Raw genomic sequence first — 72,089 nt, 5'->3', positions numbered from 1 at the left:
CCGTGTGGTTAGGGGCGCGTAGCTGGGTTCGAACACCACTGTCGGAAGCCCTGAAGATGGTTTTCCACGGTTTCCCATTTTCACACCAGGCAAATGCTGTGGCTGTACCTTTATTAAAGCCACGGTCGCTTCCTACCAACTCCTAGCCCTTTCCTATCCCATCGTCGCCGAAAGACCTATCTGCGTCGGTGCAACGTAAATGAAATGTATACATTTAAAAAATGGAAATGAATTACCTTTGCGAGAGGAGAGAAAGTAGGAATGAAGTAATCTCCGCAGAGTGGCGCAATCTAACCGGGACATTTGGAGCGGTTTCTCGGTAGGGGACTTGCTAGTCTCGCGCAACTCCCTGAGACCGATACTGGCGAGCATGCTTGCTGTCTGATGCTATGCAGGCTTAGGCTCGTCCCTGCTGAGGTACATTGCGCCGCGCTGTCCGCTAGGGAGTTGCCGTAGGAAAGCAAACCCCCTGAGTTTGATTCGAAGGCAGCAGCGTTTGTTGGTCCGTTACGAAGCGTTATTACAGCGAATGACCGAAGATGGCTGATTTTAACATGTTTTCGAATACATGTTAGATTCATTAAACTGAAACTTTAGAAGAAAAGAAGACAAATGAAGTGAACAATTAGTGGGAGTTGTGCAACCCTGCAACAATACCACGCACCGCCCCTGCCGTACAGTACAAGAATGACTTCTCTTCAACAGTCATAAGCGCCGGCGATCCACAGAGTAACGGATTACGCGTTGCATGTACTAGAGCAACTCAGAAGGAAAATGAAGGAAGGCAACAAAGCGATGACTGTTCCCACCATTGTGCTTCCTCCCTTCGAATGTATTTATGAAATAAAAAAAGTCTCTGTAGTTATTTTAATAACTCAGGGCTAAAACATGCCCCATCCATTTTCTTTCTTTCATAATACAATATAAAGTACTTATCTTATGGCGACGATAAAACCTATCTGTGTCGGTGCGACGTAAAGCAAGTAGCAAAAAAAAAAAAAAAAAAAAAAAAAAAACAAACATTATAATATCGCTTAACCACGAGGCATTATGGGTTTCTCAGAGGGGGTGTGTTCACTGCTTGTATGCCCATAAGATCAATACTGCTTTCTTAACAGTAATGAGCTATAGTAAATATACAGGGTAGTGATGGGAACATCGAATGTTTTAAACCATCGGTAGACTACCGATTGTGAAGCGTGACCATCGAATGAAAACATTCGATATTTTTCATTCGGTTTGAAATCGGTTATAAAGTAGTAATATACTTTTTGCACTGCGGTAGCATCAGGGCCGGATTAATGGGGGGGCTAAAGGGGCTACAGCCCCGGGCCCCGCTTGCCAAGGGGCCCTGGCCCTTGGCCGAACCTAAAATTGTATAGAAAGGCCTGCTGCTCCACCTTCGTGCATGTATATGAATATTTACACTCGCAAAATATCGAACACGCACTCTTCCTTCCTTCTTATCAGCTGTCCGCGTTAGTATTTCATCACCGCTAGAATCAATTACTGTCCGGAGACACGAATCCTCGCTACTTACGCACTGTAATTATTGTAATGGTTATTGTTGACGAAAATTTAAATCTGGCAGCTTGCGAGTACGGGCAGAGGGGGGAAGAGGTCGAGGAAGTGAGCGAGAGGGGACAGGGGATGCAAGGTGGAATGCGCATACCATACTATATATTTGCATCAGGAAGAGAACTTCCAGTTCACCTCTGATTACTGAACCATTCGTAAGTTACAACTGTAATGTTCTTGTAAAATGGTTAGAAAATATCTTAGTGGTGCCAAAAACATAAGTTCTGTTTTGTATGTCGATTTGATAGTGATGATGAGACAAATGTAAAATATGTTTTGGCATTATGAAATATTAACATGAAAAATAGAGAAAAAAGATAGTCTATTTCAACACTCCCCTATTCATCAATTTAAGTGGAAGTAGTTCTATAACGACTTCAGTATGCTAGTCTTACGTGATGTTACGTAGAAGGGGCCCCACATTTTTAAATAGCCCGGGGCCCCAAACACCTTAATCCGGCTCTGGGTAGTACTAGTAACTAGTAATAATCCATTTGCTAGTAACTACCGAAATGTGGATTGCTGTTTTATCCTACCGATTTTTATAGCATGTTTCTGTTCTTTTGGTAGTGATATAAGCGGAAATATTGAGACCGGTAACAAACGTTCCATAATGTTCGAGTTAAGTGATTGGAAACTGAAGTGCGTTGGTCTATAAAATAAGATAAAATGTCCCGATTAAAGTAATTGTGGTCATTATGTTTTATTTTAAATAAAATGCATTTTTTGTTCCTAACCATAAGTTAATGAATGTAAGATCGTCTGTTCATAACATAACAAATATTAGGTAATTTCAGACGAAGGTTAGGTTTACATCTTATTGTATTGACACCTCATATTAAAGTAATGTGAATACAGCAAACTAAACTAAATGAAAAGACAAGATATTTTCCTAGGAGCAAGTAATAGTGCGTATATTAATTTAAAAATAATCCCATTCATTTGAGGTTAATGTTCAATCATTAGAGGTTCATGGTTAGTATATGGAAAGTATTTATAAAAACTATAACATGATTACCTATTGATAAAGTACACAATAATAAATTTTCATTTATCATTATAAAACTAATATTATAAAGAGGAAAGATTTGTTTGTTTGTAACGAATAGGCTCAAAAACTACTGAACCGATTTTAAAAATTACTTCACCTATATAACGCTATATTGCGAGTGAGTAACATGGGCTGTATTTTATTTTCAAAACAATTCGAGGTGGGGGTGGCACGAGGGGTAGATATAAAAATAATAGGCTAATATAGGCAAAATATCGAATTTGTCGTATAAGGACGAGATAAGGCTCAATTTAATCCTCTTGACGCAAAGAACAAAACTCGGTAAGCCCATGGGGCCCGAAAACCATGTTTTAAGGCCCTAAAACCAACCGTTACGGAGATACTGGCACCACACTACCCCTTCTCTAGGAATCGGATAAAGTAATGAACTGCCGTAACCATGGCAACGTCAGCTCCAGGATTCTACAGCAGCGAAATTATCTACAATAAATCACAAAAACCTAACATATTACAGACATCAAAATTGATATTTGGAATCCCCTTTAAAAATAAAAGAACACAAATATTCGTTTTCAGAAAATCCACTTAAGGGGGGGGGGGGAGATATAAAAATATTAAAATAATAGGCTAATATAGGCGAAATCGAACTTGTCGTACAAGGACGAGACAAAGCTCATTTTAAGACCCTTGACTCAAAGAACAAAACTCGGTAAACTCTTCGGGCGCGAAAACCATGTTTTAAGGCCCTAAAACCAACCGTTATGGAGATATTGGAACCACACTACCCCTGCTCTAGGAATGGGATAAAGAAACGAACGGCCGTAACCATGGCAACTTCAGCTCCAGGATTCTACAGCAGCTACATTATGCATGTACGTTTGGGCGTAGCTGCCAACCAAAATTGATACACATATGACTTACTATCTGGAAAAAGTAAACTGTTGTGTAAGACGCTCATAACACTCTTTTGGGTGGGGATGGAAAGGGAGTGAAGTATAAAAATAACAGCCCCGGAGATCTCTGTAGTACAGCGACCAGCGGTTGTCGACGGGCCTCCGTTTTTACGTACTGGCTTAGGTTTCAGCATTTTGCGGAGTCTGTTACCTATAGTTGAAACTATTTTCAATCAAATCATGGAGTAGGAGGATCACTGATGTTATTAGTGCCGATATTTTGGTCCACTAACCATGAAAACAAAATTGACTTGAATAAATTTCTCAACATTTATACTCAGATTCAGTATATGATATGCGAGGTGAGTGATAAGCCCTGAGAATTATAGTTCTCGATAATTATAGTATTTTTTATGCATCGCGTATTTCTTTGATCATTTGTAATAGTTACGAAATGTCGGATCAAACAAATACATTCAATAATATTTATATTTGTGGTACTATCTAGCGGAAGTATACTTACACTAAACCTGCAGCTTTGTGAAGGGAACAGGTATATCTAGGTGGGAGTGAAGGAAAATCATGGTAGCAAAAATTCTTAGAGGTAAGGATAATTATGAACTAATATTTAGAGGCCGCCATGAAGAAAAGAAGAAAAAGATACACTATAATTCCAAACATGACAAAAAATGTCTACGTACTTAACTAAATACAACCAGTGATATAAATATCTAATGAAGTCGGTCACACCGATAGTATAAGTAACTGAAGCCAGTTTCTGATAACCTGTACTAAGAACGGGTACTTCTGCTAGTTTATAATAAATGACTAACTTCAATCTAGAGGCAGAAAACTATCGATAGTGCTACCGATAGTTATCGGCAGCGACCACTATCGCCTGACACCGATAGTCAGTTGCCTATTATCGATAGTCAACGATAGTCTCTCCCCCCCTTACTGGCTTATTTTTCACGCTAACAGAAGTTGAGTTGATGCCAATACGGGACAAAAAATGAGATTTATAATTTGTCAAAGACTGTATGTAGGTGAGAGAAGATAAGGAATATTTTAGCTCAAAGACTACATGAAAGCAACTGAAAACTTTCCTGCCATCTGTTGAAAATGCTGTAAAACATTTTTCCAAAGATATTACAATACCCGAAAATATGTCGGGCGATCGCAAAATGAACACTGCAGCTGAACGAGAATTTCTCGAGCGGTCACGTTATATTTTTTTGCTAGGGGCTTTACGTCGCACCGACACAGATAGGTCTTATGGCGACGATGGGATAGGAAAGGCCTAGGAGTTGGAAGGAAGTGGCCGTGGCCTTAATTAAGGTATAGCCCCAGCATTTGCCTGGTGTGAAAATGGGAAACCACGGAAAACCATTTTCAGGGCTGCCGATAGTGGGATTCGAACCTACTATCTCCCGGACGCAAGCTCACAGCCGCGGTCACGTTATAGGCAAGTGCGTCCAGCCCGAGATTGTCTCGGACGTGCCACTGAAGAGATTTATGAGTGATTCCGATATGAATTTCAGAAATTACACAGGATGAAATAGTTGTGCTTTCTACTGATATTTTGTGGATGGTGTTCAATAACTGTTCTACTATATTTTCAGGCATAATGATAAGATTCGTTCCACTTTTTGAAAACTATCAATTACTATCGATAATAGAGTTCAAACTATCGGAAAATATCGATGGCGATTACTATCGATAGTTTGCCGCCTCTACTTCAATCCATGACGAAAGAGGAGGCCGATTTCAGCGCTGACTACTGGAAACAATTGGAATTTGCGATCCGAATGAAAAAACGAATGCAAACGGAAACAATCGGCTGTAAAGGTAGTTGAAGACTATCGAATAATTCGGTAGTTTCTGGGAGATAAGTAAAAGTATACAATTTTTTTCCTGGTTATTGCTAGGGACATTGCTGCGGACATTCATGCCTGCCTTCCGTAAACTTATTTATACTTATCACTCAAACTCACTGCAAAAGATTATTATTATTATTATTATTATTATTATTATTATTATTATTATTATTTGGTAATTGGCTTTACGTCGTATCGACACAGATAGGGCTTATGGCGACGGTGGGATGGGACATGGCTAGGAGTGGGGAGGAAGTGGCCGTGGCCTTATATTAAGGTATAGCCCCAGCATTTGACTGGTGTGAAATTGGGAAACCACGGAAAAACCATCTTCAGGGTTGTCGACAGTGGGGTTCGGACCCACTGTCTCCCGAATGCAAGCTCACAGCTGCGCGCCCCCTAACCGCACGGCCAACTCGCTCGGTATTATTATTATTATTATTATTATTATTATTATACAGCCTTTCTTTTCTTTTGTTTACTCGCCCATATGAATGAGTACATTTACTCGTACTAGGTACGACAGACAAATATGGGCCCTAAAACAAGCTTTAATGTATTAGAATAATAGTTTTCACAATAATAAACAACAGTTGTTTGTCTAATCCACATCACTTTGCGGTCTCAAAAGACCATTCTTCAAGGAACAGAGACTTCGTGGAACTTTTTCAGGTACGGAGATCCAGGAAAAGCCCCGAAGGTCTGACAGGAACAAAGGAGATTAATACTTAACCTTAACGAAGGTCCTATATTCGACATAATCTGCCTTCTAAGAACACGCTCGCTCCCACCTGGTGGTACAGTTCAGCAGGGAAGTGTAGCAGCCATTTGAGGAACCTCACAATCCTTTTCTTAATCGAATTTAGTGTTATAGGCTGATTTACTTACCACAGGGGTAGACGCACTATTTCACAAGAACAACTACAATATATAAAACTTTATTCAGAAATAAATTATGGCACTACAAGGCAGCAGTGAGGAATGCTGTAGTGTACTCGGCCGAAACGATGACAGCAGGGAATAGTGATGGGAAAATCGAATACAAAATAATCGCTTATTTGATTTATTCGATTATCGATTATTTTTCGAATAGTGAATATTTTTTCCATCCGATTATTGTTTCGATTATTCATTCGGAACTGGATTCGAATGAATGAGGCAATTGAATAGTGAATGCTTTCGAAATAATCAAATGAAAAGTGATGTTTTTAAGGCGAAACTCCGGAGATACAGTAAAAAGCTATTTTTTACCTAATGCATGGATTTTCACGAAATTTTGTGGGAATGTCACCTACATACAAGTTTTTCCAAAATAATTTCTTTTGAAATTGTTACTTCCATTTTTTCATAAAATTCAATTAACATGTTAATGTAAATTCGTAATTAGGTAGATAATACTTCTTTTAAAAGCACTACGTATGCATCACGTATTTCCTTGATCATTTGTAATAGTTACGAAATGTCGGATCAAACAAATACATTCAATAATATTTATATTTGTGGTACTATCTAGCGGAAGTATACTTACACTAAAGCTGCAGCTTTGTGAAGGAGCATGTATATCTAGCTGGGAATGAAGGAAAATCATGGTAGCAAAAGATCTTAGAGGTCGACCCTAATTAAGAACTAATATTTAGAGGCCCTCATGAAGAAAAGAAGAAGAAGATACTTACACTATAATTCCAAACATGACAAATAATTTTTACGTACTTGAGTAAATACACCAGTGATATAAATATCTAAAGAATTCAGTCACACAGATACTATGAGTAACTAAAGCCAGTTTCTGATAACCTGTACGAAGAACGGGTACTTCTGCTAGTTTCTTAATAAAGAAGGAGAAGAAGAATAAATTCAGTTGTTTCCTGCGTTATAGATCGCATTGGACTCTAAACTCAATCCAATCCAGTTAATACAGTTAATTTTTATTTCTCGACGATGAATGGAAAGAAGAAATTGCCAGCCTTCAACGACTATGAAAGGGAGGTGTTATTAGAACTAGTGAAAGATAGAGTTGAAAACAAAAGGCAGACAGTGTTACTATGAGGGGAAAATTAAAAGCGTGGGAGGACATTAGTGTAAAATTTTGTAGTATAGCTAACACAAGCAAGAGAAGTGGAGAGCAGTTGAAAAAAAAGTTTTGGAACAATATTAAATTCAGATCCAGACAACACAAAATTGAGCAAAGAAAGGAAAGTATTGCAATTGATGGAGGGCTTAGTACAAGGATGACAGTTTTCTGACAATGGTGGAAAGTGTGGTACCTCACCTAGACCAACATTCTCTAAAGCAATTGTAATTTTACTTGTTGTAAAAGTAATTTTTAATCGTGACTGCGTAAAATATTTCTCAAGTACTGTAACTGTACCGGAGCCCATTTTTTTTTTTTTTTTTACTCTTCACACCACTGGAAACGATCTTAATAGATTATATCAACACCACCAATCACCATTCATACGGAACTTAAAAATCAACTCTAGATATCAAAATTTAAACCTATTTGTAATTACAAACTCTAACACATATAAACGTAGTTTTTGTTTGTCCAATTTGCCCTCCGCCCTCAATTTCTAATCCCCAGTCGCCGCTACTGCTGTATATTGCCTGCTTCCCTCTCAGCAATACCCCGTCAGAGCACTGCTATGTTAATATGTGACAAGCGACAGGAGATAACCGGAATTTGAACAAAAGCCTGTTTTAAATGGATGGCGCTGAAAAGTGATATTGAAAAATGTATCCTGTATTTGCAGGCTAAGACTAAATCCTTTCAAACTAATGTTGTGAAATATTTTGATCAGTTCTACGATTTCAAACAATTCCTGAATGAGAGTAGTTAGGCCAACCTTGTAGTCAGAAATGGGCGAAGTATTTCAATTCACGTAAGCCAGTTGATTGTAGTTCAGAATACATTTTTTTCTATACCAGGGCACAATGCAAATGTAGAAAGACTATTTTTATTGATCTTATCACAATGTACTGATAATAGGAGCCGTTTCAAAGTCGAATCTATGAAAATCCTCTTAATGGTTCAATATAATCTAAAGGAATTTACAGGTGTATCGTTTTATAAGTAACTATATGTTAGACAAGCCAAAACTCGTGAAGACAACTGAATCTTCAGAAAGTACCAGCAAAGCGTGTAATTTAGTTTCAATGCTTAAATTTTGTAAATATGAAAATGGATACAATTTGTTTATGCCTGGGGAATGAATACAGGATGGAAATAAATAAGTCCAAAACAAAAGTAATGGAGTGCAGTTGAACGAAGTCAGGTGATGCAGGAAATATTAGATCAGGAAATGAAGTCTTAAAGGAAGTGGATGAACATTGTTACTTGGGTAGTAAAATAACTAACGGTGGTAGAAATAAGGAGGACATAAAATGCAGACTAGCACAAGCAAAGAAGGCCTTTTTTAAGAAAAGACATTTGTTCACCTCGAACACTGATATAGGAATTAGAAAGATGTTTTTGTAAACTTTCGTCTGGAATGTGGAATTGTATGGAAGTGAAACATGGACGATAACTAACTCAGAAAGAAAGAGAATAGAAACTTTTGAAGTGTGGTGTTACAGAAGGGGTACATCTTGTACTGGATGGGTAACAGTAAAGAGAAAAGAGATGGAGTGGGATTTGTAGGGAATCAGAATGCTGAACCAATAGCTGAAGTTGAGTATGTAAATAAAATAATTATAATATTGCACATACTGTATATGTAAACAAGGAACTACTGAAGATAATACAGGTGTATGCTGCACAGACAGGATGTAGCGTGGAAGAAAAAGAAGAGTTCCTCAATGAACTGGAAACACATATTGTTGGAGATGGGATCATGATAATGAGAGATTTGAATGCTCATGTGGGAACTGATAGAATGAGATATGAGAATGTTCTGGGCCCACAAGGGTATGGCGATAGAAATGAAGATGGAGAGAAACTGTTGGACTTTTGTATCAGAAATAATCTGATAATAAAGAACACATGGTTTATTGATAGGAATAGCCATAAGATCAGCCGATATAGTTGGGATGGACAGTATGGAACACGCATCGATTTTATAATAACAGACAGCGAATGGGGAAGATACGTCATGAATACGAAGATAATCTCCAGTGAAAGTATGTAGGGTGATCATACATTATTAATTGTGGAATTAAAACAAGTAAAAATCCCTAAAATTGTACTGAAGAAGAAACCAGAGATCAGGATTTGGGAATTGGAGGAGGAGGCTAAAAGAATGGCATTCCAAGATTGTATAAAAAAGAAGTTGCCTAACACGGAAATACGAAGTGGAGAAGAGTGGAACAATTTAAGACAGACATTTGTGGAAGCAGCAATTGAGGTATGCGGAAATGGTTGAGGGAAAGGAAACACGGTGGTGGACAGACAAAATAAAAAAAAAAAAAAGAAAGGAACAAGGTGAAGAAAGAAATGGATAAGGAAAAGCAAAAAACGTATCAGAGGGATGAGAATAAAATAGAAAGGTTACATCTGGAATACAAAAAAAAAAAAAATGAAACTACAAGTAAAGAGGAGTATTAAGGAAGAAAAGGAGAAATGTTGGGAGGAGTTTACGAAAAAAATTGAGCAAGATAGTCGAGGAAATCAGAAACTATTATGCAGAGTAATAAAATCGAAAAGAATAAATCAAGAAAAATCAAGGCATTAGCGAGAGAAGATGGATCGATAGTACCTGACGAAAACAGAAGGTGATGGCAAAGTATTTTGAAGTACTTTATAATGAGGATGACTGCTTGGAGGAAGAAGGAGATAAGAAAATGGAAATAATATATGGAGAAAAAGAAGAGAACCCGATAACATGGTTGGAACTTGAAAGGACAGTGAAAACAATGACCAAAGGTAAAGCAAGTGGAAAAGACGAATTCAATGCTGATATGATTAAGGCAGCAGGGAGCATTGGACTACAGTGGCTATACAGAGCCCTCAATTCCATATAGAAGGATGAAAGGATACCTGAAGATTGGCAACAAGGAAGCATTGTACCATTGTTCAAAAAAGGAAACAGGAAGACATGTGAAACATACGGACTAGAAACGTTGGTAACTAATCAGAGACGACATAGTACGATCCAAGCAGTAGAAATTGAATTTTTAAGAACATCGGTTAAAAAGACAAGAAGAGATAGAATTCAAAATATTAAATCACATGGGCTAAAAATAATGGAAAAACTCATAGACAAAAGACTGAGGGATATAATAGAAACACAGAGGAAGAACAATATGGCTTTAGACCGAATAGATCAACAATAGACTTGATATTTACATTGCGAATGATAATGGAAAAACATCTGGAAAGGTACAAGGAAATCATCTTCGTATTTTTGGATTTGGAAAAAACTTACGATACAGTTAAGAGAAAACATGTATGGGAATGCCTACTGAAAAGGAATGTACCAAAATCTGAGACTGGGCGTTTGGAATGAAAATCTGAAGGAGTTTGGAATGGTAATTAGTAAAAAGAAAAATGTAGTTATGCACTGTGAAAAAGAGAAAAAGAGAAGCCAAGTGAACATAGACGGAGTACGGTTAGAGAATGTAGAACAGTTTACATATCTGGGTAGCATTATTAATGGAAGTAATGAAATCAACCCTGAAATTAATAACAGACTATAAGTAAAGGGACAACATTTTATCACGAAGTCAGAGAGCTTTTATGGGATGACAAAGTACCCAAGAGAACGAAATTAACGTTATATAAACAGTATTTCATACCAATTGTAACTAGAAACACTGGTAACTAATAGGAGACAAGATAGTAAAATCCAAGCAGTAGAAATGACATTTTTAAGAACATCGGTTAAAAAGACAAGAAGAGATAGAATATTCAAAATATTAAAATCAGAGAAGAGTTAGTACAGAACATGGTCCGCCTCTGTGGTGTAGTGGTTAGCGTGATTAGCTGCCACCCCAGGAGGTCCGGGTTCGATTCCCGGCTCTGCCACGAACATTTGAAAAGTGGTACGACCCCGTTCCACTCAGCCTCGGGAGGTCTCGATTCCCACCTCAGCCATCCTCGAAGTGGTTTCCCACTTCTCCTCCAGGCGAATGCCGGGATGGTACCTAACTTAGGGCCACGGCCGCTTCCTTCCTTGTCTATCCCTTCCAATCTTCCCATCCCCCCACAAGGCCCCTGTTCAGCATAGCAGGTACTGGGCGAGGTACTGGTCATTCTCCCCAGTTGTATCCCCGACCAAGAGTCTGAAGCTCCAGGACACTGCCCTTGAGGCGGTAGAGGTGGGATCCCTCGCTGGAGGGTAAACAGATGATGATAATGATAGTACAGAATGGGAAAGGAACGGGTAGCAAGAAGGAAATTGGAAAGAGAAGTTAAGGGAAAGAGAAGAAGGTGGATGGATCAGATTTAGAAGGACATTAGAGAAGCTGGATTGGATGAGCAGGAGAAGTTAACCACACCCGGGCGACTGGAGTGGGACATTGATGATGATAATGATGATGTTATAGAAGAATGCTGAAGGTGAGATGGGTAGATAGAATCACGAATGCACCGACACAGATGACGACGATATCACGAATGAAGAGATACTGAATCGAAAAGGTGAGAGGAGATCGATTTGGCTAAATTTGATCAGAAGAAGATACAGAGTGATAGGGCACATCTTAAGACACGTAGGACATGTACAGCTGGTTTTTGAGGTAGGAGTAGGCCAAGGTACGAATACGACAAGCGGATTAGAGCAGATGTGGGATGTAGTAGTTATGTAGAAATGAAAAGATTAGCGCAGGATAGGGTGTTATGGAGAGCTGAATCAAACCAGTCTACGGACTGATGAATCAAAGAACAACATGAGAAAATTAAGAATATATGTCTAAATTCAGATTCTCAATGGAGGATTTCTTGTGTCCTCTTTAAAAAAATCTATTTGCATCTTGTCACCCGAACTGTGGTAATAATGTTTTTTTCTTTTCTTTCTTTTTTTTTCGAGATTTTGACTCAATACTATACAATAAACTTGCCCAAAGGAACAATTAGACATGTATTACAATCAAACATACGTAATTATGGCGTGATTATACAATTAAAATCAATTTATTTTTTGACTACACTTTACGACAGCAAGACACTAGATAGAACTACACAGACACATCGAGTGACGGACGAATGCGAGCGGCAAGCGGGTGAATCATATCTCATTGTCCAAAAGTATACCCTGCTTTCCTTCCTCACAGCACATGCCAGAAGTGCTATTACCGTCTTATGTTACAAACCTACGCGAAGCCATCTTTACTTCATAGTTGTCTTTGGGTCGGGGAGCCCTGTTAGTTGAAGTGTGATTTCTCTCCCGCTTCATCAAAAAGCAATACTGATGCAGTTACAAAACCTAACACGCCGCTTTCAGTTTCTTGCTTGATCTATCATTTGTACGTTATTTCATCTCCTTCTCTTGGTAAACTCGTCCTCCAGCCAAGTGTACTCTATGATCCGTTGCCTACGCTATGATCAAATTTACGCGCCTAATATAAGCCTTCCACATAGTTACTAAGTTATACGCGAGAGGAGCTACCAACGATAACTCTTGTAGCGGCATCTAGCAGATGATGAAAGCTCTACTTCTAGTTCTCCTTGTTACCCACCAGATCATAGTAACGCCACTCGAATTTAACGAACTGATTGAAACACCTATAATATTAGGCACTACTTTGCATTTAGGGTCATTATTTGCTTTTAAGCATATAGAACTTCAGTCATGAAAGCTAAGACACAGGAAAGACGTATTTTTTACACCGAAACTTCATCAGGATCTCACGCATCTCTCTGTTTAGTTTCAGTAGTTTACAACTAGGGAGCAGCCACGGCACATGTTCCTTTCAGTGTACAGTAGATAGCAGCACAAGCATGAAGTACAGTGCCATCTATTGGGAGGAATTAAACAATCTCAATATAAATATAGTTTAAAGATAAATATGTTTATATATTACATTTAGGGACTCTTCTATGAAACAAAAAGATTTAATGTTAATTTCTTTGAAGAAATATATTATTTTATACGCAGAAGTATTTCTACATAATGCATAAACTAAACAAATTCCTTACTAAAGACCAAAGTTATAATTCTACTCGGAAATCTCCAGCAATTATGAACATTGAAATATCTAGACGACAATCTGTCTCGTTACTCTGGTCTCCCTTCAAATCGCATAAATCTTTCGCCTTTTACTAAAGATTTCCGTGGAGGGGGACATTTGATGAGTCTATAACCAATTTTTGTGACGGCTTAACCATAGTGTTAAGCCAACAAACCAATGTAAACAAAATCTTGAGATTAGAAGTGTGGCTGTCTAAAAAATAAAAATAATGTGTTACCGCTTCAGTGACATTAAGCCGTGACGCGTTGCCGCTAGATGTGAGCTTAAATATGCCGCAATGTTTATGACAAAATATCAGTGATTCAGTCACAGGAAGCACGAGCATATGATTATTATCGTCACAATCACTTTGGTCGCGGACGGCCAGTACGGAAATACTTCTAGTTGATATTATGACAATGTCAGGTAATATTTTTCGGAAGTTCGGGATGTTAGACGTGGGAAAAATAACATTCACATTTACGATATTTGAAGTTTTAATAATGCATAGGGAAAAGGTGCACGATGTGCAATATATCAACAAGCGGAATGTGGATTACCCGTGTCGTGTCTCCGCGATACCAATTATATTCAGTACTTAATGTAGGTGGTCCGCCTCTGTGGTGTAGTGGTTAGTGTGATTAGCTGCCCTGCCACCCCCGGAGGCACGGGTTCGATTCTGAGCTCTGCCACGAAGTTTTTTGAAAAGTGGAACGGGGTTCACTCAGCCTCGGGAGGTCAACTGAGCCATCCTGGAAGTGGTTTTCCGTGGTTTCCCACTTCTCCCCCCAGGCAAATGCCGGGATGGTACTTAACGCCACGGCCGCTTCCTTCCCTTTTCCTTGTCTATCCCTTCTAATCTTCCCATCCCCCACCAAGGCCCCTGTTCAGCATAGCAGGTGAGGCCGCCTGGGCGAGGTACTGTTCATCCTCCCCAGTTGTATCCCCCGACCCAAAGTCTGAAGCTCCAGGACACTGCCCTTGAGGCGGTAGAGGTGGGATCTCTCGCCGAGTCCGAGGGAAAAAACAACCCTGGAGGGTAAGCAGATTAAGAAAGAGAGAAGAGACTTCACTTAATGTAGGTTTAGAAATAAAATTACTAAAAATAATACATTTATGAACATCATACAAAGATTCCTCCCATATACTGGGTTGTTCAGAGAAGTTGTCCACCTCAAATAACTCGTGAACCGTTCAGGATATTGACATTTTGTTTTCACTTTCAGTAAAGGTACCAAACCAAAGGGCTAATAATCGGACTGTGTCATGGCGTTAATATTTTCTGAGATCATGATACTTTCGCTTCTTAACGGTACTACACTATTTTGTACATATAGCTTTAAATATACAAACATTACAAATTCAGCACCGTGATTATTTTGCAAATCGGACAAGTACTTCTCGAAAAAAAAAAATATATTCAAACATATTCAAACAGTTGAGGACTGATCTGTTCGATTCGCGCTACATATGAAACATGAGCTAGCTATTGACATACCGGTATAGAGTTGCTAGATAGGCATTCTCTCTACTGTACTCATGAAAATACAAAATGTATGATTGAACACCTTTAATATAGCCGTAAGTAACTGGTAAATAATAATAATAATCGTATGGCCTCAGCTACCGTGTGCAGACATTTCAATTTGACGCCATCTGGCTGTCTGCTCGTCAATTTCGACGTTCCGTTTTACTCTAGGCCCCCACTAGATGGCAGACCGAGTAAACCGAAACTCTCTTGGGCGTCTATGGCTGAGATTTAATGAATTTTGTCGGGTAAACACCAAATGTGTCACCAGAGATCATCGTACGACATGGAGTGTCGAATGGACTTTTTTCCGCCCTTCAAAAATCCGACTACCTCTGCCGGGTAAATGAAAAACGGATATAGATCTGGAACTACAGCAGATAACATAGCCCTGTGAACGTGATCCAAATACACAACTTACTACTACTACTACTACTACTACTACTACTACTACTACTACTACTACGAAACGTTTTCATTCTTCCCCCTTGGTCCTTGGCGGGCCTCTTAATTAGACGGTTACGCCATCTCTCAGGCCGGGAGATTTGTTACGGTCAAGGAGATGTACGGAGAAGGTGAGCGAGTAGGCAGCCGTGGCCTATACTACGAACTGTCTCGGCATTCGCCTTAGTGCAGGAGAATGGAAAACCACGGAAAACCATTCTCAGGACAGCCGACGGGCGAGGCCAGGCGGGAAATGCAGCACTGTGCCCCAGGCCCGTCTCCCGAATGCAGAGGCGTAGAGCCACGGTAGAGCCGTGACCACCTCTCCTCTGCTCGGTTGGCCGGTCAGAGTACAGAGCTTATGGGATAACAACCCACTCTGCATTTACCGACCGGCGCACAACTTACACGATATTTTGTCACAGATACTTCCATGACAGCGTACCTGATATTAGTGATATGTGGTTGAGGAAGTACGGTAAATTATTTTTATATTTATTTAATCTTTTCTTACGTTGCTTTCAGAAAGGATAACTTGTTTAACGCTTTACTTCAGTCATGGCCGAGAACGTCATTTTCACGTAACCGTTACCTGTAACTCAGTTACAAAAGAAATAACGATTACAAATAATAGTTCAAAATAAGGTTCTACAATTAACATAATGTTCTAAAGGATTTATATACATTAAAAATACCCAAAATAGATGGGCAAATATGCACTTGAAAATCGCAAAATAGTTGCTAAAATGACAAAAATAAGCACTAAAACCAACCAGAATTTGAAATTACTCAGCATATGTGAATGATGCCACTTCGTTCACAGTTAAAGGTTTTACGCCATGGGACAAGTGGACACCAAAATCATGAAAAGGTGAAAGTAATCTTTCGTTCTTAATCCAGGGTTGGTTTTTCCCTCAAACTCAGCGAGGGATCCCACCTCTACTGCCTCAAGGGCAGTGTCCTGGAGCGTGAGACTTTGGGTCGGGGGGATACGACTGAGGAGGAGGACTAGTAGCTCACCCAGGCGGCCTCACCTGCTATGCTAAACAGGGGCCTTGTTGGGGGATGGGGCGATTGGAAAGGATAGACAAGGAAGAGGGAAGGAAGTGGCCATGGCAGCAAGTTAGGTACCATCCTGGCATTTGCCTGGAGGAGAAGTAGGAAAACCACTTCGAGGATGGCTGCGGTGGGAACTGAAACCCCTCTATTCAGTTGACCTCCCGAGACTGCGTGGACCCCTTGTACCACTTTTCTAATTTTGTGGTGGAGCCGGGAATCGAAGCTGGACCTCCAGGTGTGGCAGCTAATCACGCTAACTACTACACCACAGAGATGGATGGTCAAGGTAATAATGATTATTATTACTCCTTTCTTAATCTGTTTACCCTCCAGGGTTGTTTTTTTCCCCGGACTCAGCGAGGGGTCACACCTCTACCGCCTCAAGGGCAGTGTCCTGGAGCGTGAGACTTTGAATCTGGGGTTATAACTGGGGAGGAGGACCAGTGCATCACCCATGTGGCCTCATATGCTATGCTAAACAGCAGCCTGTGGAGGGGGGGGGGATGGGGAGATTGGAAGAGATAGACAAGGAAGAGGGAAGGAAGCAGTCATGGCCTTATGTGGGAAACCACGGAAAACCACTTCAAGGATGGCTGAGGTGGGAATCGGACTGATACATTTATCTCCTGCAGACAATAATTATGTGAACACGACACTTCAAATTAATCTCAGTCACCAGATATTGTTCCAAAGTTTTGAACAGTAAAACTCTGCCTGTTGTTGGCTAATATATTTTTAAATTGAGGAAATGACCTTTCCACTGTCAGGGGACAGTATGTAAGAGCAGCTAGCTCTGCTGGGGTGAAACCTGGTGGTGGTACTATGGCTTTCCCTTCGAGAAGAGCAGTAATGGCCAAAGCATCCTTTTAGCAGGGATTCCTCAGCATTATGCTGTGAAATTTGGTACTGATCTCATCTTCTATCGCTGTTAGCGGCGATTGGGGATTACAAGTGAGGGGGGGGAGGGCGACACAGAAATGTATAGAAAACAATTAAGTACAGGGAGCCTGGAGAATATAGTTGGGGGGTAGAAATTAAAATTGAAATAAAATAGCTACAACATAGTAAGTTTTTTAATGCTTTCTGAGCAAATTTCGGAGAAGGAAAGGTTGACAGTTTACCAACTTAAATGCGGAAATGACAGGTTTTTTTGGAGATTTTTATTCAATACTATACAATAAAACTTTCAGCAAAAGAACAATTGAGGAGTGTCTGCTCAAAAGGTATTATTTCCACTTTAAGAAAATAAATCAGTATTTCATCCATGTGCATTACACTAGTTGAATATTATCATTTGCCATGAGCAATCCAGACCAAAAAGATGTAATTCCTTAATAGTTGTACCAAACCCGATCATGGGTACGTTCCATGTGCCTTTTATTTTACGTTTCTTGCGCTCTTCCCACAACTTCCTTAAGATGGAAATAGCACATTCTGAACGGACACTCCTCACTTACACATGTGCGCAACTAAGATCTTGTGCCATCAGATATTATCTCGCTTCTACACGCTGCTGCGCACGTCTCCACTACTTGCTGTGGCGCTGAAAAATCGGTTAGCTGCGTCGAATGACATTTTGTGCGTAATTCTGCTAAGTATTCTTTTAATATTTAAAGACATTAAAGGAAAGAATTAGGTACCTATTCATAACAAGGTTTGTATAAATTGTTCCTTTTTAAAATAATTCCTAGTTTTAGGTGGCTAAAATGGAATAAAATTTAATTATTTCTCCCCCCCCTAATCGCCGCTACTGTCTATTGCTCCATTAAAGCAATGATCTCCTTCACCTCCCTACAGCATGTACAAGAGGTAATTCTCTCTCTTTCAGCTGCTTTATTTTGAAATGTATGTGTTCAAATTAATCTCAGTCAGCAAGTTTTACAATGAACAACCAGATATTATTCCAAAGTTTTGGACAATAAAACTCTGCATGTTGAACAGGTGAATAAGTTTAAGTATCTTATAAGTACTGTGACTGAAGACCTTCACTCTATAACAGACATAAAATCTGCAATTGCCTTAGCCAAGGAAAGCTTCAAAGGGCATAATCTAAGACATAATACTTTACTATGAGTAGCAATTGAAGGGATGATGAAAGGGAAATGATGACGGGGAAGGAGACGATATCAGTTATTAGACAGCATTAGAAAAAGAAAGGAAGATTATGCAGAAGTGAAGAAAAGGGTACAAGATCAGGAGATACGGAGGTCACAGCCATGATTGGATCTGCCGGATGGCAGAACAACCTATGATGATGATGATGTGTTCAAACTTGGAAGAAATATATACGAGACCCTTGAAAATGGGGCTGGCCAGTGCAGAGTGCAGATCTAAGGCCAGCTTCCTCCAAGCAGAATCAAAGGACAGAAAGAATGCTGTTGTCCTTTAGTCACATTTAAGTGCCTGTCTTTGGGAGCTACCTCCAAAGAATGCCTGCTTTCAGCATCTATCTGGTAAAGAAAACTTAACATGCAAATATCTTTAAAATAGACATTAATGTACAAAATAGGCATTTGTGGGCACAATAAAACCCATGTATTTCCTTCACAAATTGACTGAAACAAATTTTAGATTTACGAGCATACAGCCAACTACGGTTACACAACTTACCTGCCTCTCTTTCTTAGGCTTGCACCTTTTTGTTTACATTGAAATCAAAGGCCTTTTAACTTCACGCTCCATTTCAACTCTTCTTCCAGCGAGGTATTATTATTATTATTATTATTATTATTATTATTATTATTATTATTGAACAATGAATACTATCCTCATATCTTAATGACTAAACAAATATAAACTTAAAGACACCACACATTTTCTAACATGAAATCGGGTAAATCTCTTTCTTAATCTGGAGTAGTAACATTCTTTTCACCTGAGACTTGATTAGGAAATTTTTTATTAGAAGTTCATTACGTTGTTTTTTTACTTGATTCTATTGGTAACTGAAGAGTATGTTTAACTACCTCCATGTCCAGTCCTATGTATGCAGTGGTGTGCGGTGAACACATTTCATACCTGAGCTAAAAAGAAAAAGAAAAAGAAAAGAAACAGCATTCGCTGCCCCATCACATTACCATTTCCAAATTGATATTCACTGGCCTCACCATAACAGAAGCAACCGCAGATTTTAAACAATGTACTTTACATCGCACCGATACAGATAGGTCTTATGGTGATGATGGGATAGGAAAGGGCTTGGAGTTGGAAGGAAGCAGCCGTGGTGTTAAGGTACACCCACTCCCCCCAGCATTTGCCTGGTTTTAAAATGGGAAGCCATTTTTAGGACTGCCAGGATTGGGGTTCGAACCCACGATCTCCCAAATGCAAACTCACAGCTGCGCGACCAGAACTCGATTGACACTTTATAATTGTATAATCACGTTGTTTCAGAAATATACTCGGACTTACGTTTTTTCAAAACTTACAAAACTTAACCTAAACTGATTCAGCAAACTTTAGCAGGTATTTTGCTGTAGCCGCACTTTTACATTTTACTTGTTTACTGCGTGTAGATACGGCAATGGCAGACATGGGAAAGTACTCCTCACCACAAATACCAATGACATATTAAACAATTTGTTTGGCACAGATTAGTCTTGTGGCAATGATGGGATAGGAAAGGTTTAGGAGTGGGAAGGAAGCGACCATAAGTTTAATGAAGGTACAGCCTCAGCATTTGCCTGGTATGAAAATGGGAAACCACAAAAAACCATCTTCAGGGCTGCTGACAGTGGAGTTCGAACCCACTATCTCCTGGATGCAAGCTAACAGCGGCGCACCCCTAACCGCACAGCTAACTTGCCTGACGTTATATTAAAGAAGAATGCCACAAAACTCTCGAAAAGTTCACCTATAACCCAAGAACAACATTAGAAAAACCTAGCGAGCTGGCCGTGCGGTTAGGGCCATGTAGCTGTGAATCTGCATTCAGGAGATAGTGGATTCGAATCCTACCATCGGCAGCACTGAAGATTGTTTTCCGTGGTTTCTCATTTTCACACCAGGGAAATGCTGTGACTGTACCTTATTCAAAAGCCATGACCACTACCTTTCCTGTCCTAGTACTTTGCCATTCTTGCATCGCTAAAAACCTTCGATGTGTTTGTGTAACGTTAAACCTCTAACTAGCAACACTACAAAAATTCACCATCCCTACCACTATTAAAGGCAAACCCACACGTACACAACAAGAAAATACAAAATCATTGCATTTCACGCTTGGTTCTGTGTTCATGCTGGGCAACCTAAATATTTTTCCATGCATATTGTAAAACATCCTCTACAAATTACATGTAGTTAAGGAAGTATCCTGGGCTGGATACCTTAGTTAATATCAAAGAAATTCCTAAAAGGATAGGGTAGTCTAACTTTCAAAGATATATCTAAATAAATGTTAGAGAATATGTACTGTAGCAGTAAATTATGTATGACAATTTGTTAATTGGAATAAGCTTGTAACATTTTGAAAAGGAACAAAACTAGTGACATGTGATAGCCATGATTACAATAGTCGAATGGTCTCTCCCCTTGATTGGTGGTGATCCATGACTGGGTGGGGTTGTCTGTTTACTGCTTTAATCGGTTATATGTAGTAAATATACGAGGGTCGATTCATAAGTCATGGCAACTAATTTTTTTCTCGCGAACAGGAGACAACACGGAAAATCTAAGATATGCATTTGGAAATATAGGGCATGTACTTATGCATAGCGCCTGACTTCAGGAGATTCTCGTAGGAAAGTGACAAAACACAGGCCATTGGTAAACAATGTTTTATTATGGTACAGACAGCAAATACACAAGACTATATACAAAGGACACGTCTCCACTGTTACAGACCTTCGACCTTTGAAATAATCATCCAAGGTTTCCACTGTGCGTTGCCAGCGGTGGGGCAGGCAGAAATCGGCAGTTGATACTCTACCCCGTTTGAACGTCTCCACCCACCTCGCCACTGTTCTATAGGGCATGGCATGCACACCCAATGCTTTCCACAGCTCTGCATGGCACTGACGTGCATTTCTGCCATGGGGAACTGCTATTTTACTCTAATATAAAATCGCTGGAGCCTCCGTGGCTCAGACGGCAGCGTGTCGGCCTCTCACCGCTGGATACCGTGGTTCAAATCCCGGTTGTTCCATGTGAGATTTGTGCTAGACAAAGCAGAGTCGGGACAGGTTTTTCTCCGGGTACTCCGGTTTTCCCTGTCATCTTTCATTCCAGCAACACTCTCCATTCTCATTTCATAGCATCTATCAGTCATTAATAAATCACTTTGGGAGTGGCGACCCCATCGTACTAATAGCCTATATCTGCTTCATTCATTCCATCCCTGACCCGGTCATTGACTGGAAAACAGGTTGTAGGTTTTCATTTTTCATAAGATCGTTGCTCCTGCTTGTTGACTTTCAGTTTGTGATGCTGTCACTCACACACTGAACTTGGGGCCATGCTTAGACCCACACTGTTGTTTACATAAACCATCTAGTGGCATCATATGCAAGTAAATACCATACGTTTCCAAATACATATCTTAGATTTTCCGTGTTGTCTCCTGTTCGCGAGGAAAAAAAAAAAAGTTGCCATGACTTATGACTTGACTTACGTATGTTTGATATTTAGCACAAATTAGTAATGCTGGTTGCATATGGATGCAGTGGTTGCGGCGGGTAGACGTTCTCTCCCATGGTTGGTGGTTATCTGTGACTGGGGAGTGGGGGGGTCTCTTCCCAGTTTTCGTTCACTCATATGTAGCAGGAATATGTTTGGTGATTTCCTAAAACTAACAACATTAGTGGCATGTGATTGTGAAGATTGCAGTGGATGGGTGGTCTCTCCCACGGTTGGGGGTCATCCATGACTGACGGGGGGGGGGGGCTGTTAATTGTCTTTGTCCATTCATATGTAGTATAAATAAGGTTGTGTAATATGTATTGGGTGTGCAACATATATTAATATTAATGTAACATTTCAGGAATTGGAATATCTTGGGTTTTTATTTTTTGTAACATGTTCAACTAACTCCATGTAATAATTTAGATTACAATAAACGAATACGCTCTCCCCAGTTGGGTGAGAAGTGTATTCATCCATTCATTCAAAATATGCTCTACATGTGAGATCAATGAATATACCAATGGGAAGAACTCACTGAAATCCAACAAGTGGTAACTAGCGAGCAGAGCACAATGTTCCGATACAGACATTGCTGCCTCACACAGGGTTGTAGTGGAAACAGAAATAGGTTTCGGACTCACTCGTGAAAGGACAAAAGTAAATATGAACATCCGTGTAATGGGTTGTTTAGAAGGGCTTTGGGCCAATTAAAACAGGAAGATAATTGTTTTGAATTAGTTGTAAGTATTTATATGTCTCAATATACCTCTGTTTATTTTAAGAAAATGCAAAATCAGAAGGGCAAGAAAACTGCACACACAGCTGGAGCAAAATATTAGAATATATTGTGTTTTGTTAGCTTAACTCAATGGGTTGAACTATTTAAATTGGTTTTGTACGTTTTCACTGGATTCTATACCGAGACATATTTCCCACTAGCACTATCAATTAGTTATTATACATCTTAATAATATTCTAGAGTATCTGTTAATAATAATAATAATAATAATAATAATAATAATAATAATAATAATAATAATAATAATAATAATAATAATAATAATAATAATGCAAAACATGAATTAAGATGTCTTTCAATTATTCTGTTAATTTAAAAATAAAAGGTTCTGTCACACTGGAATATTTGTAAAACAGTGTAGGTAAAAATGCAGTTGGCTGTACTGATTAGATACGGAAGTTCTTCACTATGGGCCTTTTAAATAATGTGGGAGGTTTAAATCATTAACATATTATAAAACAAAGGAACTTCAGCCAAGTAAAAGGTAAATGGGTTTCAGACTGCGTTCCCACTCTCCAGATAGGTTTCAAACTCCATTCTGGTGTGTTCCGGCACCACTGCATCCCTGGCCTCACGTACGACTAATGAGTTTGTAGTGTGGGAGTCTATTATTCACTGACGCTGGCAGGTGAAGCGATCGGCCAGTCTTTTATGTTTATTACGTTGTGCATGTAATCTTAAATCAAACAACTTTGATTTTATTTCATACTAACAGCATTTGCAATATGCTTTAGTTTTGTTATTAGAAACAGGTTGAACCCACCCTTTAAATTCTGCCTAAGATTCCCACTTTAGTTTATACTGTTGTGTATACTTAGGGGGCATTTTCACTATTTATTAAAACTACACTTCTCACGATCACTTTCAGTCGTTTACTTCACTAATTCAGTAACATCACTGGTTTAAAATTGTCTCAATCTCTCAGCCAACCAGGACACTAACCAATGGAAGTCAAGAACTTACCAAGTGATGAACTGGTTGATATCCTGTAATGCTGGAATGTACTCCTGAAACCAGATTGTAATGAGTGATGTAATTAATAACCATTGCACCATTTCATCAAAGGGCACCTATAAGGTGAACATGCAGTACAATTCGTATATGAATATTTACAAAAATCCATTAATTACTAAAGAAAAACATTGTAACAAAAGATAGCCAAATTAGCTCCTAAAGTTTGGGACAGTCTGGTGCAAAAAGGAACTGGACAGGGATTAATAAAAATAATCATGGCAATGTAGGAGGAATGTTGTAGTTGCGTGCAAACACAAGTTAGCAGGACAAGTTGGTTCAAAATAACTAGTGGGCTGAGGCAGGGAAGTGTACTATCACCAATCCTGTTTACAATAGTAATGGAGGACATCATGAGAACAGCAAAAGCAGAATATAGAGGAAGAGAAATGAACATGTTGTTATTTGCAGATGATATTGTGATTTGGGAAGAAGGCGACAGGAAGGTTCAAGAATAGTTGGATGTGGTGAATGGGAAAATAGAAGAATGTGGGTTGAAAATAAGTGTAGAGAAGAGTAAAACCCTTGTTATGACTAGAGGGGAGAAAGAAGGGAAAGGTCAAATTAGACTTGCAGACAAGCCCCTGGAAGTAGTGGAAACATTTAAATATCTGGGGAGTGAATTAATGGAGAATGCTTGACTGAATGCTGAAATTAGTAAGAGGATTCAAGCTGGAAGCTGTTTCTATCATAGTGTAAGGAGCATGTTATGGGACAAAGATGTGCCAATGGAAGCAAAGGAAACTATGTACAAGATGTATTACATACCCATAACTATTTACAGGGCAGAAACTTGGACAATGACAAAGGAGGATAAGAGTTGAATACAGGCAGCCGAAATGATGTTCTTGAGGAGTATGATACAGAAGAGTAGAAGAGACAAAATAAGGAATGAGAAAACCCGGGAAGAAATTGGAGTGGAAAAAATGAATGATAGAATTGAGAAGAGTCGACTAAGATGGTCTGGGCACATAAAGTGAATGAGTGATGAAAGAATGCCAAAAAAAAAAAAAAAGTGATGCAAATGCAAATGCAAGGAAGGAGAGGCCGTGGACGACCATGATTGAGATGGACTGACACAATTCAACGCAATATTATAGGAAGAAACCTTGACTGGGACACAGTGTTGGAGGAGGAGTGGTGGAAAGACCGAAGAAATTGGAGAGGAACTATATTTGCTCGGCCGGCTACAGCTGGATAAAGGGAAATGATGATGATGAATGAAAATTTATAGCTAAAAATGTAGCTAATAGCTAAACTCACAAATTTGTAGGAAATGACTTAAAAAATTGCTAGAACTAGCTAGCAAATGGATTATTTATTTATTTATTTTGTATGGCAAAACAAGGATACATTATAAATACATGTAAATACAAATTTATATGGATATATTGGCAACACCGCTTCAAAATGCCCACTGTTACATTAGGGGTATGGACTCTGGATTAGAGTTCGGTCGTTCATAAACGAACAAGTTCATTTGAACGTTTTGTTTCTTAGAGCTGGTACGAGTTCTTTCAAATACTTTGAACGTGTCGTTCATGAGAGCACATTGCATAGGAAGCGCACATGAGTCGAATGCGAAAGCAGCACAAACGAACGACAAATTAAGTTTGTATGCGAGAAAGTCAATGGCAAGCCTTACTATGATGGTCACATCATAGCATATTATTTCCTTTCACGAGGAGGTGGTACATCTGAAAGCTTACCGGTCTCCCTATTCGTCCAGTGCAGATACCATTTCTTCACTGTGGCGGGATGGCAGCACCATTGCGCATTGTATAGCTGTTTTCTGCTCGTGTTCAGCGCTTCGAAGAGGATGATCATATTAAGTTCTCGGAATGTTGTACTGACCGGCTAGCTTTGTAACAGAGCGCATGTTTGATGGTTTGTTCGAGTACCATCGTATGCAAGATACGATCCACGATCCACATGATAGGGTGACTGATAATCTCACTCGTTTACCTTTTGAAACAATAATCACCATATATAATGAACGAATAATACTGTACTTGAGATAAGTGACTTGGAATTCAATTTCGAAAAATATCGTTCGCAGTCTGTCACCTCTGTAAATAACTGGTAAATAAATCTCTACAGAATAATGGTCACATGAATAGAATGTCAGGAACGTATGATACAACTAACTCACTTGGAGTGGAGTAGTGACACCATGTGATCACACGGTAACAGATGCAAAACTGTAATATTAGCAAATACTTTACTATGACAATACCGAACAACTTGCGATTTTCAGCAAGAGAGTCAATTGTGCTGCTACCTACATGGCATAGTGTGCCGAACTCTGCGATAGCATTGCGACTTGTATGATTCTTGGTACACTGGTGTGTTGTTTATCAGTGCATGTCACTAAATAGTCTTTCACTGCAGTGACGATGATGATTGTTGTTCAAAGGGGCCTAATATCTAGGTCATCGGCACAACACTGCAGTGATATTCCAAAAAAAGTTATGTGATGAACCAATTATGGTACCCAGCAAGATAATGACATGGTATAGTTTGCCATTCTTAGTTTTCCTTTTCTTATTGTTCCCCATTAGTCTTTCAGTTTTAACTTCTGCTTACATATCGACTAAGAATTGTTTCAGTAAGCTTTAAGAATTATGGGCGTCTTCTCTTATTATCAAAAGATATGGATAAAAATCAGCAGGGAGACCTGAGGTAAGGATATTGAGTACCCATCCTCTCCGCGGCAAAACGTAAGGGGATATTGCATAGCATCGTATGATCAGTGAATCTCACTAAATTTAAGTTTGTTATCGCAACTTTGCAATACAATATTCTGGTTTTCAAATGTTTGTCCAACAATAACAACTGCAACCTCGTTAGTATTAAGTGCAATAAAATGGCCTTGATGTTCACCTGCAATTAATGGTTTTCAGCAAAAGCACTTTCAATTGAAGTTTTCAACTCTCTGACATATGGTTTATGGTGTGTATCAATCGCTGCAAGGAAAGGATGAAATAATGTTTAAGACTTTTGATGTTGGCACATCTTTTATCTAACTCCCTGTTCTCATTTAGTACACAGGTGGAAAATGGAATCCCAACACCAAGAAGACATTAGTTTAAAGGAAGGCAATTTAGGCTAAGCAACTGTCTAGGTAATATTTTTAATTAATGTTTCCATGTCTTTGGTTCAAGTATGTGCAAGAAGACATGTTAATGGTTATGAATTTCATGTTTTTGGTCCGTATTGAACTGAGAATAATATATAAGTAATAATAATAACAACGTAAACGTTTCCACCTTTTCAATACCAAAATATATTCACAAAATTATAAATTACACGGTACTAGTTTCGACCCATCTAGGGGTCATCATCAGCCGTATTGGAGCAAAGATCACTTTTGGCGAAATCCTAAGAAAATGTTATTTTAAAGAATAACAAGTGAAATGAGATGAAATGAAATGAAATGGCATAGTGGTACATCAATAACCACTGCAGTCGTCATGATTTTGAATGCAAGCATTCATTGTGTCGTACAGGTGACTTATGTCATTTTGTGAGATAGACTTCCACGCCTGTTGAACCTGGTCAGTCAAATCAGCAATGGTTAATGCTGGTATTGGACGACACTTGATTCGTTGTCCCATATCTACTCAATGGGTGAAATGACTCATGATCTCGCAGACCAAGACAATTGGTGGACACTCTGTAGAGCATGTTGGGTGACATCAGCGTAATGAGGATGAGCGTTATCCTATTGAAAAACAACCCCTTGAAAACCGTGAATGAGAGTTGGGTAATCATCTAAAAAATGGTGGAAATTTATTTTTAATTTTATGATGAATGTGTGTGTTGTGAACAGTTGCATTCTTTATGATATGAGTAACCGACCAGCTATCACAGCTCATGGAAACAGACGGCTGAACTTCTGGCGCAACTTGGTGCAACAGCTGATCGGAACTTCATGTCTCGCAAATGTACGCATTGGCTGTCCATCCCCTAAATTAATTCATTCTCTTGTGAAGATACCTGGTCATGCCAAAGTGTTTGCTTTGTGTTTAAAATGAAAAATAAGGCAGCTTCTGGGAGAGGCAAACAAACAACATTCAAATGTAAGCAGTGCAATCTACTACTGTGCAGGACAGGGTGCTTTTTGGAATACTATCAGGAGCAAAATGTGGATATTCAAAATTAAGGTGAGTACACATTTATATGCACTAATCGTTTTGGAACGAAATTCTAAAGAAATTACACTCATATCTTTATTCGTATGACTTTAGTTATTTTCTTTTGAAGGGTGGTATTTATGTTGCTGTGCCTATTGGGATTTAAAGGACTCTGTCAGAAAACACGGTAATTACGGCCGGGCATTGGCCTTTAAATGGGTACGGCAAAGGGTTAAGACTCAAAATGGACATAGAATCCGTATTTTAAGTTTAATAGTTTCATAGTTTAATTGATGTATAATTTCTGCCAGATTATTTTATTAGCTTATCACCTTATTTTAAATGATAGTGGACTTTCTTTAGCTGCTTTCCTTCATTCATATTTTAATGTTTCTTAGTAATTTGGATCTTGCCAATTTGTATATTTTTAATTGTCAGTGGCTGAGTAGGTCGAAACTGGTACCAAATATATAACATCTATTTATTGATGTTCAACCTGTATTGAATAGGTGGACCCCATCCTCACTGAAATATTTACCGCATTTATAAAAAACACTCAAATAAAATATATTCACTTTCCTTAATTAGCTTATAAGAAACACTTGTGCCAAATTTCAGCCCGGTAGCTTTGTAGCAATGCGGAGGATTAGTGTTGAGTGAGCGACTAGGTTAGGGTTTTCACTTATACATATAAAAGATGAGCTCTCATAACTAGTAACACAGCAACACGGAATAGTTTACAAAATGTAAGAATGTGGATGAGGATGTTGAAATGTACCAAATTTCTAGCTTTGATATTTTTAATTTTTGAAAGCAAGCATTTTTACATTGATTTTGTGTAATAAATTACTTTTCCTCAAATAGGCATAAAACATTTTGTAGTTAAATAGCAAAAATTAACAGAAGTGTGATTATTTTTCTGAGAACCTAAAGTATACTGGCACAGGGGGACACCATGTTAAACAATCGAGGTGCATTTTGTTAATATATAAAGAGAACTTCATTATGGTAAGTCTGAAATTTCAAGTATTTAAACATAAATGTATATTACATTTCTAAATATTTTTTAGTGTGATTGATAACACCTGATTTCTTTTCAGGAATGAAACAATTTATTCTATTTTTAATTAATTTTCAGGTAGTTTGTAAATTTATTTATTTATAAATTAGCTTTGACAGTTTGAAGACCTTTATCAGTTACAATTAACCAATTTGAAACTGAAAAGAAATGGCTACAAATATCACAAGAAATGAGGATCATTTTTAATCTCAAGGTTTGCCAAGATTCCCCTCAATTATTTCCATCTTTTAGGAATACTTTCAGTGGAAATATCAGAACTGGATCACAGAAGTATCTTAATATTCACCAACAACCGCTTCAATTTAATACCCACTGAAATCGAGAGATAGGAAGAAATAAATTAAGAAGGGGCACACTACCTGGCCACATCGGTGTATCTACTTCTTGGGAATACAGTCAATGAAAATATGAGGAAAAAAGTTAAACACACAAATTTGTAACAGAAAATAAATAATATATTTGTTTTTAGACTATTTACATATTAAAACTAAAACAGTGAAGTTATTTTAGTTACCAGAGAAGTTCAGTATAAAGTAACCCCTCATTAGAATTGTCAGGGTTAAAGTATTTATGCACTAAATGTCCTTCAGTAAAGGCCTAAAATTACAAAGAAAAGAACTATTATAAGTTTTACATTTTTTTTACTTAGTAGAAAGGGAAATATTACTTAGATTAGTAATTGTCTTACTAATAATTGAATATATGTATGAATGTAAAAGGTATCTATGATATTTATGCCACCAGTACATGTTATGCCTGTCGTACACCACCAAATTTTTCTATTAATTCAATACTTCAAAGATTGTTCAATATTGTTGAAGGTTTGATGAGATTTGAAGAGATATTCCAAGGTTTGATAGCATTTTGTTTCAAATTTGAGAAAGGGAAGCAGAAGTTGTGGTTCCTGGACAGGCAGTGGGATATATTCTTAAAAAGAGGACAAATATGCAATAAAGCATCATTTACACAAGGAAAAGATTAAATGTGGTTACCTTCAACACAATTTTTGTAAAGTATTTACTGTCATTACATCATTACAGTATATTGTATTGCATTTACCCACATGAAGTAAATAAAACTCTAACTATGCAATGGAAATTCATATCTTATTACATGAAAACATTACAAATTCCATGTTGCTGTTTGAGTCATCAGTCCATAGACTGGTTTGCTGGAGCTCTCCATGTCACACTGTCCTTAGCTAACCTTTTCATTTCTACATAACCTTACTGTATTCATACCTTGATCTACCCCCAACGTTCTTAGCCCCTACACTTCCCTCAAAAACCAACTGAGTAAGTCCTGGGTGCCTTAAAAGGTGTCCTATCATTCTCTCTCTTGTTCTCATCAAATTTAGCCACATTGACCTCTTCTCACCAATGCGATTCAGTATCCCTTCATTTGTGATTCAATCTATCCATCTCACCTTCAGCATTCTTCTGTAGTACCACATATCTAAAGTTGCTATCCTCTTTCTTTCTGAACTAGTTATCATCCATGTTTCACTTCCTAATAAAAATAATATGCAAAGATAATTATAAATTGAATATTGCTAATAGCATTTACTTATAGGTTACTGTACGGTAATAACATAAAAGCTGTCCATTGGTTCGAGGTATTTCCCTTTCAATCTCCTTGTATGCTGAAATGTTCTTCTTTTTATTGTTTTATAGTAGTACTCTACAGAGTGTAATGAATACAAGCAGGGATATGCCTCATGCTTTGCAAATAATACACCCCAATGAAGACGACAAATCTATTTTTGCTGTTATGATGCCCAGCAAGATTCCATTGGTCAATTCTGTCAGACTTGAGAATTCTTTGATTGATTAAAACATCTAATTCACTTTCAAGACTTTCTAAGACTTCTAAAGTATTGCATGCAATTTGATAAGTAGCCTAAACATGTGAAGTTTTGAAAATTCTTGTAAAGTCTTCAACTTGACACAAATTTGATCGTGTATAACAGCCTTTACACTACATATTCAAGGGACAATTGTAAGCTGTGTAGAGTGTGCTTGTTGCACAGTAGCTGAAAGAGTGAAAGATAAAAGAACCCATGAAGGAATGCAAGGTTAAAAAAATCTTAAACCTAAGAAGAATTCATAAAAATTATGGAATAGAGGTAGAACTTCCGTGGCTCAGACGGCAGCGCGTCGGCCTCTCACTGCTGGATACTGTGGTTCAAATCCCGGTCACTACATGAGAGATTTGTGCTGGACAAAGCGGAGGCGGGACAGGTTTTTCTCCGGGTACTCCGGTTTTCCCTGTTATCTTTCATTCCAGCAACACTCTCCATTCTCATTTCATAGCATCTATCATCTCTCATTAATAAATCACTATGGGAGTGGCGACCCCATCGTACTAATAGCCTATATCTGCTTCATTCATTCCATCCCTGACCCGGTCATTGAGTGGAAAACAGGCTGTAGGTTTTCATTTTTTCAGAGGTAGAACTGAAGAAATAATCAGAAAATGAAACAGTGTTAAACATGGAACTCATACATAGCACCAGCTTCTAAATATGAAGCCTTAAGGTCCGCCAAGTGGCCAAATTTCTTCCCACAAGGTTTCAAGGAGCAAACTTGAGTTTTATGGGGTGTCATAGGTCTACTGAGATTACTGCTGTATTGGGAGGGCACAATTCATGTGACAAGCCATGAAGTCCTGATTGTCCTTGACTATGATGATTAAATCATTCCCAATACCGGCTCTTCCAATTCCAGTAATACAAGGAAATCTTCACTGTTTCATATGAACTAAAATATGTGCTCTCAAAGTATTCTTTACCTTGAATGCCTTACCACAAATTGCACAAGAATATGGCGTATCATCAGCATGTATCACGGAATGTTTTTGCAGACGATCCTTACTTCTAAACGCTTTACCACACTCAGTACATGGAAAATTCAAGGCATCACTGTGAACAAATTTATGCCTGGTCAAATCGGAAAGCTTTGAAAATGCTTTACCGCAAGTAGTACACTTGTGTGGTTTAAACCCTGTATGAATGGACTTGTGAACTTTAAGACTGAATCCATGGGTAAACGCTCTGAAACAGATTTTACAATGGTATGGTTTCCCACCGGCATTGGTAGCAATGTGAGCTTTCAATAAACCCTTCGTCCTGAACACTATTTCACAGATAGAGCATGGAAAGGATCCGCTTTCTGTATGTAAATTCTGATGTTTACGCAAGTTAGATGGCCTCCTGAAATTTTTACCGCAGAAGGAACATATAAACGGCCTCTTATCGGAATGTGTTAATAGATGTGTTTTAAGAGTACTTTGTTGGGAAAACGAGGTATCGCATATGGTACAATGGTATGGCCTCTCTCCGGTATGAGTCAGCAAATGGCGCTTGAGATTGCTTCTTCGATTGAACTTTTTTTGACAGTTACTACAAGAATGCACTGTTCCTTCAGTCAATACTGCACCATTCTCCACACTGAAATATATATATATAAAAGTTTTTACCACTTCTTAGGAACAACAGTTCAAAATGAAATGCAGGAAAATTGATATGGAGTGATCCTATCTCAACATAACTTTATTATTTAATTATTGGTAAAATATTCCCAGAATAAAGAAAAACACTACAGAATACCTACAGATTGTTATTGCATATAATTACTTACTGGTATTCCACTCTAGATGATTTGAATGAAATGAAATATATTCAGGCTAACAAGCATGAGACTTGAATATGCAAATGGCATTTTTGAGTAATGTTACAGCAAAAGGATACACAATAGTTGTCAAACAGTCTGGGATTGTCCTGCTGAAGAAAACATTCAGCAAGTGATGTTTACAAGGGGAAAGCAAAGCCAGTGGGTATCAAGATTAACAGAAAGCATTGGACATTATGTCATCAACTTTATAAAAAATGCACATATAAAAAAATAATACTTGTTAGAGCGATTTCAATTTGGGTATTGAGTGACATGTAAAAAAACCACAACTGCTCATCACTATCTGCTTTGGCAGATGGCAGGCACTAGACAAAGCTGCCTCCTCCCGGTTCACATGAAAAATGATCCTTTTTAACATACTTTAACCTCTCATTGGCCAGAGTCCACTTTCTCTATGATAGCCAGTAAATGATCAGCAGGCTAGCAGAGACAGTAACCCCATGAAAGGGGTAATCTTGTCTTTAGATATATATAAATCAGTGAATATTAACAAAACTGACCACACGACATCACAGTGCTTGACTTCTGGCAAGTGATGTCATGCTAATTATATTTCCAAGGTAAATGACCCATAAAAAAACCCTATGGTGCAGCATCCTGGAAGGGCCTTGGTGAAACAAGTCAGTGCTGTTCAGCCCAAAAACCTGTCGGTTTGAAGTGTCATGTGGTTGGCACAACAAATTCTCTCAGCCATTATTCGTGACGTCCTAGACGGGGAATGCTATTTTACTGTCAAATGGCTCCCCAACTGTAGGCTGAGTAAACCTCAATCCAGCCCTCAGACCCATGTAACTATCACTGACCTGGCCAGAAGTCGAAAATGGGGCCTCCAAATAAGAGGCAGGCAAGCTACACCATGTGGTTAGTCCCAGGTAAATGACCTGATGAATATTAATAAAATAAAGATATTTGTAGAGGAAGTTTTGAGTGTATCCCATAGGTTCTACACAAAAAATTGCTTCTATACTGCACTATAAAGCAGTCAAACACAGTAAAAATTCTTCACATGTGCTTTGTTGCAGCTGTTTCACGAATCACAGCAATACAATTTTTTCTACTCCCCATTCAACATTGACTGTGTGGCAGCACATTTTCAACTCTTTCCTTTGTAGAAATAGAAGGCTGTTATTCTTTTGCGATTACCATTTAAAGGTAAACTATGATATTATATGCACCCCCATAAAGTAGAGAAAGAACTTATGGCACAACTAGGTATATATTACACAGCCTACACAGTAAAAAGATCAGATGTTAGTAAAGCAGTTTGTACTACTGTACTCTTAAGACTGTGCTTGAATGTGAAACAATATGCAGAACATTGAAATTGTGGAGCAATATGAAGACTGGGTGATGAATTACTGCATTTACACTTTTGCATGAACATTTTACATTATCATGTGCTTTTGGTATTATAATTTCATGACATCAAAATTTGGTTGCAATTATCGACAGGAGTGTGAGAAATTATTTTTTAACTTGTTTTGTGCTTGCAATATGAATTTTACAGCTTTGCTGAAACATCTAGCTGATACTGCAAAATCTGTTAAACAGAAACATGCACTTAATGGAACACTTTACATGTCCTTTGATTTAGATATAAAATACAATGCATACCATACTGGACCGAGTGGAAAATAAAGCCAAAATATGCCCTCAAATGGAAAATTTTAAATCTTCCTGGTTCAGCAGTATAATGAGGTCTGCATAGTCTGGGTGGGTTACCTAGTTAAGATAATGAAGTATACTATATGAGCAGAGTCTCAATGCTGAGTGTTGAGTAGCAGTAAATAACTCCACTCCCTCAATGTACCATATCTGGTGGATGAGTACCTTTAGATAGGAAATTCCACTTACATCTGTATAGCAGTATATGTCTTCATGTAGGGGACAGTTGCATCTCCTTGATACACAGTAGCAGTACAGGAGAATATCTGAGGTTGATGATCACTTTGGTGATATTTGCAAAGACACTGCATAGGAAAAGGTAATGGTAAGCCACAAGTATATAAACGGCCTGAAGAGAGAGGACAGTTCCCTGGGGCAATACAATGTTGGACACTCTTTTCAATGGTTCTAAATATGGAGGTCCCATACATGGTTTCACGGAGTTGTTTTGGAATGATAAAAAAGAGTTCTATAGGACTCTGCTGACTTCCAGTATCAGAAATAAAACAGATGGCAGATAAACTCAACAGTGGACTCAAGGGCAGTATTTGGGTATCAGAACAATCTGGCTTAGCATCATGTAGCAACAACCTATCGAACTCCTGCTGAACCAATCTGATCATGAAAGCACAACACATCAGAAGAAAGAAACTGGACAGGTGGCATCCCCATAAAAGTCAGACACATGATAGGATGCCTTACCAAGAAAGTAAGGCTCTGGATAGGTCAACCCCCACCAAAAGCCCAAGGGAGGACATGGAAAGGCAGCAAGCATGGTACCAAAGCAGAGAAGCAGCACTGAATATAAGCACAATTTCTGGCAAAAAATATGAGCCAAATTATGTTCTGGCAGGCAAAATTGTCTTACAACAGTGAAATAAACCTGCCAAATGGCATCAGCATAATTCTTGCCCAACACATCATCAAAGAGTGATTTCAATCAAGAGGATAAGATAATGACTGATGATCGTGAAGCTTGCAGTGGACAAAGATACCTGTCAATGTGATCTCTGCATAACCTCTCAAGCTGGCTGAAGTAAGATCATCAAGCAGTTCTGGGAAGACTATGAACATTTGTTGCAAAAGCTACCACCAGATGAGCACATCACATGGGGTGACCTGAATGGCCATGCAGGACGGACCATCAAGGACTACCTTAATATCATGGAGGCTACACTTTCAGAAGAGGAAATGACCAGGGAAAGAAGATGCAGCTCATATCAGCATAATAATTGTCAGCAGTGAACAGTTATTTTCAGAAGAAGGATGAACAGCTTGTCGAATATAATTTCCAATTAATCATACCACGTTCAAGGTGGACAGAAAGAATGCATCACTGTAGCAACATCATTTATATTCTTTGCAATCACAACTGGATCAAAGAGTTTGTTGCCTGCAAAGTCATTCCAGGTTAACCACATATCACAATGGAGATTTAAAAAAATTAATTTCGTGTGGCTATTTCTAGCCGAATGCAGCCCTTGTAAGGCAGACCCTCCGATGAGGGTGGGCGGCATCTGCCATGTGTAGGTAACTGCATGTTGTTGTGGAGGAGTGTTATGAGTGGTGTGTGAGTTGCAGGGATGTTGGGGACAGCACAAACACCCAGCCCGCGGGTCATTGGAATTAACCAATGAAGGTTAAAATCCCCAACCCGGCCGGGAATCAAACCCGGGACCCTCTGAACCGAAGGCTAATATGCTGACCATTCGGCCAACGAGTCAGACACAATGGAGGTTTAATTTCTGATCAGTAAGTTAAAGTTACGACGTCTGTATAATGAAGTCACCCTGGCGAAGAAGATCAAATGATTTAAGCCAAGAGAGAAACAATCATCCAATCATCCAATCAGCCAATCATTGATGACATCTAGGACTATAGTGTCTAGGATCTGTGGGCAAATTACGTTGACAGCCCCATCATATATGGCAATATTTCCAGAGTTACTGTAACAAGAAATCAAGGCCGTATATGGGGTTCTGAAAAGAGAGACTGAAGATCGTGAAGGAGACAAGGTGGTGAGAAACAGGAACAGGCAGAAGGGACCATAGCTGATGTACAATGCCACTACGGATGGGAATACTTCAATGAGTTGCTCAATGAGGAATTCCCATGGAATGTACCAATTTAACAGCTCTTTGTTCAAAGACCTATACAAAAGACCACCCCTGTTGAATTCCAAGCAGCAATGTCAAAGATGAAAAATGGCAAAGCAGTAAGGCCAGATGACATTCCAGCTGAGCTAAGGAAGTTTCTAGGTGCACAAGGAAATGCCTGGCTGACTTATAAAACACCTTTACTAGCGCACACAAGCCACAGTGTCCATCTTCAAGCAGGAGGGTGACATCGGACAATGTCGGAACTAAGGACGCATCCAATTCACTTCGTACACCTTCAAAATTTGATGGTGTATCATTCTAAATATAAACACCAACAAAGGAAGCAATTCAAACTCTCTACATCTTGATGGAGAAGCAATATGTACTATGTAAGAAACCCCATAGGGTCATCAACCTGGAGAAAGCTTCTGACACATTGCCAGAGAGATCTTCTGGGCAATGTTGCAATGCCAAAACATCCCTGAGGTGATGTGAGGCTGATTCATGAGATGTGCAATTGTCCATCAACCAGAGTGAAAGCTAGTTCATGTGTCTCTGAAAGTTTTCCTGTTGAAGTCAGTATGCATAACTGAGTGGTACCGAGTCCATTTCTGTTCAACAGTGTCATTAACCACTTGACAGAACAGCTGATGCCAGAACTATAATCGATCTTGTTATACACGAATGATATCATTCTGGTCAGTGAAATGTGTGAAGTGAAGAGGCTGAGGCATCCCAAGTGAAATGAAGTTAACACTGGGAAGAAAAGGACTTAGGATCATCTGTAAGAAGGTAGAATATATGTTCTACAACATTGCAGAGGTAGAAATGCTTGGCCCATACAACACTGTTTTCCTGATAGGTTCTCATTACCACCCATGCCACAATCGACGATATTGTCATGCATCACATCAATATTGGTTGGACAAATGGGAATCACTGATAGGTGTTTTGTGTGACAGACGGAAGTGCATAAACCTTAAAGGGGAAGTTTACACGATGGCTTTCAGACCTGCCCCCATGCATGGCTATGAATGCTCGCCAAGGTAGAAGAAGAACGATCAATAAATGCACATCACAGAGAAGTGAATGCTGCGGAGGTCCGCAGGTGTTACTCAAACCAACCGAGTGCGTAATGAGCACTTGCGAGGATAATTTGGAATCACTGCCATCAGTGAGGAACCGGAGGAGAGACAACTCCACTGGTATGGACACATCAAGCAGCATGAGAAAGATAATCCTGTACAAAATGCTCTTTCCATCGCAGAACCAAGGAGAGCCCTATGATACTCAAGAGCAACATGGTGACACTGGCGTAGCCAAGGCGGGGGGGGGGCAGTGGAGCCGGGCCCCCCAAAAAATATTTCCTGAAACTAGAGCGACGATCAGCCGTTGTTTTACGTACGGTACGAACAACTTAAAAACTTACGCCGAAATGTTAAATTAACGTAGCGACAAAAAATCTACTAGCAATGCTCAATAGGTATAATCATAATTCTCCATATTTGTACTGCTTGAATGAAAGGAAAACACTTAGGATTGTGATGCGCGGGGATATTTCCCTGTAGAGGCCTCAGTATTGGGAATGTAACCATGTATTGACAAATGTCAAGACACAAGGAAAAGGAAAAAAAAAAAAAAAAAGAAATGAAATGGTGTATGGCTTTTAGTGTCGGAGGGTCTGAGGGCAACTTCGGCTCGCCAGATGCAGGTCTTTTGATTTGACTCCCGTAGGCAATCTGCGCGTCGTAATGAGGATGAAGTGATGGTGAAGACGACACATACACCCAGCCCCCGTGCCAGCGAAATTAACCAATTAAGTTTAAAATTCCCGACCCTGCCGGGAGTCGAATCCGGGACCCCTGTGGCCAAAGGCCAGCACGCTAACCATTTAGCGATGGAGCCGGATGGAAAAAGGGCAATTACCATGGGATTACCCAGTTGGGGCCGGAACGTGACCACCGAGATAACTGGGGCCACGGCCAGAAACAGCTGCAAGCTTACAACATAGTGTCAGATTTTGCACATCGGTTCTAGGAAGCAACAATGTCCTAGGGATCCTCGGGTTGTACTGAGGTTGAGAGATGTGCTGTGTTTAAGTTGCAGCGTTGGAAAGACTGTGACCGGATTTTGAGCTGCACGTCAGTTCCCCATTTTGTGCCATATAAGTATTTTTTTAAGGTCATTTCGTCACTGAGAAGCTAAAAATATGTACAACCGCGGTAAGTTATGAAAATGTTTGTTAAAAATTCTAACAGTAGCAAGACAATCGCGGATGCGTGCTTAAGTTCGATATGTAGGCCTATATATTTTGTCAAATGCCCGGGGACTGATTGGAACCTCAAATTGCACCATCAAAAGTGAGGGTAAATATTTTGCAATTGGCGGGCGTGATAACTCAGTTCCAATGGTTCTATCTTCTCATCACGACGGCCCAGGCTTGAATCGCAGTCGATGCATGAAATATTTTTTAAATGGAAGTCACGCTGTATTGATATGGATTCTACGTAAAACACTAGATCTCGTCCCTTACCTTTCTTTATATTTTTGAGGCATAACCGCGTCATTTATGGTGGTGTATTTTTGAGTATCGAACCATTCTTTAGGCTTAACTTCTACATTAAATGCTGAGTGGATTCAGTGGCGCACCCACGAAATAATTTCAGTGGGTGGGGTGTAAGTCGAGGCCAGTAGCGTGGATAGAACTTTCCCTTGGAAGGGGTTGTGAAAAGGTTTCTTTAATTTTTGATTTAGAATTTGCTTTAAGTCGCACCGTAGGTCTTATGGCGACGATGGGGAAGGAAAGGGCTAAGAGTGGGAAGGAATAGGCCGTGGCCTTAATTAAGGTACAGCCCCAGGATTTGCCTGGTGTGAAAATGGGAAACCACGGAAAACCATCTTTAGGGCTGCCGACAGTGGGATTTGAACCCACTATCTCCCGGATGCAAGCACACAGCTGTGCGCCCCTAACAGCACGGCCAACTCGCCCTGTGGATATGAAAAAAAGCCGGCCCTACCGAGTGCGGTGAAGGATCTTCAGTAGATATTGATGGTTTTGATTGTTACCATGTACAATCATAGCTTCTGTACTCTTAACATAAACCGGCTGCATTATTGAAACTGTTCGCAAAATTGATAATATCGTTCTTCGTTTGTAAGGAAGTAGAATTTTAATTTGTCTTCTTAAAAAAAAGGAACCACTATGGTACTACACCCCATGAAGGTGACTACCTTCCAGGTCATAGATATTTCGATTTCGGGAGACTCAAGGCCAACACTACTGCGCCCACAAGCAAGGTTGTGTCTTCCCCATTCCATGCCTTTCTTAACTCTGTCAGTGCCAGGAATCGAATGCAGGATGCCTTATTTCAAATTCTAAAATAAGGAGACCTAAAAGTAACCAACCGGCCCCGCGGTGTAGGGGTAGCGTGCCTGCCTTTTACCGGAGGCCCCGGGATCGATTCCCGGGCAGGCCAGGGAGTTTTACCTGGATCTGAGGGCTGGTTCGAGGTACACTCAGCCCACGTGTTTATAATTGAGGAGCTATCTGACGGTGAGATGGCAGCTTCGGTCTAGAAAGCCAAGAATAACGGAGGAGAAGATTCGTTGTGCTGACCACATGACAACTCATAATCTGCAGGCCTCCAGGCTGAACAGTGGTCGCTTGGTAGGCGATGGTCCTTCGACGCTGTTACGCCATGGAGTTTGGTTTGGAAAAATGAACAGAGAAGGAAGCGACACCCCTGCAAGGCTCTTTAGCTTCGAGCTAATTTTTCTGTCTGGCCTCCTGCATTTAGGACAGTTGGAAAACGTACGCCGTAATAAATGCTCCTCATAAAACCTTTGTAAAAATACTAACGGCATCTATTTATAACAATATTCACAAACGCTTCCTTTTCATGTGGCTCAGTTGGATGAGTCGCTGTCCTTCTGAGTCCGATTTCGCAGGTTCAAATCCCGGCTTGGGTCGGTGGCCCTTACAACGGTGTTGAAATGGCAACAGCTCCGTGTCGTTGGTTATGGCGCGTTAATAAAAATTATACATACGAACTGTAACTTTATACTACTATATTCTGTATCCCAGGCTTGCGAGGGAAACTGTTTAACAACAGATAGGTCTTACGGCGACGGTGGGATAGGAAAGGCCTAGGAGTGGGAAGGAAATGGCCGAGACCTTAATTAAGGTACAGCCCCAGCATTTGCTTGGTGTGAAAATGGGAAACCATGGGGAGCCATTTTCAGGACTGCCGACAGTGGGGTTCGAATCCACTATCTCCCGTATGCAAGCTCACAGCTGCGCGGCCCTAACCGCGAGGGAAACTAATAGGACATGGGAAACCCTAGCAAGCATACGTTGTGGTGTGAAATTTTTCTTTACCAACTAACAAAATATATATACCCATACGCTTTACATTCTATATTTATTTATTTATTTATTTAATTTAATTTATTTATTAGTGCCTTCTGTACAGTGGCAAAGTTAGGGCTCCAGGTCCTCTCGTATACTTAACCACATACTAATCAGAATATTAAATAAAATACTGAGACACTTAAAATAGTTAAAACTACATAAATTAATAGAATTGAAAATAAATAGAATTGAAAATAAATTTAAATATAATACTAACTAAACTAATATTAAAACTAATTTATATTAAAAACTCTTAAAAATTACTTATCCTCAGGCACGCACACATTCATATTCAGTCATTAAGTCAGCTGTCCTCAGCAGGTAGTCGTGGCAGGTGACCTTAAATCGTGATTTTAAAAAAGCTACTTTCTCTGACCTGAGCTGGCAGGGAATTCCATAATCTGGCGACAGTCGCCAGAAATGATCTATTAACTTTATTTGTGGGGCGCTGTGGAATCGAAAGAATGAATCTAGAACGTGTATTTAAGTAGTGAAATGATGATAAAAAGATGAATTTAGGAGAAATATACAGTGGCTGACTTTCAGCTACCACTCTGATCACCATTGTTAAAGTGTGTAGCTGCCGACGTTTATCAGACATCAGCCATGAGACAGCCCGATAGTATAGGGTGATATGAACATCGTACCCGATATTGTAAATAAATCGCTGGCAGGAATTCAGTGCTCGTTGGAGTTTACGTGTTTCTTCTCTCGTTATGTCAACTAAAACAATGTCACAATAATCAAGAATAGGGAGACTGAGTGTCTGTATGAGTTTGGCCTGTAGCTCAAATGGAAATACATCCCTCTGCTGTTTAAGAGGGTGAAGCACTCCAAAAATCTTTTTATGTATTTCTTTCGTGTAATCAGAACAATCGACTGTTTCATTCATCATTACGCCGAGATTTTTAACCTTCTTACTCTAGGGAATAATGTTACCATTCAGTAGGATAGGTGGGATTGTGACATTGTTTGAGCAGCTCTGTAATTTTCGTGTTCCAATTATGTTTGCCTGAGATTTTGTGCAGTTTAGTATAAGAGAGTTTCGTTGTGCATATATATTAGTCGTTGGAGGTCATTGTTAATATCTTGTCTTGCAATGTCGATATATTTGAAGATCGTCAGCATGGAGGTGGTGTGTGTTATTTCCTGTCACAGATGGTATGTCATTGATATAAATACAGAAAATTAGAGGTCCTGGAATACTGCCCTGTGGGGCAACACTAAGTTTCATTTTCCATTTAGAGGCCTTGTTGTTTACTGTTACACGGTGTTGACGGTTACTCAAGAAAGAACTAAAAACCTTAAGCGCAGCCAGGTCGATATTTAGCAGTTTCATTTTCCTTATCATAGTAGGAATTACTATAGTGTCAAAGGCACTACTGAAGTCAAGAAGGATAAGTATAGTGAGCAGTCGTTTGTCCATAGCGTTTCTAATGTCTTCAGTAACCTTCAAAAGTGCTGTTGCGGTACTGTGACCTGTCTTAAATCCAGATTGTAAAGGGTCGAAAAGAGCATTTTGATTTAGGTATTCCAGAACTTGCTCGTATACTAAACGTTCAAAGGCTTTAGAAAGCGCAGGGAGTATAGACATAGGACGATAGTCAGAGGGTGATTGTGGGTTTAAACTCTTTGGTACCGGTATAATATTGGCTGTTTTCCAGACAGTAGGGAAATTTCTGTTCAGTAAACAGTAGTTCAGTATGTGCGTCAGTAGTATAGGCAGGACAGCACCCATAATGTTATGTATAAAAGTAATAGAAATATCATCTACACCTGTAGCCTTTGATTTAATGGAATGCAAAGCCTTTTCAACCTGATTTTCTGTGACACTGTGAAATGTGAATGGTGGATTGGCTGGAGGGGAGGGCGGTGAGTCGGTGCAGTTAATAAGGGTAGGTTGAATATTTATTCTACTAAAGTAATCGTTCAGTTCGTCAAGTGGAATGTCAGAAGTCGTCTGTCTCGGTTGATGTTTTCCTATTCACAGAGCTCTAAGTTGGTCCCATGCACAATTAGAATTTAAGTTGTTAGCTAAATTCTGGAAATATATACATTTCTTATTTCTGATTAACTGCTTTGTGCGATGTTTTAAGATCCGGTAAGGTTCGAAGTCTGTGTCATCTAGGGTTTGTTTATAATATCGAAATAACGAGTCATGGTGGGCCATCATTCTCTTGGCTTCAACATCTATCCATGGACAAGAAGGGCGAGAAACCTGTATTCGACGTGTGTTTGTGTGTGTGTGTATTTCTTTGCCGCATTATTTGTATAAAAAATCACTTCTTTATTGCTTATCACATGACCATTATTATAATAACATTACCGTATCTATTCTAAACCAGAATATTGCATCTTTACTCACACTGTTTATTCTTGCATTCATTTCACTTGTACTCAGAATATATGAAATGCTGCAGTTATGTTGGGATGGGAGTAACAGAGGTACCCGGGGGTGGGGGGTGGGGGGGGGCGAGGGGTTATCGTCCAAGGAGTCCAGACACCCCAGGAGTTTTAATGAATCTACTTTTATTAAGCATTCTATATATATCGTATATTAATATTAGCTTCCGGAGTCCGACTCATTGGCTGAATGATCAGTGTTGAGGCCTTCAGTTCAGAGGGACCCAGGTTCGATTCCTGGCCGGGTCAATGATTTCAATCGCACCTGATTAATTCTTCTGGCTCGGGGACTAGGCGTTTGTCCCAACACTTTCCTCTTCATATTCAGACAACATACTACACTACCAACTACCAAAGAAACACACAACAGTGATTACACCCTTTCATATAGGGTTGGCGTCGGGAAGGACATCCGGGCATAAAACAGGGCCAAATCCACAAGTGCTGCACAGTTCGCACCCGCGTCCCCACAGATGTGGGAAAAGCTGGGGGTGGGGGGGGGTGGAAGAAGAAGATTACTATTAGCTTCCGGAATCTGCACAAATCCACCACTTTTACTTGGATCCAAGGACAATAATTTCCTTTTTAGGTATTCTGCACTACCCAAACTCTGGAAGTTTGGACACCTATCAAAATAAAATTCTGGATGAATGGGCCCCCCCTGAACTGAAATCCTGGCTACGCTACTGTATGGTGATGACTAACTGAAACCACCTTGAGGAGAAAGGATATCCCTTTTTCATGTCCCACATAGCAGGCACATATATGGCCAGGGGAAAAATGGAGATACTATGTGATGACATCCGGAGAGCAGCTAGGACTTCCTAGCCCAGTGAAAAAAACTATGTCAAATTGTCTCACTTCTCCCTACCTTGTAAGTGTCTCTACGATGCCCCTACCAGCTTTGACAATTTTCCCCATAATTGCATAATCTTTGGTGACAATATTTGAGGATTCAACCAGCCTCACTGAAGACTTAACAGATGGTCTGTGGTGCAAGGGCTGGTACATCACTTCTTCCTCAGTCCTTTCACTTTGGGGATTAACTGCTGGTTACTACCTTCCACTGACTGGAGCATCTACTTCGCTTTCCATCTGGTGTTTGACTACAAATAACCCATTAGTCATTTTCAGAATTAATCTTCTTAGATTCAATAGTTATCACTTTGGGAAAAAAAAGAAGTCACTGTTTTTGAGAATATTTCACTGTGCATTGACTGAAGACCTATCAACCATCAGAAGTTTAAAGCTATTGGAATATGCCCTATAACAGAATAATTCAGAGACATGTTCAATGCAATTTCTAAGGTTAAAGTTTTAGTGGAAAGCAATCAATTTAATGTATTCTGTTAATATTCATCATGTTTTCAAGTGCCTAGTGCAAAAGAAAATAGAGAATGAACATAGGTTTCATTTTATATTCAAGTTTTGGTCATAATACAAACTGAATAGTAATTAGTTTTAGGGCAAAACTTAAAATTCATCAATATAAACCCAAAGTTATGGCAACTAATGCTCATTAGTTTATTAACATTCTTGATGAAAATAACCTCATGGTGAAACATTATTCCATGGTCTTTTTCTTCCATTAATGCTTATAATGTATTACAAAACTGAATCATCTTGTGTACAAATGCAACCTTTAATCTGAAACTCACTGTTGTATTGTCGAGTGTTGTGTGTAGCTAGTGCACTTACAGTGCAAAAGGAGGGACTTTAACCCTGGAACCATACACCAGGGCACTGAGTGCCCCAGAGAATTTGTAGTTTGGAGTAATTTGGTTTTCACAACTCTGTGACTTTTATTCAACCTTCATCTCCCAGCTTGTGCACTAATTCTAACGAGTGACGACTACGTGTCTATCAAAACTTACCTTTGGGGCATACAGTACCCCGGTGTATGGTTAATGAAACTTTATTTCTTTGTAACCAGTTTGCTTTTTCATACTTTTTTAACATACAGCTTTATACTTCATGTTAAGAGTGTATGAAATCGATTGCCTTGAAAGCGGTGAACAGATTTTACCAGAATCATGTAGTCTGAGCCTGATATCATTGATGATTTTGTCGATGCTCTAGACGATGATGGAAATAAACATTACTGAGGAAGATGATGTGATATATATATATATTCCCTTTGTGCTTCAGATGAACTTATTTTCACATTGGCAGAAGAATTAATGAGATCCTGGGTATGACGAGGAGTGAAAATCTCACAAACGTACAGAGGAATTCGTCTTTGTATTGCATAGAAAATGGTAGTTTCAATACCCAGTCAACCAACACCAGTCATTCTAGATCTGGAATATGTAACGTCTGTTTAAAGCGTCTAAAATCACCAATATTTGCAGTGAACAAAGGATATTCGTATGCAAAAACCACATGCTGAAGTTGTGCCCCAATTTTGCAAAGTGAACCTTATAGCCAAAACCAAAAGGTAGACATTTAAAAAATGTGACTTTTATATTTTATTTATTTAGCAATTAACAGTGCTGTTGTAATGTGCAAATATATATTCATGTATTGAAGATTATCCATTTCACTTATTTCATGGGTTTTAAAATAAATCGTAAGTCTGAATGTGTAAAATACATTATTCTCTTGTGGGATACTCAGTGCTCCAGTGTACGGTTCCAGGGTGAAAAACTTTGTCAAAGATCTGACTGCCTCCAAAATGTGAATGTATTGCAGATTGTTGAAGATCCCATGGAGAGACTATCTCATCAATGAGTAGATACTCTGTCATGCCAGCAAATCACAAGAAGGCTAAACACTTGCAGGAAAGCAGCCTAATTCGGTTACATCTTCTGAAATGACAAACAAACCCTGATGAGACTGCTCATAGAAGTCAATATAGAAAAGATAAATGTGGATGTATGTTGAGTACATTACCCTAGACACCGAATGCCTGACAGTGGTTCGATGCCTGTAATATGCAACTCGTACACAGGAAATATCAAAACTTATTTCGTAATGGTCTAATTGCCGGGATATCTGCAAGAAAATTCTTTTCTTCCAGCAGCCAATGTTGTTGCTTATTTAGCATCACCCGGGGGACACGTGTAGGGCAATTTAAGGTTATACCTATGAACGTAAAGCTACAACGACACTGAGTATTATCCAACATTTATCCTCCACACATTTGAAGGCCAACAGCTCTAAAAAAGGAATTGTTAAAATGTACTGCTAATGATTTCTTACCCATACATCAGGATTGCTTTTCCCAGAAGCAAGGGAGATTAAAATCTCGACATCCCTCATGGCAACAAGGCAAGAGGTTGATTGAATCAAGGTACAACATGGACAAAACTTGGTGGGAAAAATGTACATCAAACCCTGATCAGCTAAGGCTGATCACCGACCCCTGCAGGAAACGACCAGGCTTTGATCTCACAAGAAGGATATGGATGTCTCTGAATGGAGTGTGGACTGGTCACGGATGATGTAACTTCTGGCTACACAAGTAAGGGAAAACTCCTAACCCTCAGTGTGACTGTGGTGATGCAGTGCAGACAATTCATCATATTGTGTCGGAATGCCCATTACGGTCCTTCAACGGAGGATATGAAGACCTTCAGAATGCAAGTGACGATGCAGTGAAGTGGATTACATCTTTGGACATTAAATTGCAATTTCTAGTGATCATGAATGGATATTACTAGATATTTATTACTTGTATACAGTTTTACCTTCATATTTGTAACCATATCCTCTGTTTGCCATACAAAATAATAAAAACCAGAAGAAGGTACCATCCTTCACAAGGTAAGATACATGTCACACCCTTCCCACATTGACTATAATATCTACTTTATACCTGGTGGGCAAAATAAAATTGGGCCAGAAAATACTTACAATACGACTAATGCAGGCTTGGCCCTTGTTAATAAACATCACAGAAGATGCTGGAAATAGCCTCATCTGAAGAAATGAAAAAACTAAGGAACCAAAATTCCTGACTTCACTTCAGTCAGAAACCACCATCAGATCTCAAAACGCTACGTTCGTCTTGAAGCTTTTTTTAACACATGCACAACAGTAAATTTGTAAGGATACAGATGCAGGTCATTTCTGACAATGTTTCGACATGACGGTCTCTTAATTGCCACTTGCACAGATAAATGGTGCTGAGTTTTTGTCGAACTTTGTTCTGGGCTTTTCTTCACTCTATCATTGTTTTCTGGTGTTCAAACTCTTTTAGTTGCTCCTAGTTGCTACAGACACTATTTCACACCAATTTGCCACTAAGTTTTGCTTTGCAGACTTTCCTGTGGAGGTTTTATCAAAACACTTTCCGTCTTAAACTCTAGCCCAAAAAGTTCTTCACAGGATCATGATGCATAATACTCGACAATAAACCTGTGCTATTTTAGTGTGAGAACCATTTTTGTTGTATTAAACTGGCCACTAAACACGTCTGCCCCTCTCACTCACTCACATGTAATAATACAGTGACATACTCAGGAGATATGCATGTGCAGACTTGTGACAGCAATTGATTGGTGCATTGAAATCATGGTTTCCAGCATCTCCTATGATGGGCAGTTCTCCTGTTCATTAACAAAGGTCAATTCTGCGTCAGTCTTATAAATATTTACTGGGCCAGGTTTATTTTGCACACCCTGTAATATGGTGCCTGCTTGGTGGCCATGATCATTAAGGTATGAAGTCTATAACGTCTGACACCATGACTAGCTGGTCTGAGTCCTGTTGGCTATGTGCCAGCACCAGTTTCACCCTCTCCCTTCCTATCATCATATATCATGTCATACAATTCACTCATTAACTTGTATGATGATCAGTAACGGCACCCATTCATAAAAACACATTACGAAGATTCATCTCACTTCATATCGAACCCTGTACAGAAATGGGACAAAGGTTGGAGACACATACATCTACTTTATAATAAAGAATATTGAATACTTACTCATGAGCAGAACCTCCACTGTTGTCACCCTCTTTATCATGAGTTTCTTTAACCTTCTCCTAAGGAAAATAAAGAATCTATTTATTCAATTAAAACTCATATCTAATACAGTACATCATAAGGGAGTGGTCTGGTAAGAAGGGACCCAGAGACTGACCAACAATAAGATGGCATGCTGAAATAAAATGGAACGTATAAAGAAAGGCATAGAATGATTAAGTCCAAAGTGAAGAAATATATCTACATAGAGATGGGGAGCACTCTAATCCCAAATTTGGACAATAGGATCATGATTACAACTTGCAACAATAATAATAATAATAATAATAATAATAATAATAATAATAATAATAATAATAATAATAATGTTAACATGATATAGGCTTTTGGGCTTATGCTGTGCCAAGAAAAGAAGGTGAAATTCTTTACGTTTAGCAGAGAACTTTGCTCTGCGTCTTCAGAAGAAAATCTCTACTGTTCACGAGAAAGGCTTCTCAAGGAATGAGGTTTGAATTTAGACGTTATAATAGAAGTGGAATGTTCATTCGTTACCAGATGGCTCAGCGGACGTGGTGCAGTGCTAGCCTTTGAAGCGGAAGCTGACAGAACCATCAGAATCAGTCTGAGTGTGTGTCACCTAACATAACAGGAGTACACAAATATGAAAGTATGACATAGACACAAGCCTGGAATGAAACATCTGGCGATGAGAAACGTACGAATTTGGGAAACACTGGAAAGAAATAACAATAGTGAAGGGACAGGGAAGGGAACTACCTACGTAAATCCTTAATGGCTGGCAACCCCATATTAATTAATTGACAGCCAGTGTCCCTGTTGAAATTGTTAGGATTTCTACTTATTTCCACAGCTTCCCATGTAATCCTGGACCTGTAGTGTCCAGTGTGGGTAAGAGCTCGAGCATCTTGGAACACGTCATCATGGCCCGATGATAGAGCATGCTAAGCTACTGCCGATTTGTCAGGCTGGTTGAGACGAATATTTCGTTCATGTTCCTTAATACGAGTATCAATGGACCGGCATGTTTAGGCAATGTATACCTTGCCACAAGTACAGAGAATTTCGTATACCCCAGGATGTAAAAGTGGGGACAATTCGTCCTTGGTTACCCAGACTGTGAGCAATTTTAGTGACAGTGGCAAACACAGTTCCCATTTTTACAGCAGGCAAATATTGAGGCTGTACCTTAATTAAGGCCAAGTCCAGTACCTTTCTAATAAAGGCCCTTTACCATCTTTCTGTTGCCAAAAGCCTTTGATGTGTTAGTGTGACATTAAATGACTAGGAAGAAAACTATTTATTCAACCTCACCACTGAAGTTCAGTATACATCATCAAACAAATTTTGCATTATCAACACACTGGAAAATACATGACATTTAACATGGGTGGATATATGCGACATGTAATCGTAATACATCAAAACCATTTGTCTAATTATGAACAATTTATTGGTTCATGTGTCTGCTCTAACATAAATTAAGTTCCCCAAAATTTTCTTTTACAGAATTTGTTTTACATCACGCCGACATAGATAGGTCTTATGGCGATGATGGAATAGGAAAGGGCTAGGAGTGGGAAGGAAGAGAGCATGGCCTTAATTAAGATACAGCCTCAGCATTGTCCTGGTGTGAAAATGTCTGCATGGCCATTTGCTCAGTCAAACAAACAAAAGAACCTCATTTCATCCACTGCCACACTGGGGCAAAATACTGATAATTTCATGATTGAAAAGGCCTAAAAACCTTCAATACTTTGAAATCATTCTTTCTGTATAAAGTGACATTTCAGATGAAGTACATCTCCCATCAGGGCACTTGTATGGAGAGAAGTTCCACATTTCCACAACATGATAAAAAACATAATCCCTGTACTGCAGGACTTGACGCATACAAGGAAGACACTTTCTGAATTCTACCTTTCCTCAAAGGAACTGGTACAACAAACCCCAGAAAATGTGTAGTTCTGTAACAAAAGTGGATAAGTACAACTCAGGAACTGCCCAACAAGACATCTGACATCTGGTGGCAATATGTCCTTTGCAAGGGGTGAGTGGAAGATACGACAATGGTAACTCAGCACTTAAATACATATGAAAACCAATTTTACAATAGTGGCTTGAATGTCATATGTCAGCTAAAAAAAGATATATCTGGTAATGTTTTCCCTAGAGAGGCTCAAATTAAATATATACTAGGTGTATGCATAAGTCTTTTCCGGTTTCACTAAGTGCGAGCCAGCGAACAGCACGCAGCATATTAATTTGACACATATGTCAATTTGTTCGTCTAATATTAACTTACCAACACACCCAAGTTGAGTCTGTCAAACACTAGCGCCTGTATTGTATCGTTCAGTGATCATGTCGACGTTTGTTCCTGAAAAAGAACATTTATAGCACACATTGCTTTTCTTAATTAATCAAAGGAAAAAGACCGTGGAAATTCATCGTTTGCTGGTAGAAACATATGGTGAAAACACTCCATTGATTAGAACATATGAGACATGGTTCTGACATTTTAAACATGGTGATTTCAATGTGAAAGAGAGTATTAAGATATGAATCGAAGCCCGGCAAAACCATTAATGCACAACACCATTGCCAATTAATTTAAATCACACATTGATCGAAAAACAACCAGAATGGGCCAGAAGACATAGCAAAGTGATTTTGTTACTCAACAATACACCATCTCACACAGCAAAACCAGTGAAAGGCACCTTGAAATCCCTTGGATGGGACATCTTTCCGCACCTGCTGTACTCTCCCAACCTGGCGCCATCTACCACCTCTTTGCATCAATTGGTATGCACTCGCACAGCAGCACTTCAGCAATTTCGAGGAAGTTGAAAAATGGCTCAACGAATGGTATGCCACAAAAGACAAGCAGTTCTTCAGGCATGGTATTCATAACTTACCTGAAAGGTGGGCAAAGTGTGTGGAGGCTGATGGCCAATATTTTGAATAAACAAAAAATGAACTTCCCTTGAAAATTACGTGTTTTCTTTACCACAAAAACTGGGAATAACTTAGGCATACACCTTGTGTGTATATATATACAGTATGTGATTTGCAATTTTCTTTTCGTGGCATCGACATTTAGGTTTTATGGTGATAAAAGGGATAGGAAAGGTCTAGGAACGGAAAAGAAGCAACCATAGACTTAGGTAAGGTACAGCCACAGCATTTGCTTGGTGTGAAAATGGTGAACCACAGAAAACCATCTCCAAGGCAACTGGCAGTAAGGTTCAAAACCACTATCTCCTGAATGCAAGCTGATAGTGATGTGACCCAAACCGTGAAGCCAATTGCTCAGTAGATTGAACAGTTCCTGGCATACCAACCGCTAGCTTACTGAACTATTCCAGGGCCTATCTGCCCTAAGTTTAAATGGCAATTCCGCACTGTGCATCAGGTCATTCAAGCAGCCTGTTTTAATTCTTCCAAGCATATTCAATAGATCATTTAAAATAAGCCATAAGCCCCCCCCAGACAGGTCATATGAGCATTGCAAAAATGACACGGACTGTCTGCATGATAAATGACTTATTGTCCTTGAAAAAGTTGTTTGCTCCACAATTATTGCTTTACAGCACAAAAATTGTTTGGACAATAGTGTCTTAAAATAGGAGAGCCTCAAATTACTTTCAAGTGAGCAGAAGGTCATGAAGGTGGATGTGGTGAATGTATTAAGCGGAAGAACAACTATATAACCATTTGCTCTAGTAAAAAGAGAATGTCTAAACTTTCAAACAAAGTAAATATCAATAAAAGCAAGAGAAGTGTCAAAAACCTATGACAGTGCTAGACCCTCTAGAGTTGCAAATTTAATATGTTCATGGTTGGTGGGTTCACAAGATTGGTCAAGATGAAAGTGGGCAGTCAGGCCCAAGTAGGTTGAACCCACTGGTCTCCATTCAACACTCACAGGAAGTAAGACCTAGGGGGATGTACCATTTAAAATACATTACAGCATTATCTAACAATCAGATGATTTAATTTTTTTAAACAATGAATATTGTAGTCTGTATGGTCTGACACCACAGTTAGCCAGTTTGAGTACCGTTGGTCGCTCCAGAAAGTTGGCCGGCAAGGTAGGAGAGATGGTGGTAAACGATTTCTAATCACAAGATTTCATGCCAAAAGCCTGGATTAAATTACAGACACTGCACAGTACTTATATGAAAACAGGGCATGATGCTGCTGACGGTGATTCGTCCGTCAGATGGGGACGTACAGCCTTGAGCAGTTCTGTTGATGCTATTCGACAGGAGTAAGCTATGTGCTGAGACCAGGTTTTACGCTTTCTCTTTCTACTATCATGTCACATTACGAGGTTGGTGTCAGGAAGGACATCTGGTTGTAAAAACTCGCCATAAAGATTCATCTCACTTCATACCGAAGGGTTGGACATACATACATATAGAGTGACCCAAAGAATCAGTTAACATTTGACGAGGCAATACTCCATGGAATATTGGAGGTACAGAGGTAATAACTGACACACATGTTTGGCAAGAAATAGGGTTTTTTGACACCAACAACCAGTGACAAACAAGCCAACAGATGACACTGTACAGCTACACATCAGTGATGCTGCAAGGTATGTCAATATGTTACAGCATTGCATCATCCCTAGCCTGGCCAAACACCTGCTGGAAGGTACAACGTTTATGCAGGATGGTGCTCCACCCCGTATTCCTATACGTGTGAATGATCTCTTGTGCACATCGTTTGGTGAGGATCACCTGTTGAGTTGCCATTTCCATCATGCTTGGCCTCTCCGGTCGCCCGACCTCAACCCGTGTGATTAGTATTTGTGGGGTTGCCTGAAGTCACAAGTCTACCGCGATTGTCTGACAACATTATGGATGCTAAAATACAACATCCGACGGCAATTTGTCACTGTACCTACAGATATGCTGTACAGTGCTGTTCACAACATTGTCCCTCAACTACAGGTATTGTTTACGAATGACGCCCGACATGCTGAGCATGTGTTATAAAGAAAATAGTCTTTGCTAAACCTAGATTGTTATGCTAATTATTGCTTATGTATCATACAAATCATTTTGTGTACTTTATTTTGGTGTCAATAAAACCCCATGTCATGTGTGTCAATTATTACCTCTCCTCCTCCAATATACCGTGAAGTATTGCCTCATAAAATGTTAACGAACTTTTGGGCCACCCTATACACATACATTGTAGGAATTAAAAATCAATTTAACCAAGTTCAGATGCACTGATATCCTACTGTAATTAATACAGTTACTGAAAGACCCGTACTGCTCCGCAGCATTTCTTATAAATAGATCAACTAACATGTCTTGATAAGAAATTGCTCCACACATTGACTGGATTTTGTTTTGAATTCTTACTTGTAGGATTTATGTTACCTGTTAACCTTTTGACGGGTGCGCTAGGCATATGCCATGCAATAATGCCGGCCACCTTTGAGTACGTATTTGACCAGTAAACAACATCTGGGGAGTAAGAAATTTTTTGAAAAATACAGTAAAGTTATTTATTACAACTTTGAGACACATGCACAGACATGTTGGATTGAGTAAACACTGTCATTTCAATTTTTTAAAAAATATATCACCTTCAATAATAACTCTATTAGTTCATCTATAATATCATCACTTGTGTCCAGAAACTCTATAGCATCACTTGTAATTTATAAAAGAAGGAACATTAACAGTTATATTTATGAAAACCAAAAATATTTATAGGTATGAAGAGCACAAACAACTATCCACATCAGCTGTAAGTTTTAGGCTAATTGCACACCAAACTCTTACACTGTAGGGAGTATACGCATTTCCATCAAAGACCACCACCATAGAGAACAAAGATATATACAGTGACGCTATTCGAATAACTGAAAAAGTTCCAGTAAACATCGCCAGATGTTATATTACATCAATAAGCAATTAAGTTCTTAGTACTAGCCTAAAATGACAAATGCCATGCTCCCTCATGTGGGACCAAATGGCAAATGCTGTGCACACTCTACTGACTGTCCTTAGGTATACTCGTCAACAGGTTAATTATGTATTAAGTGAATTTTTGTAGATTTTTTATAGTGACTTTTTAATTGATATAATTATTATGAATTATTTTGTAGTTTTAATGTTGTGTGTTTAATTTATAGTTTTAGATTATTTTGTTTCACATGGAAGTTTGTCCTCGTGCAACCCATATCATCTGGGAAGTAGCTGATCCTTTCGGAAAAATAATAAAAATAAGTGATAATTGTATGTATTTCCATATTGTTAGTTTAATGTAAAACACGAGTGAGCATTGATACGGACTCATTACTGAGATGGCATTAATGGATAATGTTGTAGTTTTAAGTAAATGTGCGTGTATGTGTGTGAGTGAATGTGATTGTGCCCCTGGAAGTACTTGTGGTGAAAACAAGGTGAGTAAGCAGAAGTCTTTTCTAGATAATGGCTAGTCACAATACAAGTGCTATTTCTACCGATTGTAGTAACCTTGATGTCAGTGACCCGCTCCCACCCCTTTCCCAGTCGCCCCCCTCACCCTACCCTTCAGCAGCGTCAGCGGGAAACATTCTCAGGGAAAGTCTTTCAAGATATCGGCGAGCCCTACAGTGTTGTCATATTAACGCGCAATCGTTAATGGCTCACATTGACGAAATGCAATCCCTCTTTCATGATAGTAATACCTTGCACTGCATATGTGTAACTGAGACTTGGTTACAACCCTCACTTAACTCAGGCCTGGTTGAATTAAATAACATGACTTTACATCGTCTAGACCGAAGAAAACGTATAGGGGGAGGGTGTGCTATATACTGTCGTAATGACCTCAAAAGTAAAATAGTGGCTACTTCAGACCAGACGATTCCCAATCGACCTGAGTTTATGTTTATAGAAGTTTTGGCTAACAATCAAAAAGTACTGATCGGAGTAGTTTACAAACCCCCAGACGTAAGACATATATCGGACCTTGAAATTTGCTTAGCAAAGTTAATTCCACTGTACGAAAATATAATTATACTTGGAGATTTTAATACAAATCTGCTGACTGCGACAAACGACTCATTACATTTACAAAATATGTTCTTTAGCTTAGACCTGAACATCCTACATCTAAATGCTACTAACCATCTACATACAGTAAACCGGACGACTCATACTTTGATTGACTTGATCATAACTAACAATACTCAGAAAGTTTTAAATCACGGACAGCTTGCAGTGCCAGGTATTTCTACCCATGATCTAATATATGTCTGCTATTCATTAAAGATGCCAAAATATGAAACTAAATATATAACACGCAGGGATATAAAAAATCTGGACAAGGAAAGAATACGACACGAAGCATATTATCTGCCGTGGAACGATATTTTACACATGGATGATACTGACGTAAAAATAAATAAACTATCTGATCTGGTGTTAGAACTGTATGACAGATTTGCTCCCAAGAAAGAGATCCGGGTGACTCGACCACCTTCTCCGTGGCTGACTAATGAGATTAAATCAGAAATGGCAAAGCGTGACTCATGGTACAGAAGGTTTAAACGAACGGGTAATGCTAATGACTTTGAAAATTACCGCGTTCTCCGCAACAGGGTTAAACAGTTAATCAGAAACAGTAAATATAAACACATATGTCAAGTATCGAAATGCAAGAACTCGACAGAAATATGGAAACAATTACGAACGATGGGTATAGGTCGAACGTTATCAAAGCAGGCGCCGAATGTATCCCTTGATGACTTAAATTTACACTTCACGTCGGCCGAATCCACTGTAAGAGCAAATAATAATAATAATAATAATAATAATAATAATAATAATAATAATAATAATAATAATAATAATAATTTTCATAACTGTACAAGTAATAATAATAATTTTTATAACAGTAATAATAATAATAATAATAATAATAATAATAATAATAATAATAATAATAATAATAATAATATTCATTTTATGCCAATTCAAGATACATTTGTGTTTAAAGAGGTTGGTATAAATGACGTAAAACGAGTTATGTATTCTCTCAGATCAGATGCTGCTGGACACGATGGCATACCTCTGTCTTTCTACAAATATATCATTGGTGCCATCCTGCCGATTGTAACACACATTATTAACTACTGTTTAACCCAAGGAATTTTCCCTACGGCGTGGAAGGATGCCCTCATCATCCCAATCCCAAAAAAGGATGGACCCAGTATTCCTTCAGATTACCGACCAGTTTCTATCCTACCACCCCTGTCCAAAGTGCTGGAACGCCTGGTACATGAGCAAATCCTTACGTACTTACATAAATATGCTTTATTCGACTCTTACCAATCAGGCTTTAAGAAAAAACATAGTACCATGACAGCTCTGCTGAAAGTGACAGATGACATTAGATATGCAATGGACAACAAACAAGTGACAATACTTACTCTTTTAGATCTCAGTAGCGCATTTGATACTGTCGATCCTAGGTTGCTTCTTTCCAAATTACAGTCCTTAAACTTTAGCCAGAAAGTGCTGGAATTTTTCTATTCTTACCTCACAAACCGCCGACAGTGTGTGGTTGCAAATAATAATAAATCAACGTGGCGAACAAAAAATATTGGTGTTCCACAAGGGTCAGTCCTAGGCCCTCTCCTATTCACTTTATATATAAATGATATCACCAGATCAATTAAGCACTGCAAGTACCATCTTTATGCTGATGATCTGCAAATTTATTACCACACTAGAACGAATAATATACAACAAGCAATATGTAATGTAAACGCTGACCTTGAGCAAATAGATAGCTATGCAATTAAAAACAACCTTAAATTAAATCCCCATAAAACGCAAGCCATTATCATCGGTACATCAAGGAATCTTCACATTTTAAAACAAAATTGCATTCCTCCCGTAACTTTAAATAGTACTGTTATACCTTATTGTGAATCGGTTTCTAACCTTGGTGTTATTATAACGGAAACTCTAAACTGGTCAGTGCAAGTTAAGAATATCTGCAAAAAGGTTTATTGTGGCTTGCACCCCTTAAAACGTTTCAGAAATGTATTCCCTCGATCACTAAAAATTCAACTTGTTCGGTCATTATTATTTCCCATTTTTGACTACTGTGATGTAATTCTTACGGATATAACAAAAGAATTAAGCTTGAAACTACAACGCACTCAAAATGCTTGTCTTAGATATGCTATGGATTTACGGTATGACGCTCGAGTTTCTCCCTACTATAAACAATTATCTTGGTTACGACTAGACGACAGGCGTAAACTACATGCAAATACTCTTATGTACCAGGTACTTTCGGAAGACATCCCTGCTTATCTCTCCAGCAATTTTCGTCACCTTGGTTCTTTACATCTCCATGATACTCGCTCAGTGTCCCTTCTAGAAATACCTGTCCACCGAACAACCACATACCATTGATCATTTACTATCACCGCTTCGGGATGGTGGAATGCTCTTCCCAAAGACATCAAGGATGCTGCATCAAAAAGTATATTTAAAACCTCCTACCAGCAGTTCCTCGTTAAGTGCTTCCAGCAAGGTACAGTACCTGTATGAGTGGAACGAGTGATTGTGTGTGAAAATGATATGAGATTATTGCACAATAAAATAAATATTGGTTTAATATAATAATTTAAATTAAATTAAAAACATCCACATTGTATTTACGAAGTAGAAGTAGTCTAAAAATAGCTAGTAGTAAGTACAGTATTTAACTTAGATCTAGTCTTGCAAGGATACAATTAGTTAAATTTTCATTTAGTATTTTTATTAAGCTTATTAGTATTTTTACATTCTTATTTCTTTTGTTGTGTATTGATTTTTTTTTCTTTTTCCTCAAACCTGTATTATGTAGACAGTTACTTTTTCTTTCATTCTTCTTTGCATGTATATATTCATATTTTTGTCTTAAAAATTAGTGTTATTTGTAGTTCTTAGTATTTTAAGTTAATATCATTGTATGGAATAATAATAATAATATGTGTGTGGTTAAGTGTAAGAAAGGGCCAAGAGCCCTAACTTCGCCACAGAAAATAAAGGCTTTATCTATCTATCGCGCTATGGATATGAAGTACACGATTCCAACTGTTTGGGACTGTCACCAATTAGCCAAGTGAACCCATTACTGTGGATTCTACACTAATCTCGGTCATTTAGAACATTTTATTTTTCAAAACTTCTGACCTCCATTCCAATGGGAGGCTGAACTTGGACTTACAGAGTGTCTCAATTCATGTCGGCTACTACAAAAACTATGGATTCAACAGTAATATTGGTAGTTTTTGATTATTTTTTTCATGATTTTTTGTTTCATGTCACTCCCTTCCAACCCCCCAACCGTATTGCCTCGTCAAATGTTAACTGATTCTTTGGGTCACTCTATATGTATGTATGTATGTATGTATGTATGTATGTATGTATGTATGTATGTATGTCGAAAACCTTCGATATGAAGTGAGATGAATCTTTATGTCTTACACCTACAGTATTTTTCTCCAGATAGTAAGCCATATGTGTACCAACTTCGGTTGAGAACTATGCTGAAACACATACATGCATAATCTTGGTCATTATGGACATTTTTCTTTTCACCTATTTTCAGCCCCATTACTAAAGGAAACTTACTATTTCTCTCAGCGATCCCAAAAACTATAGATTTGACAATACTATTGGTCATTTTCGCTGATATGTCACGGTCACTCCCTCCCAACTGCCAACCGTAGGGCTCTCTTACCCCCATAGTCTTTCTCACCAGATCGTTCTAAGTCATATTTATACCAAGTTTGGTTCAAACTGCAGGTTTGCTATAGACACCTGTCATTTTTTAATTCTTTAGCTTAGGTGATAACTTTACGTAAAGATATTTCTCCATCATGAAACTCGGTAAGTATAGATATTCAGTGATTTGATTTTAGGATTACTCAAAGTTGACTGAACTTGGAGACCTATCAATGCCCGATGATTCACCGGCAGGTAATTCCAGACAGAATATAAAAAGAATGAAGAAAATTGGTCCAGTAGAATGACTGGGCAAAGCTCTTTCCAGTATACTTTTTAAATATAAAGATATTGATAAAAGAAACATTGCCAAGAGCGTCACGTTACATGACTGTTCGGTTCAATTCAATATGAAAAATATGCAGAATTCAATAAATGAGAAATTAGATACCTCATCACAACAAGATTCTTTGACCATTTTTATATCAACCACATGCAGTGAAGTCAGGTCAACATCTGAAGCATATGGATCTTCCTTTATCTTCGATTGGTTGTCAGACTGTGTGACAGCATTTTGCTCCTATAAAGAAAAATGAAAAGGAAAACTCTCTGCATATTATATCTTCACAGTAGCTTAAAAAAACAGAGACTACTTTCTTCAGACAAATTTCAAATTTTAGAAGCTTATTGGATCACAATTTTAAATTTAATTCAAAAATTCCGATTTAGGTACATAGATGGTTACCTGTGAACAAACTTTGATTTGAATAGATCATTATAGGCTCATAATAACATGACTGTTTACAGAAAAGGGCATTCCTAAATGCAACAAGAAATTTTCACCACAAAAGTATTAATGCTTATTTCATATATGTAGATTTTACACACCAAATTTAAACTTCATAATTTTATAAGCCACTCATGTGAAATATGTAACCTTGTCAAGGTGGGAGGTTTGCGTGTCCCAGTGAAGGAAATGGTCAAACCATAGATGCAATCATATTGGATAGGTGTCTGTCAAGAAAACAGACTAATGAATTATTCATCAAAAAGGGAGCAGCAGCCTTTCGAAACTTGGAAGAACGGTATCTGGTTGATTGACTAATATGGCATTATAATAATATTTAACACAGTTTAGCTGTGTTGACACTGCTACATGGCTGAAAGCAACAGGAAACTACAGCCATAACTAACTCTCAAGGACAAGCACCTCTCTCTGTATTAATGAATAATGTATTGATGATGGCTTCCTCCCGGGTAAAATATTCCGAAGGTAAACTAGTCCCCCATTCGAATCTCCTGGAAGGGACAATCATCAGAAGATGAATACTGACATTCTGCGAGTTGGAGTGTGGAATATTAAAAGACTGATTAGTTGTGGTAGGTTAGAGAATCTGAAAAGGGAAATGGAGAGACTAAAATTAGACGTGGTTGGTATAAGTGAAGTATGTTAGCAAGAAGAGCAGGATTTTTGAACAGGCGACCACAGAATTATAAACACAAAATCAAACATAGGAAATGCAGAAGTTGGTTTAATAATGAATAAGAAAATAGGCCAGTGGGTAAGCTATTACAACCAGCATAGGGAACAAATTATTGTTGAAAAGACAGACACTAGGTCAATGTCCACTAAAATAGTACAGAACTATATGACTAGTAGTTCAGCAGATGATGAAGAAATCAAAAGAATATATGAAGAGATAGAAGATTTAATACAATATGTAAAATGTGACAAGAATCTAATTGTGATGGAACACTGGAATGCCTAAGAGGAAGTCAGCTGGTGGAATTGTGCACTGATCATAATTTAGCCCTTGCTAATACTTAGGTTCAAACACCACAAATAAAGACTCTACACCTGGATGAGACCTGGAGGTACAGGAAGGTATGATCAGACAGAGATTTAGAAACCAGGTGTTGGATTGAAAGATCTTCCAAAGAGCAGATGTGGACTCTGACCACAACTTGGTAGTCTTGAAATATCATCTAAAGATGAAGAGAGAGAAGATTTAACATAATATGCAAAGACGAAGAAAGGAAGGAGGAATGCAAGAAGATGAGATCTAGATAAATTGAAAGTAAAGAGAGTGAGGGATTGTTTCAAGGAACATTTTGCAGAAGGACTTAAAAGAAAGGCTGAAGGAAACACAGCAGATACAGAGTGGACAGTAGTGAAGAATGAAATAAGTAGGGCTACAGAAGAAAGTTTAGGAAGAAAGGTACGATCAAGTATGTATCAGTGGATAACTTGAGAGATATTAGACTTGTTTAATAAACAGAGAAAATACAAAAATGCAAAATAGGAAGAGTGCAGAAAAAAATACAGGCAATTACAGAATGAAGAAGATAGAATGTGCACGTCAGCTAAGGAAGAAATGCAAGGATGCTGAAGGTTTCATGGTTGTAAGAAAGGTAGATGTTGCATAATGGAAATCCAAAGAAACCTTTGGAGAAATGAAAACTAAGAGTATGAATGTTAAGAGCTCAGATGGAAGACCATTTGTAGGGAAAGAAGGAAGGGCAGAAAGACGGCAGGAATATTTTAAACAATTGTATCACGGGAAATAAATAGATGATAAGTTTCTGGAACAAAAAGAAGCTGTTGATGCTGATGAAATCGCAGACCCAATTTTGAGGTCAGAATTCGACAGAGCTTTGAGAGAGTTAAATAGGAACAAGGCACCTGGGATTGATGACATACTCTCATCATTGCCCTCCTCTCTATGAGCTTGGTTGTTTGCAATGTCACCAAACATTTCCTTTTACGAGAGATTTTCAAAATTTTCCTTCCACCTCCCCATTGTTTCCGTGGGATCTATAATCAGTTCATCTGAGTTACCGAAAACACTATTCATTTCTTTTCTCACTCCCTTTCTAAGAAGAAAGGTTTCCCTGTCATATGACCTAGCCTTTTCCGATTATTACCAAAATTTCCCAGAACTTATTCTTGGATTCAACAATTAATTGTTTTGCTCCATTTCTTTCATTTACATACAACTCCCTGTCAGCAATGGTGTCATTTGTGATATGCCTTTCTTCTGCATTTACAAGCTGCCGTCACTTCATTATTCCACCAAGATGTTTGCTTTTTCCCATGTTTCCATACAGCTGTTCCCAGGCATTACCTTTCTGTTTCTATTACAGCATCCCTTTATGCCATCCATTCTCTTTCTATATCCTGAACCTTTTTATTCTCTACTGTTTGGAACTTTCCACAAATCATATCCATGTACTTCTGTCTAATTTTGCTCATCCTGGAGATTCTCTACCCTTATTCATCTGCAGACATATTTCACTTTCTTTTTCCTAGGACTAAAGATACTTAGTTCACTACAGAGCAGACCATAGTCTGTATCATCAAAACAATGCCCGGAATACCCGCACATTTCTAACAGACTTCCTGAATTCCAAGTTGGTTATGATATAGTCTAATATGGATCTGGTGCCCCTACTCTCCTATGTGTGGTGTTGAATAACCTTATTCTTAAAGAATGTATTCATAACTGCTTATCCCATACTAGCACAGAAGTCCAGTAAACGCTTCCCATTCTTATTATTTTATATACTTTCCCCTCATTTACTCATCACCTTTTTGTATCCTTCAGTTCTAATTCCAACTCTCGTATTGAAATCACCTATTAACACTATCCTATCCTTGCTGTTGACCCTGAATATGATGTTATTCAGTGCTCCATAAAACTTATGAACTTCATCCTCATCTGCACCCTTGCGTGTTGAATACACAGAGACAATTCTCATCCTAATTCCTCCAGAAGCCAAATCTACCCACATCATTTACTTATTCATGTGCCTAACATAAATTATGCTGCATACAATAGTATTTCTGATGAATAGTCTTACCCCGCACTCTGCCCTTCACTTTTTACCATCTATTAAGAATACTTTATAATCCCCCTATCTCTTCCTTGTTATCTCCCCTTATCCAAATATCAGCAAGAATCCTCTTTGCTGATTCAGCCAGTTGCACTTTCTTGCTTCCATAAGTCCCATTCATATTAATAGCTCCCCCCCCCCCCCCCCCATCGGATTCCACTTTGTTTGCCACGTCGTCTTGAAGGAGTCCCTTGTAAGTCAAATGGAAATGGAACTCTGTTACACCCATAGGTCCGAGGTTTGCTTAAAATGTTCCAAGCTTGTTCAGTGAAAATTCTGTGAAGCTGGATGCTGCCCTACTTACATATAGTCCCAGTGAGAATCTCTCCTCTAATGAGTTTGGGACCGCGGTGGATTGTAAAGTCCTAGCCGCCTGAGCACGAGGATGGCCATGATTCCGAATGTGCCCGAGATGCCCACTCCCATTCCATAGTGACTTGTATTCCAAATCTCAGACCACTTACTACGCCACTCAGCCATTGCCCATGGTTTACAAACCAGGACATGACTACAGTAACCCACACCATGAACCACATATAAGCAAAAATGTACAAAATATTTGTTCTATTCAACACAAATCCACCCAGCCATTTTATACCTTTCACTAAATGATCTATGTATACAACAAACAATAAAGATGCCTAGCCCTCTTAACTGTTGTGAACAAAGAACACATTTCAACTATTTTCACTCTGGTCTGACTGCTAACATAAACGACTTACAGTGGCTGTAATAACCTATGTCTTATTCCAAAATCTGTAATTTTGGCCAGAATCTTCAGTGTTCTCCCTAGAACCTTTTTAATGGGTGCATCGCCCTGCCATTTTTACAGCCCCCCCAACTAACATAACCTAGATATATGCTAGTTACATAATATTAACATAGTACATATTTGAGTCACTGAGTGCTCCAAATTAAAATGTAAATGCTGTAAAACTGTTTATTTACATGACAAGTCTTCATTATTGTCAGCATAATTGTATCAATTACAACAGAGTTGAAAGCTGTAGCTTGACTATGACCTACTGTGTCGTGCGCGAGTGGTGTCTTGATTAGCATGGAATCGCATGCGAGTATCAATTCCGCATGATGTCAAGAACCCGTATGGTACTTCACAGCAACAAAATCCCCAGTATTACATGATTATGAACGAGCAGTAGAACATTAGAAGTTCACAATACTCTTTTATGTCTTGTTCTTAATAATAACACTAAAATAGTTCAATTTTGCAGTTAAGTTTACTTTTCTGATATTACTGTTAATGCCCTGAGGGGAATAAATTGAAATGTTATCATATTAAGTTTGTACTTGGTATTCCGTACCCAGCTACTCATTCCTGCCACCCTGTTAACAAAATTTCTGGGTATGATCTTTTGTCTTGGTAATCTCTCGCATGCCTTATTTAGATCGACAAAACAAATCTGTCTTTTCCTGTCAGTATTTTTTCAATTAAATTATGCATATTATAAATCTCATTCTGACAGCCCCTGAGCGGTCTGAAAATTGCACTGGTTTTGATCCAATTTGCTCTCTGCCACACTCTCTATCATTAGAGGAATATACTCAATGAAAATACACTTACAATGTTAGAGGGTTCTTCTTCAGTATCCAAAGGCCATTCTGGCTCACATTTAATGAACACAGGTTCCTCCATATTTTTTGGCATCAAACCTGGAAATACAAGCATTGCAGCTCTTAAAACAAGTCCAATACTCAACAAATTGTGAATAATATTTTAAAATTTTCTTACATATTGATCATACAAATAATACGCACAGTCCACATCACCGATTGTGATTACTGTTTTAAGGAGAAGAAAAACTAGTAACTTTCTTCTTTTAACTCTAGTACAAAGGCACAAGAAGAATAGTTCCAACCCTTTGAACAATGAAGCTATCCACAAAAGCAAGGGCTTACAAAAGACAACAACGGACATATACATCTTTCTGTGCAGTACACACACAACCCACTTGCTCCAAATTGCCTATTTTTCCTTACACCTCTTTAACATTTTTCTAATAATAGTGGGGTCATGGATGCGATCATTGTCACTGAGGACGTCAGTGGCGTATACTGAGGGCTACTAAGGCTATCAGTGAAGCCCATACCTCAAATGAGAATGATCTAAGTCTAAAGCACATTATAATGTAAGCATCTGACACATTGTTCCATTTGCAAAACTTGAAAGCAATGAGTAAAATCCTTGCACGTATTATCTAAGAGCAAGTTATTGGAGGCTGATCTTGCAGCCCAGGCTCTGTGTCCCTCTTCCCTCGAGCTACCTCAAGCAGCTTGCTGCTGTATGTTCGCTAGGTGCGGGGACTGGGGGAATAGGCGTGGTAGGCTTCGCTCTATCAGATCGCTACTGGGAGCTAACAACCATGCACTACTCATCGTTTATACTTTCTCACCTAATAATTCTGACTTTCGATGAGTACATCTATCTTGGACACAGATAAAACTTGGGAAAGACAACCAACGTGCAGAAATTCCTTGTAGGATAGGTATGAGTTGGATAGTATTCCGAAAACTAAGATTCATCATGACCAACAGGATGTTCCAATTAACCTGAAGACCGAGGTTTATAATACATGCGTGTTGCCAGTTACTACTTATGGTCTGGAAACGATGACTCTGATGAAGGAAAGTGCTCGCAAGCTTCAGTGAACACAATGAGCCATGGAGCGACAGATGCTAGGGATCAGCCTTAGGGATAAGATCCATTCAGAGGACATCAGGAGAAGAACGAATGTAACAGACATCCTAGAGAATAGCAAGACTAAAGTGGCAATGGGTAGGACACGTAGCTCGACAAGACTACAGCAGGTGGACCTCTAGGATTGTTCACTGGAGACCAAGGGAACACAAGAGAGGCATTGAAAGACCCCAGAAGAGATGGCTCAATGGCATAAAGCTGTTAGCTGGAACACACTGGTTCCAAATGGCTTAAGACCGAAGCATATGGAAGAGGCCCATATCCAGCAGTGGATTAAAATAGGCTAGAAAAGAAGAAAGATTCTGACTTACTTCTATAGATAACACAGTGTGCTGGTATTCCACCCCCGTTTACTTCTACATCCTTGTAGGAAGACACTGCAGGGCTGCTGTTATAGGAGTAATATAGTTTTCTTTTCATAGGTAAATTTGCTGAAATCAAATGCAATCTTTCAGGTTTAGCATTGGTTGGCACTTAGCCTGTAATCATGGATCGGACACCACCGCTGATCTCCCGAGGAAGCTACTAAACCAATATACAATGGGTAAGACTGCAGTAAAATTAATTTCTTTAAATTGAATAATAGTAATAGTCCATGGCATCTGTATAGGCTTGATGGTGAACTAATGAGGATAAAACGAATGAAGACATCATAAACACACAGTTCCCATGCCAGGGGAATTATCAGTTCCAGGGGATTGATTCTGAGAATTGAACCAGGAACATCGGACCGAAGACAAGCATTCTATCCATTTAGCCACAAAGCCGGGCGTAATTTGCTTAATCTTACGTTACCACCTTCAATGATCAGGTGTTGAGTATTGACAGTAGCTGAGGCCACAGCAGTACCTTGTGAAGCAGCCTTAACAACACAGCATGCTTCTCCGTTGGCTACTGGATGCAGCTCAAAACGCTTAAGGCTTGACGTTCACTAAACCAATCATCGAAAAAGGGTAACCTAATTCTACTGGTAGCCCACGTCTTGATCCCATCATACGCCACTGGAGGATGTTAGGAATTTGTGTTTGCCTTCACCTTGTATTTAAATTCTGTGATTAACTTTGGTTTTATTGCCTTTGTTATATTATGTAAAAGTGTAATATCCTTTGCAGTCTGTTTGTGTTGTGTGTACGTGGGGGGAAACAGCAGAGTCCCAAAATATAACGACGTCGTTATACTTAACACTGATTTTTGTGCTGAATTCCCCTTAACACGTATCACTGCCAGACAAGCGAACACCCAACTTAATTGACAAATAATGAGCCAACTATTTTACAGCATTACGGTACTCATATAAAAGTCCTGCAGTGACCTTTATTAACAAAGATGAAGATCATGCTCATTTTGCCTGACAGAATGATACCGTCATACTGATTTCCCGCGAGTCCGCAACAGCACGACGGGCAGTTCGAGATGGAAACCTTCTTTTCAGAGAATATGGAAAATATTTCTTTAACATAACCCTAAAATTATACAGGTTTCGAGTTGTATTTTGTGCTGAAGAAGTATATAGCTTTAAAATTAACTTTCAAACAGAATCACTTACTCTATATTGGCGAGTAGTAATTCCACGGTTTTGAAAAATTTCCCAATCAACATTAGCTTTAACTGTCTTTTGGCATCAGTATCTGCCATAGAAGTCAAACGATACTGTGGGGTTTCTGGTCTACAACGATGTTTCATATGTAGCTCGATGGTCTAGACTAAAACTCTCTTGTACCTGTATATTCTGAAGTGCAGATTAGAACCAAATTAGCTGTAGAAACGCAACTATTTTCAGCATAAAATTATTGTTTGCTTGTGGTTTAAAACGTATAATAGCCAATACCAAACAAACATGGTTCACTGCTTACAGGTTATTTTTCTTCTACTCTTGGCAATGTATTGGACTTAAGGCCGGTCTCCACTGATTAACATTTAACACCAACATGTTAAATTTAACGTGATACAATTGACATGTATATTTTGATTGTATCTTCCAACTGACTTTGCATGTTAACTCAGAATGTTGAGATTAACACTTTTAACATGTTGGCGTGTTTTCCGCTCCAAGTGGAAAAATGTGTCAATTCGTTGTTCGTGAGATGTCGGCACAGCATCGGCAACTTCCGTGCTGTTTCCATTCCAACGGACGTACTTGTCGTGAAGTAGGATTATAGCAAATACAGTAGAGACAACACACGACACTTACGGATTTCGCCTTGCTAAAATGGGAGACAATTCGACGGTGGCGCTCCTAGTGACTTGACCTGAACAAATCGCGCTAAATTCAAATATCAATGGAAATGTATATACGGAAATGGATAACTAAATTACGTCTAGAAAGAAAGTGGTATTGAGATATTAACTTCGAAGTTGCTAAAGCAATTCTGGATAAATGAATGAAGAATTATTTAAAAAGTTATTATTCAAAGACTGAAATTAGACATATAAACAAGGTGTGAAATGGACTGCTGTGAAATGGCTTGATCTTTCATTTATGCATTACTTTTTTAGCTTTAGCATACCTGCCTGAAATCTTACGGTTGGATTTGTCTTTTACCCTCATTTAAAAACAATGTATCATCACATTAAGACATATGTCAATAAAAATATCGGCACATTCCTTACACATATGATGCAATGAATTAACATTTAATAGCTGGACAATTTTCCTCTTAACATGAAGCCTACTAACAGAAAGAAAATCTATAAAATCCCGGCTTTAATCTGAGAAGAGGGATAAAAGAAAGAAAAGTTTGAAAATGATGTCGATAGTGATGCTTTGAGGAATATTTACGTACAATTAGAGTAAAAATGTAACATACCCTTGGCTGTATAGTCGAGGATTTTTAAAGTCGCTGGCCTGGAAATGATCTGAACAGATCTTATAATTCTTATACAAGCGTAACGTCCCTTCTTTCTTGTACACTTTATCCAAATCGCTTCTGTGACATTTCAAAACCCACAGATCACACCTACAACAACACATAGGTATTGAAGGTTAACTGCTGCACTATACAATAAAATATGCGTATTATATTTTAAGCCCGTTAAAACATGGGTCGAGCAGGTCAGAAGATTATGAAGTACTATAAAAATCTCTGTCACTGGAAGAATATATATGCAAACACAATATTACTTACATGTTCTTGTCACGAGGGAACCTGAAGAACGAGCGCGCATTTTTCTCTACTTCGTAATTACTGCAGCCAAACACAGCACATACCTTTCCCCTCATGTTGAGAGAAGATATCAAGGAATGACACACGCTACTATTTAATTATGTCAACTCACTGAAAACGCATTAACACCAAAAACTTCACACAAAAATACACGTGCTCTTATGACAGAATCAGTACCGTTCAGGTCTGTCCGCTAGAGTGAGCTCCAATAGCTGTCCCTCGATATCTCGCGCAGTGTCGTGTATTGTCTCTACTGTATTTGATTATAGTTACAACACTCCGCTATACTCATTCTCTTTATTAGAGGTGTGACAAACGGTTATTTTTGTGTAACTGCTACACATGTCACTGCTACAATAAGGTAACTGTGAAAAGTATTAGTGAAAAATAACGTCCACCGTTACTCACCTTTTACCGGTCACACATTGGTGTTCTGTGCGGTCACAGCATGGTCACGGCTTCAAGCTTGTCTCCGTATAACCGGTATAACGTCCAACATTATTCACCTTTTACTGGTCACAGCCTGGTCACGGCTTCAAGCTTGTTCCCTTACAGCTGTGTTGCAAATTGCCATTCCTACGAAAGCGCTCTCACTTGGAAGACATGCGTACTATCTGAAGGTCACATTCTGTGTCTGTAAGCTGCTACTAGTGACAGGTCCCCACTTCCCAGTTACTGTTTTCACTAGTACGTTTTTCTGTTGTCGTTACTCGATAATCTGTTATTTCTCGTCCTCGTTACATTTGCAACAGTGACAGGCATGTAACTGGGACCATGTAACTGCTACGTTATTTTTCAGCCATCTCCAATAAGCTACAAATACAGTACGCGCACGTATGTCTTTCTCTCTGCACTATACTGGTACCGTACTAACATTTATAGTCAGAAATGGAGTGTAGCAAGGAGATTACTTTGGACCTAATTAATGATACAATAGAAAGGCCTTGTTGTGGGATGTCTCATCAAAGGAATACAGATATAAAGCGAAGAAAGCTGACAGTTTCCAGGAACTCGAAATTATCTATATAATTGTTCCCGCGAGTGCATCGAAAAAAATTAGCGTCCCTCCGCTCTCAGTACAGTCGAGAATTGTAAAAAGTTCAAAAAAGTCGGAAGTCGGGGCGGGAACGGACGAAGTTTATACTTCAAAGTGGTTTGCTTTTGAAGCAATGAGCAGGGTGAGGGGAGGAAATGTGCCTAATAAAACTGCATTTCTAAACCATAACAAGAAGCAACAGTGGCAATAACAAAGGCCAAATCCACTTCATCTTTTTTTCCTTTTGCTAGTGGCTTCACGTCGCACCGACACAGATAGGTCTTATGGCGACGACAGGATAGGAAAGGCCTAGGATTTGGAAGGAAGCGACCGTGGCCTTAATTAAGGTACAGTCCCAGCATTTGCCTGGTGTGAAAATGGGAAACCACAGAAAACCATCTCCAGGGCTGCCGACAGTGGGATTCGAACCCACCATCTCCCGGCGTGCCCCTAACCCGCACAGCCAACTCGCCCGATAATCCTCTTAATCTGCGTCCATTGTCCTTGTTTAAGTAAACTAAACTCGTGTCCTCATTCCGAGGTGGTGCACCTCTTTTCAGGGTCACTCCCCACGGAGGTGAGCTGCATATACCATTTCAACCACATACCAGCCCTCCTGCCATTTTTAAATTTCTGGCAGTACCTACCAAGAATCGAACCCGGGCCCTCGAGGACGGCAGCTAATAGTACTAACCGTTACGTTACGGAGGCGAACTGAAAATACTAGACAACACCTAAATGTATTACCAAAAATTGATATAATGAACTACCTTTATATAGAAAAGGAAGTCAAGTTTAACATGTTTGTTAATGGTTAGTCCACACCAAAGTTAATAAACAATGTTAACGAAACAAAGTTAATAAACAATGTTAACGAAAATATTTCTCAAGATGTTAATAAACTTTTGTTAACAAACCTCTTTAACATTGTGTCCACACCAAATAAACTTTTGTTAACAAACTTCTTTAACATTGTGTCCACACCAAAATATCTGTTTGTGAGGTTACAATGGATAGGGTCAGGAAGAAGAAAATACAGCTGCAGCTTTCATTATTTTAATGAGTGCAATTAGAGAAAAATGCAGACGCAAAGTGTGGCAGAGAAAAATATTGGAAAAGCGTTTAGAATTAAGTTTGGAGAGGACACTTAGGCCTATGTCAGAACTTTCAATTCATGATGCAGCAGGCTTTCAAAACTTTCTGAGAATGTCCCCACAAGACTTTCAGTTCTTGTTGACAGTAATTGAGTCTGAAATTGGAAGAAATGATACAAATTTATCGGAATGTCATCTGCATTAATGTTAGACTAAGTATAACTTGAAGATTCCTAGCGACTGGTGACTCCTACCAATGATCATGTAAGAGAAATACTCCTACACTTCACTTATGTATTTGTATGGTGTATATGAGTTGCTTGCAATTCGACAGTCGATTTCGAAAAATAAATGTTGTATTCCGCGCTACGAATTTGCGTGTTCTAATTGCGTCTTTGCGCATGTGCGAACCGAAATGTTAACGAAAACACGAAATTTTAATGAAAAGTTTCATTCACAAAAGTTAAAGACATTTTGTTTATCAACATGCTCGAAAAGTTAATGAACACGCTATTTTGTTTATTAACAGACAGAAATGTTCATGAACATTGTTCATTAACAATGTTTATTAACAAAGTTAACGAAAACATCTTGGTGTGAAATGAAACAGTATTCAACATTTAACATGTTGATGGTGTCACCAGTTAACATTTAACACATTTAACATGTTGTTGTTAAATGTTAATCAGTGGAGACCGGCCTTAACATGTTGAATTTAACATGTTGGTGTTAAATGTTAATCCGGGGAGACCGGCTTTAACAAGAATGATGTTCAGTAGAAAATTATTCCCGTGTTTCAGATGGACTTGCCAGAATGAAACATGAACATTAGGTTGCATGTGCGGAGTTGTCACTGCTACGTTGTTTTATTGCTCAAGGTTTGGCAGTCATCCTATTGTTTCCATCTTATGTGTATTATTGTTAATGTTTTCATGAAAATATTCACAGTAAAAAAACATTGATTTCAGTAATATATGTGTTATATTTTCCTCATTTTATAATGGAAGAATCCCCGCTGGCCAATTTTAGTGGAGGGGAACCTTTGAGGGAAACCCTCTGTTTCCCCCGTATCGCGATTTCACACC

At 38.8% G+C, this 72,089-nt stretch overlaps 1 protein-coding gene and 1 non-coding gene across 4 annotated transcripts; one reads left to right on the top strand and one right to left on the bottom strand.

Annotated features, from left to right (window-relative positions):
- Positions 1-13,510: 13,510 nt before the first annotated feature.
- Positions 13,511-13,628, top strand: LOC136882497 (U5 spliceosomal RNA). The gene has a single exon (XR_010861199.1). It is a non-coding gene; the product is annotated as a U5 spliceosomal RNA (small nuclear RNA).
- Positions 13,629-23,769: 10,141 nt separating this feature from the next.
- On the bottom strand, positions 23,770-69,419 carry LOC136881944 (zinc finger protein 675-like). 3 transcript variants are annotated; one of them, XM_068229407.1, is made up of 5 exons: positions 67,564-67,827; positions 64,577-64,665; positions 59,552-59,680; positions 48,341-48,399; positions 23,770-23,919 (listed from the first exon to the last, which is right to left on the bottom strand). In XM_068229407.1, the coding sequence occupies exons 2-5, from the start codon at positions 64,658-64,660 to the stop codon at positions 23,850-23,852; spliced, it is 342 nt and encodes a 113-aa protein (XP_068085508.1). In that variant the 5' UTR covers positions 64,661-64,665; positions 67,564-67,827; the 3' UTR covers positions 23,770-23,849. The 3 variants fall into 3 exon arrangements, with proteins under 3 accessions (XP_068085508.1, XP_068085507.1, XP_068085506.1); XM_068229406.1 differs by lacking the exons at positions 23,770-23,919; positions 67,564-67,827 and adding exons at positions 29,686-32,588; positions 69,283-69,419; XM_068229405.1 differs by lacking the exon at positions 23,770-23,919 and adding an exon at positions 29,686-32,588.
- Between the last annotated feature and the right edge of the window lie 2,670 nt (positions 69,420-72,089).

This window comes from Anabrus simplex, chromosome 10 (genome assembly GCF_040414725.1).
Source record: "Anabrus simplex isolate iqAnaSimp1 chromosome 10, ASM4041472v1, whole genome shotgun sequence".
In the NCBI taxonomy this organism is placed as follows: domain Eukaryota; kingdom Metazoa; phylum Arthropoda; class Insecta; order Orthoptera; family Tettigoniidae; genus Anabrus; species Anabrus simplex.
This window is presented reverse-complemented; position numbering and strand designations above follow the sequence as displayed.

Coding starts and splice junctions, on each gene's coding strand:
- LOC136881944 (XM_068229406.1), bottom strand. CDS start 64,660: ATGCCAAAAAATATGGAGGAACCTGTGTTCATTAAATGTGAGCCAGAA. Junction 59,681..64,576: donor AAGAAGAACCCTCTAACATT/GTAAGTGTATTT, acceptor TTTTCTTTATAG/GAGCAAAATGCTGTCACACA. Junction 48,400..59,551: donor AAGAATCTTGTTGTGATGAG/GTATCTAATTTC, acceptor TATTTTCCTTAG/GAGAAGGTTAAAGAAACTCA.